The 54,091-nt window shown below is 38.0% G+C and overlaps 3 protein-coding genes and 1 long non-coding RNA gene across 5 annotated transcripts; 1 reads left to right on the top strand and 3 right to left on the bottom strand.

Moving 5' to 3' along the window:
* Positions 1 to 4,525: 4,525 nt before the first annotated feature.
* Positions 4,526 to 9,329, bottom strand: r3hdml (R3H domain containing-like). Its single transcript, XM_059333048.1, has 6 exons — positions 9,324 to 9,329; positions 8,253 to 8,573; positions 7,314 to 7,432; positions 7,072 to 7,174; positions 6,451 to 6,566; positions 4,526 to 5,880 (listed from the first exon to the last, which is right to left on the bottom strand). Exons 1-6 carry the CDS (start codon positions 9,327 to 9,329, stop codon positions 5,751 to 5,753), a joined length of 795 nt encoding a protein of 264 aa, XP_059189031.1. The 3' UTR covers positions 4,526 to 5,750.
* Positions 9,330 to 9,484: 155 nt separating this feature from the next.
* Positions 9,485 to 12,134, bottom strand: LOC131971433 (uncharacterized). The gene is made up of 3 exons (XR_009394381.1): positions 12,088 to 12,134; positions 10,635 to 10,695; positions 9,485 to 9,555 (listed from the first exon to the last, which is right to left on the bottom strand). It is a non-coding gene; the product is annotated as an uncharacterized LOC131971433 (long non-coding RNA).
* Positions 12,135 to 21,988: 9,854 nt separating this feature from the next.
* On the top strand, positions 21,989 to 26,508 carry fitm2 (fat storage inducing transmembrane protein 2). Its single transcript, XM_059332871.1, has 2 exons — positions 21,989 to 22,183; positions 23,388 to 26,508. The coding sequence occupies exons 1-2, from the start codon at positions 22,011 to 22,013 to the stop codon at positions 23,995 to 23,997; spliced, it is 783 nt and encodes a 260-aa protein (XP_059188854.1). The 5' UTR covers positions 21,989 to 22,010; the 3' UTR covers positions 23,998 to 26,508.
* An 868-nt stretch (positions 26,509 to 27,376) lies between these two features.
* On the bottom strand, positions 27,377 to 53,731 carry gdap1l1 (ganglioside induced differentiation associated protein 1-like 1). Of its 2 annotated transcripts, none has more exons than XM_059332863.1 (6): positions 53,175 to 53,731; positions 42,027 to 42,219; positions 35,086 to 35,259; positions 32,309 to 32,403; positions 29,989 to 30,103; positions 27,377 to 29,892 (listed from the first exon to the last, which is right to left on the bottom strand). In XM_059332863.1, exons 2-6 carry the CDS (start codon positions 42,130 to 42,132, stop codon positions 29,549 to 29,551), a joined length of 834 nt encoding a protein of 277 aa, XP_059188846.1. In that variant the 5' UTR covers positions 42,133 to 42,219; positions 53,175 to 53,731; the 3' UTR covers positions 27,377 to 29,548. The 2 variants fall into 2 exon arrangements, with proteins under 2 accessions (XP_059188846.1, XP_059188845.1); XM_059332862.1 differs by lacking the exon at positions 53,175 to 53,731 and adding an exon at positions 51,725 to 51,964.
* Positions 53,732 to 54,091: the final 360 nt, after the last annotated feature.

Raw genomic sequence — 54,091 nt, 5'->3', positions numbered from 1 at the left:
CTTACATTTTTTTAGAGTCATAGTGTCAGCACAGTTTTGAAGTAAACTGTACTGTGATTTGCAGTTTGTTTGGACAAAGAAGCATAGTATAACCCGATTTAGGCCAAAAAGAGGCTTAGTGCTGGCAGCTGCCAAAGAATGCATTTGTAACATAAATGTCCTGGTTTTGGAAGATTTATGAAGCATATACTGGATAAACAAATCCTTTCAGAAAATGTTGCTATTGTACTCAAAAACAGTGCACCTCAGGTGAGGCAATTTTGTGGTCATGGATGAAAAAGGTGGCTTATCAGAGACCAGTGCAATAATCACTGTTTTTTAAATCATGGGCATACAGTTAGAAGGATACATGGATGTAATACTGTCAATTCTCTAGTGAGGACCTTTTTTATCGCATATAGTTATAAGGATAAAGCCGATAAAGACCAAAAATATCAATATTATGTTAATCTATCATTCTGGCATCCCTGTTTTAGTCCCATTTGTTCGTACTGAAACATAGTTGATTATTTACATTAAGACAATATTATTTTGTGTTACAAGTTTACTGAAATGTAGGCTATTGCTTAAACATGCAAATGAGGCATTTTCTAATGCTAACCTTTTGTGAATTAAGGAGAAATCTACAGATGCAAATAGATAAATTGTAATGAAATGGAATAAAAAACACCTAAATGTGTATTCTGGTTATTTCTCACTAGTCTGAACGAAGATTTGTTTGGCCTGTAGTGTTTCGCCTTAAAAACAGACCATAAATATAAACGTAGATGTTCGAAAAAGGCTCTGGCACTTCCTGCACTGCAGTTTAGCAGAAGTAAATAGGGTGTTTGTTAGGAACTATTTTTAGTGGTGGATTAATACACCGTTGCTGCTTTAGTGGATATTTACAGCAGCAGGATAGAATTAAGTCAAAATAACTACAGTGCTCTTATTCATCATATATTGAAAAAAAGTCACCCATGTGCCACAGTTCTCATGTCATGCTCACTATGTGTTTTAACAGTTTTAACACAAAAATGGAGGCCCATAGCTCCCCTAGTATAATAAAAAAAAAATAGGGAGAAATGGAAATCTGGGAATCCATCGGCTACCAGTCTGAAGACAATTTACCCTCTGGGGGCAACAGCCAATATTTTGGGGCCATGACTTCCTCTCCTGTGCATTGTTTACAGTCAGATCTGCAACTTGAAATGTGAAAATGGAGTTGGAGTAAAGAGACAACTTCTATGACTGAATTGTTTCAAAAGTAGTCAGTTTATGATGGAAATATGAATATAGATACAATTTTAAAAAGCTAGTGAAAACGGAAATCGTCAATGACAGCCAGTGGGTTCTTAGATTGGGTTAGGGTTAGTTTGGCCAATGTATTCCATCTCTTTTAGTCTCCACACTAATGGTTTACCTGCAGTCAACCAAAGCCCACCCAAATGAGATTGGTCAATACTACTTAGACTACAAACAGAATACAAATGAAAACCAGAACCAAGAGCGGATCCCATTCCCTACAGATTCTTCATTCACATGCAGATATCTGTCTATAAAGATTAGAGTGATAGCAAGGGGTTGATGCAGTGAAGTGCAGACAAATAGGGAAATCAGGACTAGGATAAACCTATAAGGATGGTTGTATAAACTTAACCAGAGAAAGACTCTCTATTTCAGGGCTTCTGGAGAGGACAGTTACATATCATAAAGCAGCATCTGTTCATGGACACACCAACTCTTTACATGAATAGATTTTTTTCTCAGTTCACTGGAGCATTGTGAAATTTGCATCTTTTAATCCCACTGTCACATGCAAATCACTCAATGAATGACCAAAGGAGTAAAAAACAAAACTCTATCAACTGCTGTTTTAAAAAGCTGAGAGACAGTGTTGTACAGTGAAGCCTTCACTCTTATTGAGATCAAAACAGACATCACACAGGTACTGTATGAAGCCTGTTGCAGCAATGTGAAGAGAGATGTGAGCCATGTGTTTGTCTTGGTACAGCACCATATACTGGAGCGAGGGCTGGGCTATGGCCTACACATCATCGCAATATTTTGTACGCTATATTGTTATTAATATTTTGATATATCAAATCTCCTCTAAAGAACTTCATAAATGCTCAATTTAACCATTTTACACAAACAATCACACCAGTATGATGACAAAGAGTCCCCAAAATATGCCTGCATTAAAACATTCTTGTTTACATTTATTAGTAGTTGCAAGCAAAGAGAGAGAAATCACAAACAAGTTAAAAGTTAAAGCAACAGTATGCTATTTATTCAAACCAGCCGTTAAATACAATAAATAATTACTTGATGTATGCCTACACTGTAGCCTTGTTCTAGTTACAAGTTAAGGACCGCCTATTTAACTGACATCCTGCTTTGATGTCATGTAAAAAAAAAAAAAAAGACAAGACAGGCACTAGGTGAGCACAGGAAGTACATGTCCGCCTTCTGCTGCTGTATTTCTCAAGCCACAGAAACCACTAAGAGTGAATCTTGTGTTTTGGATGTTATTATCACACTTCACAAAATATGGCTCAACAGCGGCTTTCCAGTGCCCTTGAGTTGACAAGACATTACTTCTTTGGAGTGGATAGAACAGCTGATGACTCCAGTAAGACCAGAGGTGAGGGATGGAACATTTAATTAAACAAGGCTTGGTGCAAGGATACAGCTACAATCACTAGTAGCCAGGTAAAAACTCTCTTTAGCAATTCAGTTCTTTCACTTTTTACCTGTTCTGTGCTTCACTACAGAAACAAAAACACACACTGTCTGGGTGGGCGGGGGCGTGTGTAACCTGTGCGTAAACTTTTATGTTAAAGTATGTGCAAAATTATACCCCATGTTGACAATACAGTAATTTTATACATCCCACACAGAATAAGATGCAATACTTAAAGTATATTCAATATAATTGCCCACCACTAACTGGAGCCAAAACAAAATAAAAGCTTTACTAAAGTTTATACTGTAGTTACTAAGACAATGTTTTTAGCACCTCAGGCCCAGAATTAAAATACACCTGACTTCATTCAGCACCGCAGCTTCTCAAAACTCCTTCTTGGATCAGCTGCAACAAAAACATCATCAACCTCAAATCCTTTCAAATCCTCCTGTAAACACCCCTCAGGCTGCTCCGACATCTCAAAAACCTCTGTAGCATCTTCACCATCAGGCCCAGCTCCCATGGCCTTCTTTATAACAACCTCCATATCTCTGACACACCTCCTGGATTATGGCCGTGTGAAAAAGGCAGACACAAATGGCGGTGATATTTCCACCCTGGATCTGTTGTGATCCAGCAGAGCTCTTCAGCCAAATGACCGCTCACTGCACAAACTACCGAAAATGAAAGCAAACAGCTGCCACACTCAACCTCTTTCCACTGAAACCAATTGATAAAAAAGTGTGTACTCACCAAATGGAAGTTCCATACTTGAACTGACTTGTGTGTTTACATTGACCATTTTGTCCGTTGCTTCCTCTCAAACATGTGTTTAAAATCCACTTCTTCCTCCCTCACCATAAGTTGTAAAATGTGAAAATTTGGCGCAGGTTGCGGTAGTGTGAGAAGCCTGTTGTTGGTGCAAGGTAAGGCCGGTGTTGCCGCTGTTATCTTATTGATTTTCCTAATCTGGGCAAATGTGGGTGGGGAGGTTAAACAGTAACCAGGCTCGTATGGACACCAATCTATATAGCAGCTGTAACTAAGGCAACATGATGATAGAAACTCAAATAGACATTAAGTTATTATGTGCTTTCCCCTCTTTCTCATCACCAAACAGACATTTTTGCAAGATTTGGAGTGAGTAAGAGCATTGAATAAGAGTTTAGACAAAAAGGAGAGAGAAAGCTGGAGGGTGGGGAGAGTGACATAAAACACAGAGAGGAGTGGAGAATGTACTGAGGGTGGCAGCCAACAAACTGTGTATGATGAGTGACGTCACCCATTTTGTTTTGACTGAGGGGGAAATATTGCTGTTGGATGAATGAGGCCTGTTATTTCCACATTCTCACAGCTTAAATAAAAATTTCACACCTGTTTAAATTCATAAAGGCAAAGTTTGTACCATGCAGTTTCTTCTGCCAGATATAATTTACCAATATCCCAAGAAAATTCACCTATTTTTTTTTAGGTTTTTCTAAAAAAAAAGAAAAGACTTGTACAAGCCTGTCAATATTAAGACATTATTAGGATTTTTCAACTACTGTAGCATCACCTGTTTTTATGGCTTTAATGTGATTTATGTCTGAATAAATGATTTGCCATTTTGTAAAATACGCCCTTATTGCTTTCTTAGAGTTAGATGAGAAGATTAATACCACTCTTAGACTTCACATTAGTAATGTTTTTCTCTGCCCAAGTACACTTGTGCCACACTTTATGTTGTGGTAGCAGAGCGCCTATCACAAGAACCCAAGCCCATGCAATGGAGACGACAGTTGCATTGTGCCTATTGTTTATATTTTGGAGACCACGTCATGAACAACCCGCTCTCCTGCCTTCCTACTTTATCTCCCACGGCCGTACAGTTTAAAGGATGTTATCCGCACTTGGGGTGTGAATATGCAAGCCTGAATCACCCCAAGGTTTCTTCTAATGGAGAAAATAGACCAGAATGCAGCAGTAGTGGGAGGGGCAGAGGCCAGATTCAGAATTTCTGAGTGAGGGAGGAAGATTAGAGGTGCTTCCTGCCTATTTTCAGTTGCTTTTTTTTACGTTTGAAAATCATGTTAATTCAAAATATTATTCACAATATTCTTACATACTTTAAAATGTGTCAGAAGGAAGGCTTTAAGTGTCTGTGGATACATTAACTGGTGATGACAACCTGAAAACTGATGCAATTTACCTTTGATAACCAGAACTGTAAAAAAGAAAAAGGAAAAAATAATCGTTACAGTGACAGAAGTGCTGAGCTCGGCTGCTCTTACAACTTTCAGTTTGTGAGGAATGTTGTTTGCTGGACAAAAATGGCTTTCATATCAAATAGTTTGCTGTTAGTGGCCACTCTGTGTGTGTGTTCCCCTTATATTTTGGGCCATAAAAGCTGCATTAGTCTCCTGTTTTATGGCACAAAAAGTCTCTGAGGGCTTAATGGAGAGATGTAATGAGGTGAGATGCAGGGCAGGAAATTTCCTGCAGCAGCAGTGAATAAACACAAAGTAGTGAACAGCAGATTATTTATAGGGATATACAGCGTCATCAGTTATTTATAACTTCATTATTGTTCAGCCAGGCAAACAGACAACCGTAAATTAAACGCATTCACTGCAGGAATGACTTGACAATTTTTTCACAAAGAACAACAACAACAACAACAAAAAAATTAAATCAGGTAAGAGGGGGGATCAAAAACACATCTAAGGTTACAGTAAATATAAACTATACAACAAAAGTGCTTCATTTTTGGTCAGAAACCAACAAATTCACCAATAACAGTGCAAAAACTTTAAAGATGTCTTCAAGAAGTATAAAGAATATTTCACTGGATGAAAGAAAATGTCTTTTGTTGTCAATATTATTTTGTTACTGACCAACAGCAATGAAAAAAATAATATTTATACGGACTATATTCTCTCAATTGTGTGTGAAACATTAATTCATTAAGATTCACTGTGAACATAGTTGTAAATGGACAGCTGCATCATTTTTTTATTTTATAATGCAGGCCCTGGTTGATTAAAACTTGTCTATGACTTTTATGTTCAATTAAAATACATTTTAAAAACACTATGTTGTGTTGTTATCTTGTGAGTCTTCTTGTTTTTATGTTTGGTGAACACTGGTTCCTCCAGCAGGATCCACCGTAGCTGGACGGACAGACGGAACAAGGCTTCCCGCTCTTATAGGGCGCTTCGCCCACCCAATTTCCCCTGAAACACAAATGAACATATAAGGCATGGTTGTATTTGGAACAATATAGCTATTAATGGACGACACTGTATATGCGCTACATTTTTGTTAACACATTCCATAAAACCAACAACATGTTTGTCAGTTTCTCAATACTTTTCCTACCCTAAACCAATAAGTGGTTCCTATTGAAGACAAATCTAGTTTTCGTGTTAGTTAGTGTCAGTCAAATTAATTTATGCTTAATGAAATTCACCAACTAGACTCAACTAGCACATATTGGGTATAACTCAAGCATAGGAGTACTGGTTGCACTGGACTTAATGGAAACCTAGAAAAGGCAGTGGGAGGTGGTTCGATGAAGCCCAGTGCAAACTTTTTGGGAACTCAGCAGGTTGATCTGGCGACATCATCATATTGCATCACAGTTTTTGGCCTTTATGAGTGAAGATGATGGGGAGCACTGAGCTAAATGATGAAATAAATCAGCTTTCTTAGATAAGAAGATAGTTACCACTCTCCCCGTTTCCAGTTTTTCCATCTTCTCATTGAACTCTAAGTAAATCAAACTCTTCCTTTGAGCTTCTTACTTTATAGAGTAGTTGCAGACCAGCAGTGTTGCCTCTCTCCATGTGCTCCCAAAAACATTCATGTTAGAACACTTCCTGACAGCACATCCCACTCTGTTGGTGCTTGCCCAAACCATCTGAGAACACAAAGCACATGTTAATGCTTATTTATATTCATTGAAACCATGCATATATATTTTTTTGTAAATATGAAGAATTCATTTCATATATGCATTGATGAAGATTTGATCATCATTTTTCAGAACTGTACAAAAACTTTAGTGGTGGGGTTCAGGGGTCTGAATATTTAATTGTATCTATAAAAAAAAACACAGCCATCTCTTAGCTTGTTAATATCTTCTTTTTTTTTCCTGATATATTATTGGGTAAACAAACACTGATGGTCTTCAATGTACAGTTTAATGATGAATGCATTTATAAATTAAAATGTTGATATCAATATAAATGTAACTGTTAGGGAGAGGGTTGATTTAGTCTTTATTATTCTAATGTGTCACAGTTACAGCATATAGAAGTAAAAAACAAGTTTAAGCATTTTTTGGGAACATGGAGTTTCCCTTTGAATGCACAAAATGAAAAAAACCCATCTCGACCAAACTAGAAAATCTTCCTGTACTGCACCTGAGTGTAGTGAGAGCACACCGATCCACTGCATCTGTTGGGGTAGGAGAAGTGATGCCTCTCCTCATACCAGGACCGGACCAGATCAGTGATGGACTGGTACCTGTCACATCCAACACACATTCAATCATTCGCATATATAAGAATAGTATGGTATGGCTCCATGTGTGTTACTTGTATCATTATACGTTTATTCAGTGTATGTCAAAACCATGGTGCATTGCTGATTATTTGTGCACTACCTTCCTGAAGTGATTGACAGGTTCTGGCCCATGTATCTCATGGCTTGTGTTGGTCCATGATCCCAGACGCATCGTGAAGCCCAAGAGTCAGCTGACTTAGCAAGTCCTTGATCCCAGAGCTGCAGAGCCATGAGAGGGAGAGCAAAAAGAGAGAGACAGGGGTTGATTATTTTATTCTGTTCTGCATAAACAACATAAACCTTTATATAGGATTTAGGAGGCCCATTAGCCGACGCAGAACATCGGTTACTCTTCCTGGGGTCCACACAAAACATAAAAACAACAAATAAGACAATAAGTCAACAACTAAATTATACTAAAACATACACCTACTTGCTCATTTTCATTCATTACTTAAAATGCTGTTGGGTAGAGAAAGAGAACCAGTGTTTAGGATTTAGTGGAGAGACATTTATTGGCAGACATGGAATATAAAATTAATAATATAATTAACATAATTATGTTTTTGATAGTGTATAATACCCTGAAACTAAGAACTGTTGTGTTTTCTTTAACTTAGAATGAACTCTCCAAATCTACATTTGGTCCTCTTCCACAGAGCCTGCCATGTTGCACAGACATGTTTCTGCAGTAGCCCTGAATGGGAAAAACAAACGCAGGCTCTATAGACGGCCTTTTGAGGTTCTGAGTTTACCTAAAGGTTACCATAGGTTCTTTATGATCTTGGGCTCGAACAGATTATATAATAATTGATTAGATAATTTATATTTTGTATTAATATTCTGAATCTGTAAAGTAAGTTAGAATAAATAAAGTGGAGTGAAAAGTGCAATATTTGCCTCCAAAATGTAATGTAGTAGAAGTCTTAAGTAAAATGGAAATACTCAAGTAAAGAACATGTATCTCAAAATTGTACTGAAGTAAATATACTTAAGTTATTTTCATTGGTCCCTGGTTTGATTGACAGTGTTTCCTCACCATGAACTCCATATTAGCTGCAGGGGGGAAGACCTGAGAGCGGACCCGGTTGTGGTAATCCAGCAGAGCGTTGATCTCTCTGGAAGAAACGGCTCGTTTATGTCTGCTGACAGCTCCAGGAAACATCCTGAAGCCTGACTCTGCTCTGGTCATGTTGATCGGCTCGGTGGAGCTCGGCAGCACAACAACAGCCGCAGCAGCAGCTCCAACGTGAGGCATCGTCCACAGGGTGGCAGCCAACAGGAGTTGAACACAAGCAGCACCCATCTCAGGCCTGTGGAGGAGGAGGAGGCTGCAGCTGCACCACCTCCCTGCACGACTCTGAGGAGGAGACAAGTTTACATCATGATCAGACTGACGGTGAAAGAAACGGGTGGAGAGAGTTTGATAATGACAAACAGTCTGCTGATTTCAGCTCATCTCAGATTGAACATATTAAAACAGGTGGATAATTAACTTGTTTCCTTAAAAATAAGAATGAAAAATATTGGAATAAGAATTAATTATATTTCTCCTGCTTACAAATAAGAAATGTCAGTCAATCAGACATAATTAAAGGGATTCATCTTTAAATATCTCTATCTATCTATCTATCTATCTATCTATCTATCTATCTATCTATCTATCTATCTATCTATCTATCTATCTATCTATCTATCTATCTATTGTCTGTCTATCTATCTATTGTCTGTCTATCTATTTTATTACAAACGATGATAACAAATTTTTTCAAACATTAACAACATAAAAATTATTTGAAGTTTTGCTGCAAACCTCTCTAAATAAATCAAAGAGTTTCAGGAATTTGTAAAAACAGATAAATGTAATTTTTTAAGTGAACAAACAAGTTTTATTAACACCAGATTAACTGAGGATTCAAAATGTGAATTACAGTAACTATTTTCGATTCCATTAAACAACATAATGACAAGAACTAAGCATACAGTCAAAAATGACCCAGAAAACAGTAATCAACATGTGGAATCAATCAATCAATCAATCAATCAATCAGTAAAGCTGTCATAAGCGGGAACATTTGTTACATAAAGAGAAAAAAGCAGAGTCTCACACCTTCATCAGTGGATCCTTTCACAGAGCAGAGAGACGAGGAGATCTTTACTTCAGCACGAGTCTTTGCAAACAAACCGGTTTCTCATGTGTGGCAGAGAGTTTAAACTGGGCGACACACAAAACCCTCCTTTTTCTTCTTCTTCTTCTTCTTCTTCTTCTTCTTCTTCTTCTTCTTCCTTCTTAAACTTAGAGTCCGTCTGTTTCTTTCTCTCCACTGGAGAGAAAATCACAACTACAGGAAATTGCCTTTCAGAAGAGAAGTCATGAAATATTTTACTGCTCGTTGTTTTGAGATTGAACAAGTTTGATTTGTTTTATAAAATAAATCTGTAACACTTTATTTTCATGCCCTCCTATTAATCACTTATTAAATACAGTCTGAGTGGGAATACAGGCAATGCAAAAGGTAGAGGTATGAAAATGTGCAAAATTGTCTGTTTATATACCTACATTTATTTAGAGATGCCTCACAGGAGGAGTTAAATTTGATGAAAAATCCATGAAAAAATAAAATTAGGAGGGTTTAAATACAGTGTTACTCAATGTATTTATCACAAATGGAATTTAGGACATGCTAATATTTGAATCCTTCATGCGAGAAGTTGAGGCGACCTAGTAGAGGTTAAAGTTGCCTTACACAAGATTTGGCTTGTCTCCTGACCTTCCTGGTGTTGTTCCAATAAAACGCAATAAAATGTTTAAATAAGCATCGCCTAGGGGAAGCACTGAGCAGAACCCTTTTTAAACAAAAAGGAGAGAAGTGGCTGCAAAGTCAGCGTTCATCTCCAGCTGCTGTTGGTTCCAGGAATGACCCCCAGATCGCCTGCCATGTGTAATATTCTCAAACAAGAGGCCGAGGACACTGCCAAGGTACACTGAACACACCACCAGCACCTGGCTCTGCAGCTACTGGGGTCAGAGCAATCACTGAGACCAGCGCTCAGACACAGGAGAACATCTGGAACATAAAATGAAGGCTTAAATTAAATCTGATGCTATTATGAAATTATTTTGGGGTACCCTTGTGTTATTGGCACCTTTTGGAAACCCACTGCAATCATTTATTCATGTTGTTTCCCTTAAATCATATGTTCCAAATGCCCACCCAAACATCTGCAGTGAGTGAGAGATAATTGGAAATGTCATCTAGTGTGAGAAATCCCAATTTATGAAAATCTCTGTGTGCAATGAGTGAAATAAACTCTTTGACTTTCCCAGTTCACATTTTCTGGACGAGGAACTTGATTCATGTTAGTTTAACACACTTACAAACGCCAAATACAAAACAAGCCAAGTTAAATGCTTACTCACATTGTTCACTGTCATCTTGTCACATTGTTGGTAGCCAGTCAAGATCGTAAAGTTGGTTCAGCTTGAAAGAAAAGTGATAAATAATACATTTAAGGAATAGCAGACATTATACCATGATTATTTAAAGAGCATGTGTAAAATGTATTGACATACTTAGTTTAACATGTGTTTATCCACTACACAAATGCAAATAAAAGTTTGCTCTATGCCAGAAAGATCCAAGTAAAATTGGAAAAAACTGATGTTACAGTTGAATATCTGCAAATTTAGTAACAACTGTTGCCTGTGAATGGCAAAAGTAGTGATGTATTTCATTTATTGTGCTATATCTTTAGCACTATTCACAGCAACACAAAACAGAAAATACAATAACATGCTGATAACTGATTTTCATCCGACATAAAAGGCACATCTGTACTTCGGTTTTGGACGTGTGTCCAACAATGTGTCAGTTTCCTAGTTACATGCAAATTGGCTTTACAAAATAAACATCAAACAGTTAACTTTAGGCAATGAAATCACTTAATTACGATTATGCTAAAACAACAGGGCTAGAAAGCAACTATTTCCCCATTTCATTCATCAAACTACCTCCAATAGGATAACTTTTAGCCACTGATGGGCTAAAAGGCCCCTACTGTAAAAAATCCTTAATGTATAACCAGAAACAGCAGCTATATCACGCAGGGGCGTCTCTAGGATTTTGACACATCCGGGGCTCAGCCCAGAAGAGTTAAGCAGATGCGCGTGCAGATCGTGTGCCGGAATTTTTTAGACATAGAGACATTCTCCACATAGCCTAAGAACACACAATTCACACTACACTTGCATTCAGAGACGAACGCTTGGTTAAGTACAGGGGTGCACTGCAAACCTGTCATATCATCGGTGAAAAAGGTGAAAACGATGCAATCCCATAACCACAGATCATCAAATGAATTACCCATTTTGAATTTAGTTTGCACCCATGTACTGACATAAGCTAGCTAGGTAACAACACATTGTTTTTCCATTTAACACATTAGCAGCCACAGTAAAAGAAGCAGGCTGTGCAGGATCCCTGTCTGCTAGCTAGCTGCTATCATGCATGAAAAAGAAAATAAACAAGATGGTTCGACGTTATAGCCTAACATTAACTTTAGCTACGTTCCCCTCTAGATTCATAGATTGTGTACCGAAAAATAATTAATCTTGGGCTTCTTCTAGAGTCTAGAAAAAGCCCAAGCTTAATTATTTTTAGGTACACAATTCTCACACACTACAATTGCATTTACAGACAGATGCTAATAATAAAAAAAAATTTTCCCCCATGTACTATCAACTAGCTGCTAGCTAACGTTAGCTACTTCCCTCTAGTAGTTCCAGCTGCAACACTTTTTTCGAAATTATACATTTTTACATAATTTCTATTTTTTTATTATTATAGTATTTATTATATTTCTATTCCCATTACCTCTTTGCTGAACACCTTTGGGGGATAAAACTTTTTGTGACATGATATCTTGTTACACTTCAGCTTAACAGCTTGCTGTAGTGGCTTTTTAAAAAATAAAATAATTAATTGTTACTCCAACCTGTCCCAAAACACTGTTTTATCGAAGCATCAACATAAGATAACCGTATTTTGAGGATGTGATTTAAAAAAAATATATATATTTTTTAATTATTTATTTATTTATTTTTTAAAATGAATATTCAGGGCTAATTAAAAACATTCGGGGCTGATATCGCGCTCGCCAGACTCCATTGTCTGTCATTTTTACATTGTTATAGATCGTACTTTTTGAAGTCAACAGACATAAAACAAAACTCACAGACCTGTCTCGGTTAGTCTCTCTACTGCTCAAACAATCATCAACTCTAGTTTGGTCAAAATAAACCCTTAATTCACGCCCTTGTGAGTTTTGTTTTGTTTCTGAGTGAAATGTGTTTTATGACACAGTAAAAATACAATGTTTGTCAGTGGAGTCTGGTGTACTTGATAATGTAACATAGCTGCTGTTTTCAGTTAAACAAAGCGGATTTTACTCTTTAACAATCATCTCTGTATGAGTATGTTATTATATTCCATTTACAGGTGGTTGCACCCATCTAATCAGGAAATAAATGTGTGTCACTATTACACATTACACAACTTTTTAACAATGACAAGCTTGAAATCCAGAAAATCAGCTTGAAAACGAATAAAATCTGATTGCATTTAGAGTCTGTTAGGTAGCCAGATAGCTGTCGGACGTTGGTCAGAACTGGCCGATGATTGGCCGGTCTGCATTCGACGGGCGGGACTTAGAACAGTTGAGCATTTATCAATGAGATGAAGGTGTATAGGCTTACAGGTAGGCAGGCACGGGCTTCAGGGTTCAGGTACAGGTAGATTAACAGTAAGGCACGAAGCAACACTGGCAGTCTGGCAGGAGTGAGTGGAAATGCGGATGATAATAAACTGCAGGGCTGATGGAGGAAGTGGGTGGGGCAGTCAGGTAATGGGACAGGTGGGAAATTCTGAGGGCATCTGGTGGATAGATGGAGAATGGTAATGCAGTAAGAATGTGGCTGGGGGGAGAGACAAAGAGGCAGATTATAGTATTATTTTTTATTTACCATGTTACAATATTACACTTTAATTTAGCACCCACTTATATACAAAGCGAGGAACATATGAGAGTTCATATACAACACGAGACTAGGTGCCACGGGTTAAAGTTTGAGTCCAATACGATGTAGGTACCGTCAGGCAGTGTACAAGGACAGTGTAAATATACAAAGAAGAGTTTTTTTTTTTTTTTAATTCATGAAAGAGCTGGGTCTTTAGTCTGTTCTTAAAGAGGTTGGTCTAACAATAAAGTTGTTTTGTATGCTACAAGTGTTGCTGAAGTTGTACTTCTTAAGACATTTGACCTCCTCCTTGCACCCTGGTTGTGCTGGATATATCCATGTGGCCACTACTAAAATTCAGCTGGTAGAGCAAGAGCTTTACAGTATAAAGGTTGATAGGTCAAATCCCACCTGCAGATGTTGTCTTTCCTTCTTGGCAACAAACCAGGATCTGTCTGTTTCATAAAGACACTCAGAGCTGATCAGAGGCTGAGTTCATGAAATCTTTTCAAACTGGATGAAAGTTCACATGCTTGGTTCTTCTTGTACGATAGAAAGAAAATGCAACTTTCCATTAACATGTGCAATTGATCTTATCCTAGCTAGAATATCTCAAACTTGCAGAGGAGTTTAAACCTGTCAGCTGCTGCTGATGACATTAAACTTATTCAAAGATCTTTGTACAGAAAGCAGAATAATTCTTCAATGAGTAAAAAGGTACCTGGAGGGGAAAAAAGCATTGCTCTGAGGGTTTTTTGTGTGTCACCTGATCACTCAGGTAAGCTCTCTGAAGTCAACCCTTCAAAGGTTTGCAGCAGACTTCCACACAGGCTCAGCGGTCTGTCAGACTTTATGACTCTGTGTCTAAAATGCACAGAGGGCTCCATCAAAGAGGCTGTGAGGGCCTTTGACATACAGAAGGTCAACAGCACTCAAGGATCACTAAAAACTCGGGGTCACATCTTGTTGTTGGTCTTTGAGCTTGACCGGTTTGCTTTTCCACTCGACGAAAGGATTGCCTCACTCTCTGCAACTGACCAGTCACATAAAGTGCTTCTTTATCTTTGTTTATATTTCTTCATCATTTTTATTATTAAGAGAATCAAAAGTATGCATTTTCCCCTTGTATTAAGATGTTTTAACAAGTTTCTTCAGCTTGATTTAGTCAAATAGTTTCCTTTAGAGTCATGCGTGAACCCTTTAACTTGCAGGATCAGAAACTTATATTTAGCAGTGGCCACATGCATGCCAGTTATGTCACATAGTTAATATTTCCATCATCGCACATCGAAGAGGGGAGAAATGTTAAGCTGCAATATACAACTGATTCATCAAAATGTTGAAGCTGTGCACACAGAATGACAGATGGAGGAGTGAGTGCAGTGTGTTTGAGTGAAGAGTAACTGCCCTCGTGGATTAAACATCTCTGCTGAATCATATGAAGATCTAAAGGAGAGGAAAAGGTCAAGTGGTACAGCCAGAAAGTAAATTTACTCAGTGAGTTAGCTATTTCTCACTGACACAGAAACAAAATGTGAAATATTCCATACAGAAATCACCACTCTGACACTTTCAACTATAACCACTAATCTCAGCTGAGAAGGAGAAGGACAGTGGTTTGGGTCAGTTTTGCAGGTATGAATAAAAGTATGGAAGACATAATGGTGCAAAGTTGAGGGATCACTGAATTATCCTGAAGGGGACATGAATATTGAAACCAACTTTCATGGTATTATGATATGGTATAATTTCACCTACTAGTTGCTGTTGTAGTTGGAACTTTTCACCCAAATCTACAACCACAAGCCTTGTGGTGCCATCTCTAGACTGCCAACCAAAGTCAAAGTGCAAAACCTACAAAATCAGTAAAAATATGAGTTATGCACAGTTTTGGGCTTGTTTGAAGATTTTTGAAAGTTTGGTGGTTAGGATTGATTTGGATAAAAAATTATACTATGGCTAAACACCAATTTGTTAGGACAGCAAACACATTTTGGAGCCATTGTCTATTGCTCAAATTATTTTGTAATTACTGCACTTTGCCTTTGTACGGAAGTAGTACAGTCTGTTTGGTTCATGATAGCTAAATACCACTTTTTCATGTCCGATTCCAATACTAGTACTGCAAAGAATATCTGTCAACACTGATACCAATCTAATACTTATTTCATCACTCAAATAACTAAGCTTCGAATAATACATTTGTACTGATGTAGAAATTATTCAATACTGCTGCAAAACTTTTTCACACAGCTGCTAATCTGTGTTACTTGTGACTCGTCTCTGTTTTCGACATGTTGCTTAAAACCCAGTTAAGTATGTACGCGATAGTTTGTACTGATTAGATAGTATTGATTTTGGCCAGTATGGGACTGATACAGTCTATCCTGAGGTTGGACCATGTGTTTCTGGGTAATTATTGTAAGGTGTCGTCACAGTGTTGTAGAAAAGTTTCCATTTATATTGCTGAGTCAAAGCTATAGTGGGTGAAAGAACTAATAATATAATTCACAGCTTTTCTTTTTATTAAACACTATCAAGGGAATTGCAATAATCTTATAGGAACAGTGTGTAAGAGTTAGGTGTATTTTTTGGCAAAAAATAAATATAAGATATAAACTTGTGTTTTCATTAATGTGTAGGGCTCACAGCTACTCCAGAAGATTCATTTGGATTAAAGACTGAATGCAGTGATTATTATTGTCAACAAATTCTCTCCATGCTTCAAGATGGAGGTCGTTCTTTGTCCCCCTCCAAACAAAGACAAACGACCCCACCCCCACAGGTATCTGGAGATACCTAAAGGCGTCTCATTGGCTGATACCAACAGGAAATACAACTTCCAGGTGGAGACACAAAAGTGTCCTGCAGCCACCCCTTCTCTCTCTCTTCTCTTCTCAACTCCCTGAGGAACAGCATCCCTGCTGTCCTGGTCTGATCTTCCAGGAGGAAGATCAGACATCTTCCCTCTGTCTCCAGCTCTAAGAGGCCCCAAACCAAGTGGGCCCACCACGACGCTTCTAAGTTTCCTGCCTGTGATCTATACTGGACATAATCACAGAGACCCTCACCAAGCTTCTGGAGCCAACAGCAACCAACGCTACAACCACCAGAACCCAACCAGGAACCAGATTCTTCCTCAAAAGGAGTGCTGTTTTCCCCTTTCAACTCTGGACACTGTGGTATAGTACTGGGCAGTTAGTAAGCAAGAACAAGTGTGTTAAGCTTTAATCAATGGTGTTGATCTGTTGTGTGTTTAAGTATATTTGTTGGGATATTTTGTGTAGCTAGATCACTTGAAGTTGTATGATTAATGTTGCTCTACATATCTCAAGTTGTACATGTAAATTAACTATAACTCATTTGATTTACTCACACACTAATCCACATGAAATATACTTTAATTTGGCTTCCTACAACACATAGACCTTCAAGACCGCATGGTCTATTGTTCTTCAAGAACAAAAGGGCTTCCGCCATTTTGATTTATTTAAATGACCGCCTTTCGGCAGCCATTTTGTTACACATTCTTTCACCCACATTTCCACTGTAAATAGTCTTTTAGATTAGTTATTGTGTGTTCTGTTTGCTTTGCTTTATTTAGAATAAATATGTTTTTGGATTAATATGCTTCTCCCTTTAATGTTGCACATGAATGAATGATTTGCTAACCTCTGCTATGGAAAAGAACTCAAAATTCCTTCAACCGTTCTAAATATTAATAAGGTAATTCGATTATAATTATATTCATAATTAATAATCAATGTTCCAAATTGATAATTTGTTAACTTCATGAGACTGATTAACTATGATTTGCTATCTTTTCCTATTCCTAAGTGAATAGGTGGTGCCCCTCGAGTAACTTTAATTCATTTAAAGTATTAAATATTAATTTAGTCAATTTCCGATAGCAAAATTGACCTAAATTAGCTTTTTACCTCTAAATATTTTGGTACCCCTGCTGGAGGCAATGTGTATCTGAACCAGTTACCCCTACAAATGTATAATCACCTGAGGCTAATAATTGTTGCAATTTTGTAAGCTTAAAATGGGGGGAACAGGTCCTCTTCCATGAAATCCTCCATTTTTCTACAGTAGCATATGGACAAACCAACCATTTTTAAATTACTTAAAAGCCATTGTAGGTTCTCTGACATGCTTGAAAAGGGAGGGGTATTCAGTTGGTTGAGTAGGTATATTATATCCTACACACTGGTCCTTTTACTTCGTATTCTAACCTATCCAACATGAAGCAGTTTGCAGGTTGTAACAGTGGATATTTGTGCAGGAATGAGTCTGTAAATCTACGCAGAGAAAACCTCTGCAGGACGATCTGAAATGGGTCAGATCTGGAACAGGTTCTCCCAGAGACCCTCCCTCACCCTCTGCAGCATGACATCATCCGTCTGGTTCGAGATGCTGCAGGGTGCTTGCATACAAAAGCTCACTGTGACCTTGTCGTGTCTGAAAGGTGAAGAGGAGAACTCAGTGGCCTCCTGTATTTACCCAAGAGAGGGACCGTAAAACAAATCTTGTACCAAGTGTATTTGAGGTCCTTGAGCCGCAGCTCTTTTAGGTGTCAGTCAGGCCTTTCAGCTGTCTGAGTAACTGCACAGCAGCTGGTGCTTCTCACAGAGAGTCCCACAAAACTCCAGGGCTGTTCCTGAAGTTTCTAGAGGTGCTTTGTGTTAAATAATCTATAAGAATCGCGTCAGCTGTGAGTAAAACTAAATGCTTTTCTGCACAAAAAGACTTGCCCCAGACACATGAAGAAGATTCATGCTTAAATAAATGAAAATATAAAAGGGAATTACCATCCATCTCTGCAGTTCCTCTCAGATTTACAGAGCGTTGTTGTTTTGCTTTTCCAGCAACTCCAGCCACTGTTCTGATTCACTGCCACTGCTCTTCTTGATGCTCTACAGTAGCAACATGCAGCTGTTTTCACTGTAATAAACTGACACTACCTGTACTTGCACGTTATCTGCTCAGCACCACACGGCAGCCAGACAAAGTTAGCAACTAGTTGGAGATGACAGAACTGAGCTAACAGAAGATTGAATATTCATCATGTGGTCAGAAACACAACTTCAAACGAATGTTAATGTAGCTCTGTGTCTTCTAGAGGTGCATGTAGGCAACAAGTTTAGCATAACAACATTCAGTTTATTCTCATAAATGGTTCATATGCAGCATGGTTTGTAGGATATGCTACAAAATATTATTTGTAGGATATTGTATTGTTGTTTGGTTTCAGCACCAAAATACCTTGGTGATTGTAAGGAAAAAATAACAGGGTTTGGGTAAAAACTACTACAGTACTTCTGTATACCTCATGAACATGTTGGTGATGTAAAACATGACAAGTAACGTAACTTATCTATCTAATGAAGTTTCCAACAGGACACAAACACCAGTCTCTTGGATGAAAGTCCTGTATATGTTTGACACAACCACTAAGCCCCCACCCTATAGTGGTTAACTGCATCACCAGATTAAATTTCTTTGGTTTGCCACAAATTCCAGTATTACTATTCATAGGACTATCTGTTCCATGTGTTACTTTTCATTGTAATAAATATGACTGTTGATGAGAACAGTTTGCAATGGTAAATTTGAAGGTTGTTGCACTGCCGTTAATGTAAAAAAAAAATATGAAAAAATGCAGGTTTAGAATATGGTTATGTCAAAATGTATTGATTAAATTATGTTTCCTTATTATTTCCAAGAAGTAATTCTCTGAGACGTTCATATACAGTCATGGAAGACATTATTAGACCACCCTTGTTTTTTCTTGTTCATTTTAATTCCTACAACTAAAGGTTCATTTGTTTGGACAAATATAATGATAACAACAAAAATAGATCATAAGAGTTTAATTGAAGAGATGATATCTAGCCATTTTCCATGGTTTCTTTGATAATGTTTTTGGTTATTATCATGAAAACCATGTAAAATGGCTATCTTGATATATTTTGTAACAGAAATAATCAAATGTTCAAACCACTACTAGACCCTTTCTCTGCAGGTGGACAGTGAAACTAAACACACAGCTTTTCCTCCTGAGTGTTGAGATAATCTCAGAGCTCGGTTGAAGGAGTTTCTTTTAATAATTCACAGCAACATTTTCCACTATGCGCAGCAAAGCCTTGGCCTTTTGATCAGCCAGCCGAGATGTCTGCAGGAGAGTTTCTAACGTTTCATCCCATTTCTCATATTTGCTTGAAATTTTCATCCCCAAAGAGGGTCCCTTCAGTGTTTGCTTTTAGCATGTTCACATCGGGGACATCTGCAGTCTGGCAGCCATGGAGGCAAATTGTGAATTTTCTGTGTTTTAGTATGCATGAAATGTTTCGTCTCATATTCAAACTTTTTTTAATCTAACCACAGAAATCCTTTTAAATCAATTTCTTCAGTGATATGTCTGAAATGTAATATGCAGCCATTTAATTCAGAGGCATTTATTCGTATCCTGCCAGAGTTTGTAGTCTGGCATTGGCGCTCGAAGAACAATCAGCCAAACACCAGGCGTGCCTGGAAAATGTCATTTTGAGGAAAGGCTTGTTTGCCAAGTCAGAGTGCATCAAGGACAAACTTTGTCCTGCATTCAGATGCTATGAAGGAAAACGTTTATTTTTCCTCCAATACAATCGTAATGACTCAGCAAGTTTGCCATCCTCAGCACCAGTCAAGGAATCTGTTTGCATACAGCCAGTCAACATTAATGCATCTTATTTATCTTTAATACTTTATTTAATTCTTTATTAAGAGAGGAACCACACACAAGAGTATTATTTCACAACAACAAAATGTATACAACAGACAAGCGTCATTTAACGGCTTGAGCATAGTAAGAAATTAGAAATTACTGAAATGACAGTTGCTCTCATACCCTGGAATACATAAATACAGCAATTATAATATATAATAACAGGAATATATAGAGACATGGACATATTGTGTCTTAAAAAAATAAAATAAGAAATAGGTATGCAATGTACATTATGTAAAATATATAACAACCAAAACAACAATATATTTAAAAATGGATATAAAAATATTTAAAATATGTAGGCCTATATTACAATATAGAGCAACAGTGTAAACAATAATAATATTAAAGGACACTGATAGTGAGTTAAAGCTTTAACGATGCATCACCCTTCTGTTGGTTAAAGAGGACAATCTCATTTTTTTATTTATGATTGCAATGATGAGTCAAGGAAAAAGCACAGAGCACAAAGGAGTATGCATATATACAATATCACCAAACACATAATTATAGATTGAACAAACATGAACTATTCGGATATGTAAAGATCCTATTTTGACTTTTAGTTTGTCTTCATGGGTCTTAAAGGGGAGTCTGTTGTTCAGACAGATCCTCAAATATTTGCAGCATTGAAACATTTCTATGTGTTTACATTGTGTCTGTGACTGTGGCTTCAGTGCATTTTGGTGGCCTCTTGTATTGAGGTCAGCTTGTGCCATAAAACCCGACCCCCTGTGACCCCCTGACTTACCCACATGCCACACTACAAGGCTCCGTCTGAGCAAACATGACCCAGAGCAAGAAAGGAGACTCTGAGTGTCTCATACTTTAAAATATTTCAAACCAAATATTTTGTACTTTTGAAGCCAAAATGAAGCAGGCAATAAAAAATGAATTAGATGTGATTTCTGTTGGGAGCATGGAAACCTGATGCATAAATCCTTCCACATTTTGTACTAATCCCTTCTAATTAAGGATGATTATTGTATAATGCTGCCTAAAAGTGGCTGTAGAATGAAATAAAATCACTGCCAAGATAATAAAAACATTAAATGTGGCTTTGATATTTAAGTTAAATGACAGTAAAGTAAATATATGACATGTTGCAATGGCAGTATATTTATCATTGACAAGGTGTATTTATTTATTCTATTTTATTTTATTTTATTTTATTTGTAGTGAAATGTCAATGTACAATTTTGATGTACCTGTTCTATACTTGTATACTTGTACTTGTACTGTTCTATTTATGATACTTCATACTTCACAGTGACTACATTTTGGAAGCAAATATTGTAAAAATTAATAGAAAATATCAACTGAAGAACTATGTATGTGTATTATTACAAGGTAAGCTACCCAGTAGAAAATAAAGTAAAAGTAAACATAACACATTAAAGTGACAAACACATGAATGGATCGATAATTATAATCCACAAACATAATACTGTATATTATTTGGAAACGGAAACAACAATAATAATGAAGACATTATTATTATTATTATTATTATTATATATAATTATATATATATATATATATATATAATATATATATAATTATTATTATATAATAATAATAATAATTAATAATAATAATAATTATTATAATAATAATAATAATAAAGAAACATTTTGCATTAAGGATTTTTATTTGTAAAACAGAACTTCAGAAAAATATCTGGGTACCACCATAGTGTACATATATAATTATATATCTATCGAAATATAATGAATGTTTAGCAACAAAACAACTTTTTAATATGTGTTTTGTATATATATATATATATATATGTGTGTATATATATATATGTGTGTGTGTGTGTGTGTGTGTGTGGTTTTGTACACCGTTCTGTATGTACAGTAGGTGGCGGTATGCACCTGAATTTAAGGGCTCGCCGTCTGCCGTTGAAAAATGAGAGAAGAAGAACACCCGGCCAAGAAGCCTCATTGGCTGAGCCGCAGTGACGTCAGAGCGTCTCCTTCACCGGCTCGTTCAGTGGAACCAACATGGCGGCGGTAGATGTCATTGTGGTTAACTTGGTGAATCTCTGGAAGATACCAGCCGTCCGACATAACTTCCACTGGATATTTTTACTAATTTCTCTCGTTGGATCAGTTCTGAAAGAGCTGGAGTTCGTCCCGCAGACTTATTTCAGCAGCAGCAGAAACGCCCTGAATGTGTGAGTAAAGCTGTTGTGTTGTTTTGGTGAGCTGAGGGTTTGGTGAGCTGAGAGTTAACTAGGGTGGGCTAACAAAAATATTAAGCTGACTGTTAGTGACCTGCTGGTGACAGAAAGGTGAAAGTACCCTTAAAGCTTGTTTCGGTTTCTGTATTGTGTCGTAATCAATCATGTTATCAGCGTTGAATGTAGGTCAAATGTAAACTGTGGCTTCGTAGCTGAGTGCTATACTGATGAATGCCTCCTTTATCGGACCAAATTGTCGTTGAAACCGTTGAAAACAAAACAAAGGAGAGTAAATACTTATCTACCTACCTAATCCCAGCGACGAAAGAAATATAAAGGCACTGTTGATCTTTTATACACTGCAGAGTTTAGTTCATTCTCCCTGTTATTATGTGGGGATTCTAAGTGAGATTATTAAACTTTTGACAGTAGAAATGAAACTCTTTTGTAAATCCTTACCATTACTAAAGAAAATAGGCAAATTCATATGCATTAACTTCCCCCTCTCTCTCAATCCAATGCACTGACAGGTTTTGCTGCTACAGCTTTTTTTGACCTGGTATGACCAGTAGTTTCTAGTTGTTGTTGGGGTTTTTTGCCATAGGCAGAACAAAATTACAATAATAAATATACCCAAAATAAAATTGCAGAGAAGCTGTTGCTGGCAATTAAGGTCTAAGATCTCCAAAAATGCTCATTATATATGTATAAAAAGATAACCAGGCAAGTAAAAAAATTTGATTTTAGGACAAACATGGATGTAATGTAGTAAGTGTATGTGCAGAATGAGAGATAATGTATGTATAATATATAGTGCATGTAGATTAGTGATACAAGAACATATTTGTACATTTGTGTTACAATATGCCAATATAATGATACTGATACTGCATTTATTCTCAAAAACACATGCAATGATTTGTGGCACACACAGACATACTTAAAGTCCCCTTTTGCAGATTTTAGGTGTATGGTGGTGTGTTCTTTATACTACCACAGTTTTCCTAAAATTAGAAATGATAAAATCACAGTATTTCATCCTACTTACAGTATCACAATGTACAATTGGTCATAACCCCTGAATCATGACACGTATCGTATTGCCAGATTCTTGCCAATACACAATACATCCCTTTTACGTGCTATTAATGAATGCAATTAGCCAAGTGATCATTTGAATGCTCCATTCCTCTTGCAGGTATTTTGTCAAAGTGTCCTGGGGATGGACGTTGCTGCTGCTGACTCCCTTCGTCCTCCTGTCCAACTCCGCCTTCAGCCGGAGCGTGTCCTTCCTCGGCCAGCGGCTGCTCTCTCTGGCGGTGGCTACGGTTGTCTGGTACGTCTGCACCGAGACCTTCTTCTACATCGAGGATGCGACCGGCTCATGTTTTGAAACTAACACCATGGAAGTCATCAACAAGGAGTTCACATCCAAAGCCAGCTGCAGGCGGGCCGGCTTCCACTGGCACGGCTATGACATCTCGGGACACTCCTTCATCCTGGCCTACTCGGCTCTCTTCATCATGGAGGAAACTGCTCCGATGGCGTCCTTGAAGATAAACAGTCTCTCTGCTCTGCCCAGAATGGTCCTCAACCTGCTGTATGTGGCCTTGAATCTCATTGTGTTCATTTGGGTGTGGATGTTTGCCTGCACCTCTCTTTACTTCCATGACCTGTCCCACAAGTTGTTAGGGACCATATGTGGCCTGTCAGGGTGGTATCTGACATACCGAGTTTGGTATTTAAACCCTTGGTCACCAGGACTCCCCCCTCAGCTCCATCCGAAAGAACAAAAGCAACACGCCTAAGCTGCAGTCAACCTTTCCTGTATAACATTGTCGCTAATGTTGCAGCCATCCTCCAAACAACACTATGATTATCTGTCTCTGGGTCCAAGCTGGCCGTTCTATTTTAAGCTGTTTTAAGTTATTCCCTCCTCTCAGAAAGGTCGATTTGTACAGGATGCTGTTTGGCAGCTGCTGTTCCCAAAATGACTCCTGGTAATCTGAGATAAAAGCAAGACGCTGCTCGGCTTCAGACTCTAAGGCTGGCATGCTACACCGTCATTTGTCCCGCAATTAGTTGCCTTATAATGTTTTACTCTTGGAGGAGTAATCACAGTTTTTAGATGCCTGAGTGGGAACACTTGAGAATGTTTACAGCTCCAGTTGTATAGCACTGATGACATGTGTTTTTGCAGACTAATGTAAAGAAGGTTTACATTGTTTTTATAGGGAACCACCTTCAGAACAAAGTCAGATCAGAAACTACAGTGGGCAGAAATGATTTACTGATTTAACTGTCCATTTTTTTTAATCACATGGTTTTGGGTCAGTGTGACTGTGTTTCTACACTACAGTATCTGTTTGCTCAGAGGATGTAGAGCTTGAAAAGTAGGTAAAGAGATCATTTTAATCTTTCATCAACCTTAGAATGCAGTTGTAAGAATATTAGTTTTATTGATTTAAGGTAATTTAATTATTATTTAATATCTTTATTTTAAGTTGTGAAAAATGTTCATCTTAATTTCCTAATGCCCGATGGTCACAAGTTTCAATGTGCTTTTTGTGCAGGCAATAGTTTGAAACTATGCCTGCACAAAACATCACAGCTTTCAGTGCAGCAAAAATGATTGATTTTAAATTTTAATCAAATTGTGACCCTCTTATTACGATATTTGCAATATCCAAAATCGACCATATGTCATATCACAATATCGATGCATTGCACAGTCCTGTGTTTAAGCTGTAATTATTTTTATTTTCAACAACAACAACAACATGAAAAGACCAAAATAACCTCTAAGTATTCTTATATAAGCCTGATATAGCTTATTCCTTTGTGCCATCAAGCTCTGTTGTTTTCCAAAAACAATTAAAAACACCCTCATGATGAACATCTGCACTGACGTTAATTTTTGCTCCCTCATACGTCATTCTGCTGCCATAAATACTCCAACACCAAATCTTTGTTAATCTACGTCTGAAAATATATAAATAGGCTCCAAATGTTATTCCCATATGAGTACCAGAGATTTATGTTCTCAGTAGGAACCAATAGGCTTTAGGCCAGCTGCCACAGACAGGGAAGGAAAGTTGCTAAGTGTTTAAAATATTTGGTTTTGGTCTTTTAATGAGATTTTTAATGGGACAATAAGGTAATGGGGACTTGATTATAGCAGTATTTTTAACTGAATGTGTGCATTTTATGACGTGTCAAAAAAAACAATCAACGCTAAAATAAAAACCAGGAGTTGTGTATTCCATTTTCATAATTTATTTGTCATTGATGGCAACTGAATAAATTAAGGCTTATGAACAAACATCATAAAAAGCACCATAAATAAATGCATATATAGAAATATAAAAAATAAAAAGTAAAAAATAAAAAAATACTATAGTGAAATATAATGGCCACAAATCACAACGAGGATTTTCTCGACTTGAACTCTTTGCGTGTGTTTCAAAGAAGTACAGATCCAAACCCCTCAGGTAGCATGATTTCAGTCAGAAGAAGCAGAAGTGGAGTCGCAACAGGTGTGTAATCAAAAAGCGTACACAATGATTGGCTGGTTATGAAGTTTCTTGACGTTTTTCTCCCCTTCTGCAGTGGCATGTGCTGTTTGTCAATTAACGAAGTAAGTGAATGTCTGAGGATCAAAAAAGTAAACATAAATAATAATTTTACGATTAAATTGCAACAGGAAATCTACTTTACACTTGTGTCCTCTTGCTTTAAAAATGCTGATACATATTTTTAAATCTTCTCTTCTTGTACCATTTATATCACTGCTGCTCATGCAAGAACAGTTTGAAAACCAAATCCCGTTTCCTTTCTCAAATGTCTTTTTCTTCCCAAACAGTTAAATCTATATGGCTATACTGCACTCTCCATATCAAACATGAACCTGATCAAATGAACTACCGCTTCTACTATCATTAAAATCAGATTTGTTATTATTAGATGTGACACAGCAAGGAGATGCTGCAGTTAAAGGAGCATTGATTGTTTGTCTTTGGTTTTCTGCCACAGCTGCAGCTAATCACCACCTGCAGGGACGGGCTTCTGTAGCAGGAGAAAACGGAGCATCCTAACTAGAAGAAGAAAAAAAAATAGCTTCATTATTAAAGGCCTGGGCTGTACTGTGAGTCCTTACTGCAAGAAATGTCTGTATAACCAGCCATGAAACCAAAAGCAGCTTACAGCCAGAACCTCACGTAATGAGTTAAACCTAAAGAGGCGCACGCTTCAGGAGCAGAATTATAATATGTTAAACCCTGGAGGCCTGACTCAGAAAAAAAAAAAAGCAGAACGGCTTCCATTAAGGGTGAACAGAGTGGAGCGACAAAAGTACACTGCATTAACAAACAAGACAGCTGGCAAGGCTTTTTCTTTTTCCTCGTCATACTCCTTTAAAAAGCTCTCAAATGAGTCAGCTTTTCCTCCCCTGTTCCCCTCATGTAACCTTTGAGCTCTTTAACAATTCAGCAAATAAATGAGACAATGTATTAATTAAAAATATCTATCTGTAAAAACAATCTTGCATCTGTCAGGAGGATTCAGCGACAAACAAACAGCAGTAGTTTATTCTCTTTGCTCAGTATTGCTGAGGGACCGTCTCCAACACACTGTACTGTGCAGGTGCTTCAAAGGTTACAATTAGCAAGAGAGCATTTAGAAATCTCATGGTTTCTATGGTGGTAGTGATTATAAATTCTGCCTCTGGGCAGTGTCCATCCATCACGAAAACGCTTACACAATAAGAAAGAACCCATGCAATGAAATGTACATCCTAAACCTAATGCAACACTAATTAGATGCAGAATTTACAATTTTAACTACCAGTTCAGCCAAAGTGTAACTTTTCAAACACCCAAAGTTTTTGTAACGTCTGAACTCCTGCTCAGCGACAAAGAGAGTGACAGTGGACCAGTGTGTGCAGTGTGATCTGTGGTGCTCTAAATAAACTGACTCTGAGTGTGTCTCTGTGTGTTATTGTGTGTACAGTGTACAGTTAGTTCAAGGAATAGTTTGACATTTTAAGGAATGCATTTATTCATGTTCTCTGCAGAGTTAAGTGAGGAGATTCATACTACTCAGGCCTGTCTGATTGAAATTTGATGCAGCAGCTTTTTAGTTCAGCTTTGCATTAAGACTGGAAACAGGGAAACTGCTGCCCACAATTGGTGCCCGTTATGTTATATCATTTAGTGTGAACAATCAACAGGGGCGAAGGGCAAATATTACTCAAAAAATTGTGATTGAGGGGCAAAAATAGCCCCGAGTATTTTTTTTAAAAACCCCACTTTAGTTCAGTATCCTAATCTTACTTCAAATCATCATTCCTTCAATATTTATTTGTTATTTGTTTTCTACTGTCAAAAGTTTAAACAGCAATGCTGCATATAAATGCAGTGATAATAGTAACAGTGTATAGAGTAGTTAAATTAATAAAATAAATGATTTAACCAATTACTATTTTTACATACTTAAATTAATTTAAAAAAATAATTATTAATTGAATTAAATGCCCCCCTTTTTTTAGACAGCAGTGTAAAAAGTTGCCCTCCAAATATTTGAATTTCTTGCAAGCATCTGCTGTTTCTTAAAACATATACAGTGCATACAGAACCCTTAATTTTCTCACATTTTATGCTACATCAATCTACACTGAATATCCAATGATGACAGGGGAAAAATACCCTATAATGTCACAGAAAACAAGGCTTTTAGATTTATTATAAAGCGAAAAAACTGAAGTATTGTGTCGACATAAGCAGTCAGACTGTTTGAAGTGTAGCTCAGGTGTCCTGGTTGTTCAAAACGTCCTCCATGTAAGAATGATGAAGGTCACCGATCTCTGGGGAACCTTTAAAACTGAAATATTTAGCTAAACTGAGTCTGAGCACTTATGTCAATGTTATGTTTCAGTTTTTTTTTTTTTAATACATTTGCAAAAAAATGTATAAAATCCTGTTTTAACTTAGTCCTTATGGTGCACTGAGTGATTGATTTGATGTGGGAAAAAATGTAATTCCTGATAGCACTGTATATCAAGTAATCTTTAACAACACTTAATGTACCAATACATTGCCTGAAACATCAAAAACTCTTCTAACCGTATGGTTGGAAGAAAGTTTGCTGCACAATAAAAAAATTAACTTGATAAATTGCCAAGTTGCACCTTATTTTGCTAATCCAAACAAAGACAGTAGCCAGTATCTCCCTGTTCAGTATGTACAATATACACACAAAAATATTATCAGTTATAATTCTACATATTTATGTATATTTCTGATATTTATATTTTTCTTTAAAATTCTAATAATAATAATAATGTACATAGTACTGAGTTGATTTTTGTCCAGAAAGCTAGCATTTTCCCTCTGTTTCCACTCTTTATGCTTAGCTAAGTTAATGTCTCCTGGCTGTAGCTTCATATTTAGCATACAGACATGATACTTTGACAAGACCAAATTTTGTTCTGAAACAACTTTCTGGGTTTTTCAAACATTGCTGAGTTGATCTTTTTGCCTCTGTTTCCATGCTATCTTCATGCTAAACTTCATATTAAGCATACAAAGATGATCTGAAACAGACTTCCAGAATAGCAGCAAGTCTTGTTAAACAACCTTTTGGGTTTTCAAACATTGTTGGGTTGATATTTGTCAGAGGGCTCGCTGTTTGCCTTCGTTTCCAGTCTTAATTCTAAGCTAAGCTAAGCTAACCGTCGCCTGGCTGTAGCTTTATATTTAACAGACAGACGTGAGAGTGGTATCGATCTAAATGGTTAAGTCTCTACGAGAAAGTAAAAAAAACGATTTCCGAAAATGTGGAAGCATTCCCTTGAACGTTGCCTCTATCCTTTTCATCATCTTCTGGCAGTTTCTGGCAGCACAGCACTTATCAGAAAATATTTGTAACATTTTCCTGCGGTTTTTACTGATTAAACCTCAGCCTGATGGAGGAGTGAAGAGCAGGTATGAGTAATGAGTATAATAGTGGCATGCGAAGGTCAGTAAACCCCTGTTGGTGTTACTGTGTTTAACATTTTGTCTGGGTTTCTTCTGTTAAGTTTTTCAGTATATGAAGACCTGATGCATGCCTCCAACAAAAGTTAAACAAGGACTTGCCGGCTGCAAGTTGCCAGTAATTAAACTCGATGAAGGCCTTGATCACCAGAAAATGTGCTGTCAAGAATTTCTTATTATGGAATGTTTTAATATTCTTTGTTCACCCAGGTAAGTAATAGTGTTCTCTATATAGATTCATTATGTTTTCCTGCAGTCATAAAACATTACAGAAAAGTTGAAACATCACACAAATACACAGACATTTAACACAACAAGAGGGCATTCACTACATGTATTTCTTTTTTAAATACCAGTAGGCAAAGTAGCCCATCCCTCCCAGCGAGCCCATGAGAAAAGAGGCGCCGAAGAAGGACGGTGGCTTCTTTTTTACCATCCGGAAGGCGTTGGGTAGGACTGCCGACAGGAGGGTCGTGTGGATGTCGCCCAAGACCTTACGGAAAGCGTAGCGTTTTTGCACACGCACAAAAAAGGACTGCAGGTTGGCCCGGCTGCCGTCCTCCCAGTATTTCTTAGAAAGTCCCAAGAACTTGAGCCTGTGCAACAAGGCTCCGAGGCAGACGTCAGCTAGCGTAAATTCAGGTCCACATAGCCACAACTCACATTTTTGACCTGAAGGGAATGAAAAGAAATACATGGTTTGTATAAATATATATGGAATATGTTTTTGTGCCATTATGATGGGAGGCTATAATGATTTGGACATACCTTGATACTCTAGTTTTCTTTTCTCCAGCTCGGCCTCCACCTGATCTAGAACCATGGCTAACTCCCCCAGAATTTTCTTCAGGTAGTTCACATTATCGTGGTCCAAGATTTTTGCCTGACAGTCATTTAAAAAAAGGATTTGAAAATTACTTTAAATCACAAGAGGCAAACCAGACTGCATCACCAGGGATTCCGATCATCATAAACTAAAATCATGGTGATAAAGTGCTTTAAGAAAGGTGGCAGCTGATTTGTACTTCTCTATTAAAATGTTAATAAACACAAAAAAATGGAAAAGACCCCAGTTCTTGCAAGCAAAGTGAAGCAAAGTGTTCCCATGTTGATTACAAAATGTTGAAAATAACGTGTCTGTTACAGGCAAGAAGAAATAAACAAGACTAAGTACAGACCCAAAACCAGCTCTTTGAAGCTATATGTTTGCTCCTTTTTAAAAAGCTGTTGTGTTGGACCAAATCTACATATTAAGAAGACACCATCATGTTATATTAAGACAAATGACCTGAAAGACTCCTTCCATATTTTAGTATTTTTTTTTGTTTGTATTATCACTTGTTTTCCACCACTGCCTGTTATTTTAACTCCACAAAAAGGGAACTCTGGAGACTTTTAGAGAAAGTACAGAAAAAGCCAGAGAGCATTGAAATGGTTGCTTAGGACCTGATCATGAATTCCAGTCCATTTCTAGGCAAGACATGTCCTGTGTAGCAGCCCAAGCCCATTGATCAGGGGATAGAACCCAAACAAATCAGGGGCACGAAACTCGAAATGGTGAGCACTTTAACTACAGCTTTTTGGTTGAAACCAGCTTTCAGGCAAGTTTTCTTTCATTTGGTGGGTGAGTCAGATGTTATTTTGTTATTTATTTTATGTTATGTGTGGTCTTTGATGTATAAATAAGGCAGTGCACTTGTGTAACAAGTTTCCTTTTGAATAAACATTTGGCTACGTTTTGTTGGGACTGAACGCACCCAAGGTGTTGACATCATACAGGCACTAGAGAATAAGTCATTAGGTCACCAGCATGATCATGATTCTTCCTCTGGGACACATATTTGTTCAACATTTTATGTCAATCCATCCTACAGTTGCTGAGATATTTTAGTCTGAACCACAATGACGTCACTACACCACTAGTGTGAATAAAAAAACATAATGCCATGACCCAGACTCATCTCTGTCGCATAAACCTGACATTGTTTCATCATATTTTTCTCTTTATTAGCCAAATCTAAAATGGTAGAATATGCCTTTGTAACAGATGCAAACCAAACCAGCGTGCCTGGAAATCTTCTCCTGGGATTGTGAGCTGTATTTAGGTCAAAGGTACAGTGTTGCAGGATTTTCATGCTGCAGCGAGTCTCTTTCCTTTTTTCCAGCTCTTTAGTTGTGTAATGACAGAAAAACTGCTGAAACCTACTCATGATGAAATTTCTATCAGCTACAGACTTGAACTGCCAGAATATGATCTCTTTAATTATATTTTTGGGTTCCTGCACACAGCTCATGGGTCTGAAATATTTTCAGGTGTAAATGAATAATATTTAAGGGATTTAAACCGGGTTTGGGCAAAATAATGGACTTAAATGTTAGGGGGTTTAATTAAGTCAAGTCAGTTTTTATATTTAAACAGTAATTTCCAGTTGACGGAGGATCTGCCTCAATACAGGTAAACATGATCAAAGAATTAAAAGATGCAAAAAAAGACAATAATACACAATGTGCACCAAAAATAGTGACTAAAAGTTTAAACTTAAAATAACGAAAAGATAAAAAATAAATAAAACCAAAGTTAAAAAACAAAACCAAAAAAACAAGTTAAATATATATATTTTTAAATTATATTACAGGTACTCCTTAACTGAAACACGACTACTTAAAATTAGCTATATTTTTTAAAGTAAGATGCTATTTTCTCATGGGTTAGTCCCAAATGTAGAATGAATGAATGAATGAATGAATGAATGAATAAATGAATGAATGAATGAATGAATGAATGAATGAATGAATGAATGAATGGACTTTAATTTATTAAGAAGCAAGAATTTTAACCCGATTTCAAATATGAGCACCCTTAAAGTATAGGCCAAGAGAGGATTTCATATTATATTTTTTATATAACTTATAGTAATATTTTTTATATAATATGATTATTACATGTCAATATTAATCCATTACTTTTACCCTTAAATCCCATTAAACTGACTTAATTATTTACTTTAAATTAATGGAAATGTCTCCCTCATACACACCAAATATGACAAATAATAAATGAATGCATTTTTTATCACATAAAGCTCACCATGAGCTTCTTCTGCTTGGACAGGTACGGTTCTGTCAGCTGAGGCTCCTCGTGGTCCAACTTCATCAGCTCCGTCGCAGCATTCGCCAGGTGTCCTACACACACACACACACACACACACACACAGGACACACACACAGTATTCCTGTCACACTTTTGGTATGAGTGTGTTTAATCCTTGCAGGGAGTTATCCGATTGTCCAGAGAGCTTATTCTTATCTGTGCTCCCTTCATGGTTCCTTTAGGGCGGAGACACTCATGTGGTTCAAGTACAAACTGCATAATTACTAGAAAAAGCCCAAAATGTTGGAGGATGGTGGATATGTCCATGTGACATTCTGTGTTCTTCTCTTCTTACATTACATTACATGATGTCAATATTATACCTTCATTCTGCAACATAATAATACAACACAGCGTTTATTTAATTTAACTCTGACTCAACTTTTTACACTAGAGTGAAAAATGATTTAATGTGACTCAAACTTAAGTGGATAATCACACATGAACATCACTGATGCTGCTTTCCATTAAATACTCCATCAGGATGATTTTAACGCAGATCGACCAGAGTTTTGCTGGATAATTAATTCTGCTACAGAGTTTTTCGTCTAGTTCAGCTCATTTGATTTGATTTGCATGCCGAGGCCAATTACCTGATGCAAAGATCACTGCAGAGGCAGTTAGCTTGTGTCAACCTGGTATCACTGCAATGTGCTGCATTCAGGGTTTTGACACAGTTTGCTAATCGCGCTGTGTACATAAATGCTCTAAAGGAAGACAAATAGTTTTTCATTCATAATGTTTTTCTTTTGGGAGATCAGCTGGTCCCAAAGTTGGAGTTCATTCATCTCCAGAGCTTGTAAATGTTCAGAAAAATTAGCTCAAAACACTGAAAGCTATTGATATTAATTTACATTTGCATGTTAATTTGAGAAAATATATTTAGTTACATTCCATCACTGGTTATCACGGTCTGTCTTTGTCAATAAACAGTTACTTTAAGTGATAAGAATAAAATCTATTAATAACACACCACACACACCTGTAGACACACACTGGGAATATTAAACGTGTGTGAACATGTGTTGTGAAATGCAGCAGAACACACTGTCACATTAAATCAAGATGCATCGCTGCACAATACGAGGTGAATGTGGGAACACTGCGTGCCTTTATTGTGTGATACACTTGAAGGGATTCAGTTGCTAGAATTTGTAGTCAAGTCTGTCTCTGGCTGTTTTTCACACTGAGAGGTCAGAGTCAAACAATCATTCGTCTTTATACTGTGGGGCTTTTTAGGAACAATGGTTTGGGCAGGATGGACTCTGTATTGTCTAAGAGATTTTATTTTATATACATATATATATATATATATATATATATATATATTTAAATTGAAAGCTGATCAAGCTTTGAGGCTCTTTGTGGCTCTTTGTGGCCTTGCTGTACAAATTTTGAGACTATCAATCAGAGACCTTTTATCTGTTACCAGTTACCAGTTTTATCACTTGTCCACACTTTTAGACCTGTTTTTTGTATGCCGACAGTTCTGGAGCTCCGCGACAAAAACACAGATCAAAATTAAATTAATGCTGGCTCGGCACTCGTTCCTGTGTAAAAACTGCTCAAAGATGTGAGACAAGTTGCTCACCGATGCATCACATGCTCAACGACACATCCAACATATCCAACAGGCTAAATATCTGGATCTGTCACACCTTTCCAGACATAATACCAATTAATTCCTTAGATCGTCTAGTTTCATATGATATCAATATGTTCTCTGTAGCCTTAAAATTAGGTCTACTACAGCCTCTGCAAGGGAAAAATGCCCAAAAAGTCCAACTGCCCGCCAGTAGGTCTTTTCATGCATTAAAAGTAATGTCAGGTCCTGACCAAGCATCCATGTGATGAGTGTTTAAAACAGGCTCTTATCTAATCAGCCAGTTTACTCTGATTTTACTCTCCCTCTTTAGTCTTTTTATTTATTTTATGTCATATCATTAGCTTAGCTTGTTTAGCTTGTTCCCCGGCCACTTTATTATGTACACCTGTTCACAAGGCAGCAACTCAATGCATAAAGGCATGTAAGACATGGTGAAGACGACCTGCTGAAGCAAATCGAGCATCAAAATGGGTAAAAAAAAAAGGGGGATTTAGGTGACTTTGAACGTGACATGGTTGTTGGTGCTAGACTGGCTGAATATTCCAGAAACTGCTGATCTACTGGGATTTTCACACACAATCATCTCTAGGGTTTACAGAGAATGGGCAGACTGGTTCAACAGTAACTCAAATAACTTGTTACAACCAAGGCATGCAGTAGACCATCTCTGAACGCACAACACGGCCAACCTTGAATAGGGCTGGGCGATATATCGATATGAAAGATATATTGTTATATTTTTAAATGTGATATAGAATTAGACCATATCGCATATATCGATATAGTTCAAATTTGCACTGTGATCCTTGCTCGAGGCAAGCTGCGGCTTTTATTTAAGATATTTTTTTATTTAAATGTGCACTTTATGGAGCTTTGATTTTTTTTAAAAAGGTACTCCTGTTGTTATACAGTATTTATGTTGCTTATGCAAACTCACTTTGCGATAAAACCGCCACTTTATTAGGTATACCTTGCTAGCTAATCAAGTGTATGGTGAGTGCACTTTGTAACATATATTTATACAGTAAATATACAAAACTTCTGCCCTGTTCTTCTTGTAAGTAATGCAGATTTATAAACAATCATGCCGTGAGCTGGCTTCACTTACTACGTATTTCTGCGGTGGCGTACTTTGGGATCATAGAGTCGGTGGTGAGCTCTGGATGGAGGATGCAGCCGTGTGTGTAAGCGTCCATGGGCAGCCCGTCCAGTAGCTGACGGTACTGCTGAACACGGTCGTGGAGAGGCGAATCTGCATCAGGAACCAGCTGAGCTACCGTGTCTGCGGGCGAGACACCGACGTGACAATAGCAACACAGAGAAAATATTTTAATGTAGCTCTGGTCAAACACAGACAGAAAAAAACATGTAAACAATGTAAACAAACCATCGTGAGCAATGTTGCACTCTTGTATTATTCCTGGTATATTTTCATGAACTTACCAGAACACCTGAGGTTTCTAAGCAACTGTTATTAAGCTTGTTCTTACATCCCCCTAATGCAACACATTTCTTCCCGCTTCAGCTGTCAGATAAACACACAGTGTGGTAGCCTGGTAACAGATGACACCCCTCGCTCTCTGCAACACACCAGCGGGCTCGTTTCACAAAGCCTGGCATTTAAACAATAATGAAGCAATCTGAAGAGAAGAAAAAACATCTGCTGGAGACTAACAAGCATCTGAGAATTTATGTTAAGTATAAAAGAAAAAAGGTTCAAGTTAAAAAATATTGTTTAACCCAATCAAGCACAATCCAGGTGATCAAAAACAATATGTTCATTGCTTGAAGTCACATAAGACACACGTGTTAATTAGGCCAAACAATCCCCCACTGACCTGCTGTTCTATTTTCTAATACCTCGCTTATTTAGTATCTCTCTGTTAAAGTATTGCACCTCTGTCAAGTTGTGAGACTCATAAGAGACAGATCCAAAAATTGCCCAGAGATATAGATACAGATTAAGTCTTTGTGGTTCAAGCTCCAAAATCCCTGAATTTTACACTTCACATAATGCAACTTTGTCAGACCACCCCTGCCTGGTAAAGTCAATGTAAAAATGTGTAGTCCTTGACATTCAGCTTGGATAACACTGACCACATCACTAGGGATTATTTTGTCGGACTCCAGAACCAGAGAAGAAATGACACAACTGTTTTCACAGGCTAAGTAGAAATCCTCATCACTAATAATCTTTATTAGTAGAATTGATTCTTTAAGTATAAGGCTACAGCCAGCAGCCAGTTCAAATGTTATCACATGATTGAATGGGTGTTATCAGCCTGCTGCACCTTCTAGTAGGTCCAGAAGGCTGTTATCAGCCTATTTAATAACATGCTATAAGGAGCAACAGAGTCCACTCATGGAGGAAGGTTGGTGTGTTGGACAGGTCTGGACTTCAACCAGGGAGACCAGGGTTCACATCCTGCATCAAACTTAAAGTGTGAAATGCTTCATAACTTTGTAAACTGTCCTGACTTGTGTACCTTCAGCAAGGTGTTTAATCTAAACAATAATCTATTTTTACTTAACCATGTAATGTTTTATCTCCTAAACATAACCACCTAGTTTCTTAACCAGCCACATAGTTTTGCACCTATACCTCACAAATCTGTGACCTTCTGCACACACAGTAGGTGGAGCAGCCCCCCTCTAATAATAAGGCTAATAATAACTGATTAGAGCCATCAAATCCAAAACAGGTGGTTAGTTTAGCATACCATAATGACTTGACAGAGTAGGGAACACTTAGCCTGGCTCTGTGAAAATAGAACAAAATTCCCTCAAAGCTATCCAATGAACACATATATTATTTGTAGAATCCATAGAGAAAAGTAGCGAAACTTTATAATTTCACAGGGGGCTTGTGCAAGACTATGTCTTGATTAGGCATGTTAACTCCATGCAGCCTCGACTGGTTGCTCCTGCTCAGAACCAATAAATAATGCTGTAAACTGTGAATTGGCATATTTACACTTTGGTTTTTGTTTGGATTAAACAACCAACAAATCTTTAATTTGGACGACCACATAGGTTGTTTGTTTCTCCCCTCTAATATGACCCAGAGGAACATTGCCCAAATTAGTGCTCCTAAGCAAAAATGACATAATGGTCACTGTTTTAAACATTAGATTATTTTTAATAAGGAGTACTACTGAGCCTGTGAAATAGCTGAATAGTGTTGTTAATGGTCCTGTTGAACTGCTCCTTTAAAAAGTGTTTTATAATTTGCTGTCCTAGTTCCTGTGCTGGCTACAGACTGCATGGCTGGGAGGGATGCTGTTCAACTTAATGACCTGCTGCTGAGACTCAGTATAAAGGATGAAACAGGTTAGCAGAGCAGAGTGAGCTTTTATCTCTGTGCAGGGTCACAGCCAGCCAAACTCAGGGACGGCATAGCTGACAGCAGATAGATACCCTGTCGGCTGTTTGAGCATGTTCAGGCCAACAGAGACGCTTGCGGAGGGGTGGAGCTGCACCTGGCAGAGCTCCAGAAAGCTGACTAATCAGTCCCAGGACCTGCATGCTGACCTGGGCACACCATGCAGTGGTCCTCTAGGTGGTCTGCTGCAGCATGTGGTGGAAATATTACATCAGCAACTTTGAGCCATTTGAAGAGCAAGCCGGTGACAGTGAGGCACATTACAGAATATAGTAGCTTCTGATTGTTTGATTGCGAGTCGACAAACAGTTTTCACACAGCGAGAGCCCTCTGCTGCATCTCAACAACACTGTAAAGTAGTCGGAGTTGGCACAACGCAGCTCTGTGCGGCTAAAAGAGTCTCTTTTCTGAGACATCTGCACTTTCCAGCTGCAGCCCACGTTGCCAGCATTCATTAGGGATTTACACGCAGAGAAAAAGCATGTCTTTAAGTCTTATCCAGCAGATCATCGACTTCCGGCTAAAAGCATGTCCGGCTTAAGGTCTGGTATTAAAACATGTGGTGCATTCAACAAACAAACAAAACAAATACACCTTAACTGAAGAGTTACCTTACATCTGATTGTTGCAGATTCTAGTACGACTTCAAACTAACTTGAATGTAATTACTATTACAATCACTATTAAAACAGCTAGAATGAGTCTGAATGAGAACAAGACATCAAACACCAGGGTCAGTCTCTGCCTCCCAGCCTTTTATTACTGAGCGAGCACTGAACCACATCTTCTGCAAAGCTCTCAAGCATCGCTGCTCCCAACGACTGACCACAAACTAAACTAAGACAAGGGAGTTCTCCCATTACTGGCCGGCATCCCTCAGGCCTTTACTGGTTTGAGGCTCCCAGAACATTACATAACAGCATTAGGTCTCAGCTGATGAATCTATAGGACACACCACCCACAGAGATAGCAGGATTCAATGTATGCATCTTAACGTTTGCTTACTCTTGGAGCTGCATAGACAGTGCGTGACATTTATGGCTGCTGAGCCTAAATCTGAGTCACTGCTTCAGAACGCACATTTCACATATGGACGCATCTTTACATATTCATATGTTGGACGCAGTGTTTTAGTAATAATTGCTTGTTAAGTCATTACATTTTCTCCTTCACTGAACAAAATCCCATGAGCATCACAGAGTCTCAGCTACTGAGAGTTTGGCTAGCTAGCTAAGGTTTCTAGGCAATGTTAGGTTGTGAAAGTTGGAAACCTGCATGTAAATACAAGTAATCTCAGACTCGGATCTCAGCTGTTTCTGACAGTGAGTTCATATTTTAACCAACAGCTCTCATTATATCTGTGTTTCTAACCAAGCTGCCCTACTGTGGCTGTAGTTTAAAAACATCTTAAAAATATATTTTTTTAAATCCCTGATGCTTAGTCCCAGTGGGCCTAGGGGCTTGCAGAGGGAAACCCTGACAATAAAGACATATTTATCTCAAGTTTTGTGCATACATTTGTTAAAGATGATACATCTACCTGACAGGTGTAGTATATAAAGGACGCTACCTGGGCAGAGCTGCAGCCATCATCAGAGACTGTAGCCACCCGGGCCACCACCTGTTTGCCCCTCAGCCTTAAGGAAAACGCTACAGGTCACACAAATCATGGACAAACAGACTAAAGAACAGTTTCTTTTCCATAGCAATATGCATCCTAAATGGACAATAACAAATTATTTACATCCATTGCCACTTTATCTTTTACCTTTAAACTATTTATTATCTTTTAGACTGTTTATTACATGTGCGTGAGTCTGAATGTATTTTTTAAGCACCTTATATATGAGAAGCACGTGTAAATTTCTTTGTATATTTTTAATACAATGACAATAAAGGCAATCTTGAATCTTGAGTCTTAAAGATGCTGATTTAACATGATTATTTCACACTTGGGGTGGTGGCAATGAAAGGCCATTGTAAAATGTGAAATGTTTTAATTTGAAAACAAATTCATTAAGCATGCAGACTAATAGATTTCCAATGACTAGGGTTACAGACATGCATTTTTTTTGTCAGGATTCATCAGTGACCTCATCGGAGGGGAGCATTTTAAGAAACAAGCCAAGGACCCGCTTTTGGTGGTTGTCTTCACCAAAAGTCAATGGGAGCAAGCGGGATGGGAGTCATAATAACAATAAGTACGTTTTTACATCAGAGACATTTTTAGGTCAGAGACTCCAACCCTCCAAAAGAATGAGAGTTATTTATTTATTGTCATTAATGTTTTTGTGATCTTTAATGAAGCCCTTTTAGGTCTTAACACAGGAACAAGACAGATGTTATTCTTCCAGGATTGGGACAGGACAGGAATTTCTTTGTTATACTGTCACTGGATTGGGACGGGAAGGTGTTTTTCTTTTGGAGTGTGAAGTCTGCAGTTAAATGTCGAATGGAAACCGCTTACGGTCATGAAATGAACATTCATTTTACAGGCAACAGCTCTGGTGGACATTCCTGCAGTCAGCATGCCAACAACACACTCCCTCAAAACTTGTGACATCTGTGGTATTTTGTGATAAAACAATTTAGAGTAGCCTTTAATTGTGACAAGCCCTGTATAATAATCAGCCTGTTTATCAGCATCTTGATATGCTACACCTATCTGGTGGGTGGATTCAAATTCAGAGAAATAAGCCTTTTGTGTACATTAAAAGTCTTAGATCTTTTATTTCAAGTCATTACAAATGGGAGAAAAACAAAAGTGTTGCATTTATATTTTGTGTGTATCCGTCTCTCATTTAGCACACATTTCCCCCCAGAGATCGCTCCAATTTCATCTAATCTAATCATATGAGTTCATCTCGGTGACATTGCTGCAAAGACATTGTTGCGACGACTTTCACAGCACAGCACACACTGACACACACTGTCACACAAAGACGACAGATGGCCTCGAAGTGACGGCTTCAAATTGTCTTTGCTACTCCAGCTTCACAAACTGGGAGGATGCAGCCTGATATTCACTGTTAGCAACAGGGCAGAGCAGGCGACTGCCCCAAAAACACAGAGAAAATGTGTGTCAACTGGTTTGTAGTAAATTAATGAATGTTTATTTCACAAATGCATCAGTAAAACATGACCTGTTAGGACAAACTGGGGCAAAAAAAATGCTTTGCTGTCTTCAGTGTTTTCTCACAGTGAAGCAGTTTCTCATTCTCAGCCAGAAACCATTGATTTTGCCACCTGGCATGATGTTGCTGGCTGATTTTATCAGCAGTAGCTTTATCTAATTAAGCTCATGTTAGATGGGTTGGTTGAAAATGCTGTCTCCATCTGAGTTTTATAATGTTTACAGCTGGCTTGTTTTAAAAACGGGTATTAAATATGCAATTGACGGCTATATACATGATATCGTACTCAAAGACTGAAGCTAAAGCTGCATGTCTCAAGCAAAAACACAGCTGCATTCACACCAGCTAATGCTCCATGTACAGGGACATGAAATAAAGAAACAGCATCGCTTTTGTATTGCAGCGTAAAGTTTGTATTATAAATTTAAAATGGGTAAATGTAAGATCAGAGTCTTATTAAGATTAAGATTAAGATTCTCTTATTAGTTCGACAATGGGGAAATTCAACCTCTGCATTTAACTCATCGTTTTTACAACCCTCTTTACAAGCCCAAATTCTAACCTCTAGGCCACAAACTGACCTGAAAAATTTCTAATTTAACCCTGTTTGGTCACTTGGCTCACATACTTTTAAACAGCATGTGTCACTTTTAATATAACAAAATCAAAGGCTCTTAAGATAAGGGTCAGAATCACTCCTTTCTTCAGTCATTTACATCACTTTAAATAATAGACACTAAATAACAATCAGCAATAAATTTAGAGTTCAGACACTGACTTATCATCATTATTTTGCATCAACCAACATGCGCAGAACAGATTGAGAGCCGCAATGAGGCTAGTTAGGACAATCATTATTCAAAATGCACAGCTGACTCCTTAGAGTGTCTTTTCATCCAAGCAAACACTGACAAAGACATTTGATAAACTGAAGACACATAGTGAAAGGGTCATGCTGTGATAGCGACCTGTCAATCATATGGTAGCCCCATCCTAAATCATACCCTGCTTTATCATATTTTACTCTAAATTGGACCATAATTTACAAAATGAAAATCACGCTGTCTTGAAGAAAACTTTAAACTAACGATTGAGATCTTATACTCATTATGAGATTGTTTACTGATGTAATAAATCAAGTGAGAAGTAGGGTCATTTTCCTATTGACTGGCATACAAACAGACTTCTTTTTGCAACCAGTGGAGTCGCCCCCTGCTGGCCAGTAAAAAGAATGCAGCTTTAAGGCACTTCTCACTTCACTTTTCAGGCCCTGAGGTTGCTGCTTGATTAATACTGAAGGTTGGGTTGGTTTTGAAAAGACAAAAAAAAAAAAAAGCTTTAAATGCTGAGTATTACTCTTACTAGCAGGCACACAGCTTCAGCATGTAGACAAATCCAAAGCTTGACAGACCTGCCTTCACTCGTTGTCCCAGAAACCCAGAGCAGGTTAATCCATCTTAACTCATTCTGTTAAAATCAAAGCTTGGAGAACAAAGAGAAGCAGCAACGTTTGATGAATGAACTGCATCATACCTCCCACAAAGCTTTTCTCCAGGTAATCTATAATCTGGTTGTAGTCACTGATGATGGTGTCGCCGTGGAGGAAGACGGGCACCTCCTCACCCAGGTTCAGCCTCATGAACCAGGGCTCCTTGTGCTCCTGCAGCGGCAAGCTCACATCCCTCTCCTCGCAGACCAGACCTTTCTCATTAATCACTAGACGTACCTGCAATCACAAGAATGCACAGTTAATGAGCAGGAAAGATGAAAAGCATTAAGTTAGTGTGGGTGGCACTGCCTGCCTTTTTATTCCGGGGTGTCAAAGCGAATAATATAACTGAGGAGAGGAAAGAAACACTTAAAAGACATCATATTATGTAATGAATTAATAACTGTACTACATAATATGCACAAGGGGGCATTTTGATGCTTTAAAGATGTGGTGAAACACAAAAATAAGGAGATTGATGATCCATTTTATCGCAAGTAAAACAAAAAAACAAAAAACAAAAAATGTTTTTGTTTTTCTGTTGCTGAAAAGAGTTACTGCAGTAATAACAAAGCTAAGCAGAGTAGCTATTAGCTTTAGCTGTAGACATAAAAAGTTATTATGTTTGTGTTGTATAGAATAAATACGCTTATCTGAACTGTTTGTGTGCTCTGAATATAATAATGAGCTTCCTCACAGCCTGTACATTTGAGCAAAAAACCTTCAGGATCCATTACTAGTGGGATGAAGGATAAGCCAAGGTCCTCTGAGAGCTATTAGTGAGAATAAGATTAATGAAAGTAGATGACACTTGGGCTATAAAGTGCTACATTTGGCCGCTTCGGAGGAACGACCAAATGGGAGTTTTGCCGGACAAGGCCAGACATGGTGTAATGAAATAACAGTGAATGATTTAGTAACACAAGCACAGTAATTACAGCTGAACCGCTGGTTTGGACAGCAGGAACAAATCTATGAATGCAGCTGTAAAGTCAAACAAGCAAAAATATAGCTTTACATCTCCATCAGCTTTGTTGCACACTAAATCTCTATAAAACTGCCAAGTGTTTCAGGTCTCGGTCTTACACTGCTGAGGTGTCCCTGTGTGAAGCCCTCAATAACACAAGTGACTGTTGCTTCAGGAGTTTGTTATATAACAATAATGTTAGTCACATCTTAGTAATGATGCTGACTAGTTCAGCCGCTCGGGGGGGCACAAAATAAACTCCTCTCAAAGGACAATACACAGTAACTTAATCTGCATGTTACCACTATGTTTAAGTAATTAGACGTACTGTACTTCAGTAGAATTTTGATTAGGGTTGGGCCGATAAACAATGCAATGGCTGACAGTAAAGGTGGTAATCAGCAGAGGCCCTATGACACGATTTTATCCCGATACTTGAGTCAAGATATGATGATATGATGATATGATTATTGCGATTTTAAGCATTTTGTGATATGGTGAGTATTGAGATACAATATATTGCGATTTAACTGTTTAACTGCATTTTGTGTCCATGACATAAAATCCAAACAAGAATTGTTTTGTCAAATAAGAGAAAATTCTCAGTCTAATCATCTCACTTCAGTCTTCTTATTTCTCCACAATGAGAGTCAAACCCACAGACTGACCAACAAAGTATTCAGTCAAACTGAACTTAACTAATATCAAACATGTATGGACGACAACAACTGCAGCATTTTCTCGAACTTTCCTCAACTTTAAGCTTCACTGTTTTGAATTTTTTTGAATGAAATACAAAAAATCCCTAACATCGTTATTTCGACAACTTCCCGACACGATATCCTGACACACATGGACCCAAAATATCGATACTTGGCAGCCATGAATTGATAAAATATTGCCACAGTAACAGTAACAATTCTGATTTATTTAATGCACAGACTGATTTTGGAAGTACAAATGGAGGTACGAACAACAAAAGTCGAAGAGAACTCATTTAAACTAATTCAAACTTTTAAGAAAGCCCTTTTTTCTACAGTCAATGTAGTGGACTCATTATAGGCAAAATCATTAATATGTCAGACCAATCCTTTTATTCTTAATGGTGGATTTTATAGCCCCTTAGGGGATTCTGTGCTCATATGATTTGAGTAGTTTGGATTACTTTTGCTGATGATATCATCGTCCATCGAGATGTTCCACTGACTTTGTCATATTCTAATTTGGTCGACATCACCCAACCCTAATGTTGAGGTGCTTGTACTTTGCTTGGGCATTTCTATTTTTATTTTTGCGTCATACTTCTACTCCACTACATTCCGGAGGGAAATAATGTAGATTACACTCTCTGTACAGCAGAGGAAATGGACCCAAAAACAAGGCTGAAAACACAAATAAAAAGGCAAAGTGTTTACTTGCCACAGTCAGTAAGTCAGTCAAGTTCAGGCTTGAACACATCTACCAGCTGATACTATGAGGGCCCACAGCTGCTGCTACACAAACGTCTCTGCAGATATATCTGTAGGACTTATTTTCATTTCGTTAAAGAACTGCAAAGGTGTCGCACTATGAGTTTAATTGAAACAATCACTGAGTTTCCCTTATCAACAGGAAACAGACAGTTATGCGACATGAGGACACAGAGAACAAATGTATTTTTAATTTCTCACAAGCAGACATTAAGTCATTTTGCTACGACTTATGCTATTACATTACATAATTTTGGCAACCACTGAAGGTGGCTGGTGGTACAAGTACAAACGTCTCCCACACTACCAACTACCAACTCAACAGCAAAATGCTGCTTACACATTACTGCTTTGGGATTAACAAAGATGAAATAAAATTGTCTTCATTTTAAATAATTACAGCTAGTTGCGTCTCTGTTATGTTATTAATCATTTAAGAAAATTTGGCAGCGCTCCATAATACACAACATGTTCTGTTCAGCAGGGGTTTTTTTGTTTTTGTTCTTTTATAATTAGCCTTCTGTGTCACTGAGTCAGGTCTCCTCAGTCCAGTCTCACAGCACACTAATGTTAATTTTAGCTTGTTCATATTATCTTTTGTATAAAGTCATATTGTTGATTTTCTAAACAAACAGGGCAGGATTTGGTATTACAGGATTAATTCAAATTGTTTCAAATTTCTGGTCACCTTACTACCATTTGTACTCTTCTTGTATTTCTAACATAGAGAGAACTAGAAGTTTTTTCACTAATAGAGTAAGGACATTCAGGTAAGGGCTTAGGGAATGCATTGTGTCAATAATGGTCCCCACAAAGCTAGAAGTACAAGGTTGTGTATGTTTATGGGGTTATTTATTATATTTTAATTAAAAAGGATGACTGCAGGGCCTTGATCAACACTGCCCTCTTTTCTCTCATTCGTAACACAAAAATGCAAGGCTTTCTCTCGAGCCAGTGTTTGGTTTGTCCCATCTGGGATACTGTAGAAACTTGGCATTGCAACATGGCAGACTCCGTGGAAGAGGAACCACATACGTAGATATGAAGGGCTCATTTCCTAGCCAACAAAAACACGATACTTAGTTTCAGGTGATTAAACACTGATGAAAATACAGTTGTGAATATTATATTCCACGTCTGTCAATAGATCCCCCTAAATCCTATCCACTGCTCTTTTAAGTAAAAGATCTAAAAAACTCTGATTGTTAATGCATTAGTGTATTCAAACTAAGATACGTCCCTCTCTACAGTGCCCTCGACACAGACAGAAGTGTTACAGAAGGTGTATTGAAGCTGTAAATCTCTAACCTTCAGGCTTTGAGGTTCCCATTTCTGTATTGATCTGTAATCTGTGCTGTTCCCCCCTAGGTATCGAGTTCCATCCGTCTCTATCTTTATCATGTCTGTCGTGCTCACGATACATCACTCATGAGAGGAGGATAATTATGCTGTATGGCCCACTTCAGGCCATGGGAGCACGGTCACAGAGGCAGTTAGTCGCGAAGCATTTTAAACACAGAGCAGGATAGAGACAGAGTCGTGCAGGAGATATTCCGTGGCTCTGCTTCCCTCTTTGCTCAGGAACTTGCTGAGGCATACAAAGACTTGTAAATAATCCGCCTGAAAGTCTGATGACGATATTGTCTTCACAGGTTTGTCATTCTGTGTGACTCCTTTGTTATCATCACTTGCTGAGTGTCTCATTGCCAAAGTGTTAACTATAGGTTGTCTTTTTACAGAAATGTTGTCAAGCCACACAAGATTGACTAAATATAACCCTATCTTTCAGTGTGCTGCAGAGATACTTCGACCAATCACGTAGCAGACATTTGTGTTACATGAAAGGGGAATTCAGATTTTTTAAGCAGGGTTGTATAAGGTACTTATCCATAGTATTGCCTACAGTCAGTGGGGTTGGGGTAGGTTTATAATGGAATATGAAGCAGTGAGGCTCTAGGGCATTCTGCATTTCTTTTGAATATGTATTCTCCTGTATTTACGATTTATGAGATGCACCTGAATGCACCAATAGCCCCTTCAGCACCCATCATGTCATCATCACTGTGACCACAGTTATAAAAGGTTGACAGAAATACAACTCCGCAAACAAACTTAAAGGCGGTTTTCATTCGCCAACTCTGCTGTACTTGCGCTGTTGTTTTTAAAATTTTAGCTGCTCATCCTCCATTGAGTTATGTAACTGTGGAATCATGATATTAATAAATTATAATTATTTAAGGCCATTATACCCTTAGAGAGTCTGATGTAGAGAGGGCAGAAAAGAGTACCGGCAGCTTGTAAGAATTGCAGGAACACAAGAGAAATTCCCAGTACGCCAATGAGTAAAATGCAGAAGTGATGGAATTTCGCACCAGTACCAACCCACCTGAGCACTGCCTACAGTATATGGCATTCAGCACAATCCCAGTATGGAGAAGCAGACAGGAGTACCTGCACAGAAGCTAAGTAAATAGCTTAGCTTCTGTGCCAGTACTCCGGCCTGCTTTTCCAAACCAGGTGCATGCCGACCACCATCAACTCCAGGTAAAACACATTTGTACCTTTAGGGGTTCAACTGCTTGTCACTGGGGCAAAACCCTTTAAGATACAGCTGCCCTTGAAATTGGCTTAGGAACATATACTTTATGTACCTTTTTGGCCCTCAAAAAAGTACACAAAATTAGTTTGTCCAATGATTAGCATTTTTTCACACATAGTATATTCCCGCACCAATGTCGAGGGGACAAGATGTACCTCTTAAAAGGTACAAATTCAGCACATTATTTCTGAGAGTGTAAGGGTAAGTATCTCATACAACTCTGCTTCAATAGATTCAAACCAAGGAGACTAAAAGAGGAGATGTCACAGGTTCAAATGGCATCATATCGTTCGGGTAGAGTGCATGTGCAGCGTTACTGGAGCTGAGATGTAGGTCTACATTTTTTTTGGGTTGAAGGACATGTTTCCTCTCAACGGTAGAAAACAGTGGAACAGTTTGCAATGGTCCTCAAAGTACGTTTTCTCTCATTTCGTGGATGTGTCAGATGTGTTACCCAGTCAGCACCAATGTCTATATAAACCTTAATACTTTAAAATGTATACTTTGTTGTAGTTGTTTTGATAAAAGTTTTGATGAAACCTATTAAAAAAGCAATTATGTAACGCACTGTTTACGTTTAAATAACCATTTTGCTACGTTTTGTCTGGGCTGACAGTGTGTGCCACCTAGTGACCTTATTGGTAAGTGCAGACCAGATTTTACTCCACATTTGTTAAACCCCACTGATACGATCTCCTCTTTTTTAACCTACTTAATCCAAACTATCCCTTTAAGGCCCACTCACTTCAGTTCCGGTGGAGTAGGCAACCTAGCTTGGCCTCCTAATCTCATAAAAGACATCCACAAAATACCATGTAAAACATGCATCAGCTTGCATAACAACAAATATCACACACATTGTGATAATTATAATCAAGAATTCAGTGCAGCATAAATGCATGCCCAATACTCTGCTCATTGACAGCACAGTCACACATGATGGTGAAGTCACTTCAGCTACTCCGGCTCAAGGATTGAAGCGATAATAATGACAGTGAGCCTGGTGTTTACCCTCTGCTGAGTAACAAACCGCCACAATCAGAAGCTCAGACTTCAGTGGCTGTGAGCCAACATTGGAGCCTTAAAAGTGACGTACCAACATGAGACTAAGCATCGACTCAAGGTTGTTGGAGAGGAATACACAGCAGCACCATCCTTCAGTTCATAGACACTGAGGGAGACATAGAGAGAGAGAGCGCTGTGGCTGTTTTAGAGCAATATGCAGTGATGATGGTGCATGCACTGAACCATTTCTCATGACAAGAATATATATAACAAATCCTATAGTGTGGTATGTAACAAAAGATAAAAAGCAGATTAAAACTCATAAGGGCTAAGGATTATTTTTTCATTATTTAAAAGTATAACAGTAAGCATTTCTACATTAAAATATAATAAACTCATTAGATATATATTTTTATATTTATTGAGTTGTGTACTTACGTTATCCCAAATGGCTTTTTAAAATTGTATTCAAGGACACGTTCCGTGTCTGTCGTCTGTCAGTGGCGTCTTATCCCTTTTGTATATGCGTCAGTGTCCTGGTTGTCTGCCAGTAGCTGTCATAAATTGCCTTTTTATTCAGTTTGAAGCCAAGTTTTAGATTTTGGACGTTTTTAAGAAGAAGTCTGAATCTTAAATTATCAAAGGAACAAGCTGAGTAAAGGTTAGCAGCAACTCAGTTAGCAGCCCCTCTTCTGATGTGCTGAACAGCTCCAGAGAAACTTTAAGGATTTTTAAGGTGAAACTGTTTTACTCCGTTTTTATTTGACAACTTTTAATCACTGGGTCTGTTTATTTGAGCTCTACAGCTAACTTGGCTCCCAGTAAAAAAAACCTGAACCTGAACAATAAACACTGAAGGAATTCCACAACAGCATTGCTCTGTCTTTTACTATGTTTTGATTCATCGAATCATCTTTTTGTCAGTAAAATGTAAAAAATGCCAATACCACTTTTCAAAAACCCAAGGGGGTTTCATCAAAGTGCTTCACACCAGAAGATATTCTGTTTTTTCTCATGTGAATTCAATCAAGCAAAGACTTTCTTTTGAAATGATGGAACAAGAGAAAGTTTGGTATTTTTGCTTAAAAAATACTCAAAAATGAATCAGTTATTTAAAAGAATAGTCAACTAACTAAGCAATTAATCAACTAATTGTTTCAGCTCTAAAGCTCACATATTAAATCACATACAGTATATAAATTATGAGAGTATAATCTGTACACTAAAGGCACAGATGAAGGTGAAGCACCGGCTTTCATTTCATTACAGTGAATGTCCACTTTTTTATAAAAGGGGTACTCCAGCAATTGAGGACAGCGTGAAACAAATGCTGTAGATGAAATTACAGATAAAAATTTGGGGAAATTTTAATGGGCATGGACGAAACAAATAAACTGTGATGGAAATAAACATGCTTGTAGTGGCTCACGACGTAAAATCACAACAGTTTCTGGTTCTATTTGCGTCTGCTGTAGTGGATGCTAGTTAGTCTCGGGAAATGGACAGTAACTGCTGAAAGCGGGCCGGTACTCATCAATACGCAGTCCCAGCACTTCTGCATTTTACTCTGCACTTTGGTGCACTGTGACTTTTCTTTGTACACCGGCAATTCACACAAGCTGCCCTTTCTTTTTCCTGACCTTTTTGGGATACTTATAATGGCCCTAAATAAACTGCTGTGTTGCGTCACACAGTATATGAAGTGTCATGATGTCACAGTTACACGACGCCGATCCACTGAACTTAAAAAAGAATGGTTGCCCCGTTCTCTTGCTCCACTTTGAGGATGAGCAGCTGGAACAATGACAGGACGGCAATCACTCCCAAAGTCGTGAAAACCAAATAAGCAGACATCTTTGCTCTGGAGGCGTGATTTCAAAGAGCCGTCAATCAAATGTTACATGTGACTCAGCTGCATCATCTGTCTATTATCACACCTCTTTTACATCTCAGGTGTCTCTGTTTGCAATTATATTTAATTAATTACTTGCTAGATTGATAATAACTTATTATTTTGTCTAAATTTTAGATTAAAAAATCCAAATTCCAAACACTTCCACACAGGTGTATCCTCCCTTATATTCTCCGGCAATCCTCCTTGTTCCTCGAGATAAATCTTAGGAATTGGGATGTTCAGACAATCAAGAAGAGGAAGCCCAAAATCGAGTGGGGTGGAGTAATGGTATACAAGTAACGGAATTACATATTCACAATATAAAATATAAGTAACTGCATTCTGTTGAACTTTAAAGTGGTGATATCCTGAATAAGAGCAGATTACTTGAAGGGATTACTTTCCACTGCGAAGGACCTTATGACTTTGGTCCGGTTGGTATGTCTATGTGTCAGCAAGATTACGGAAAAAACTAAAGGCCGAAGGTTGAAGGCTAAAGTATAGGCAAGGCTAACCCGTTACATTTTGGAGCAGAAAAAAATCGCAGGACAGATACCGATTTATTTTTCACCTTCATCAGCATTGTGAGATAGTGCGTGGTCTTCGCGGTGCGCTCTCTGAGTGCTCTTCTAGTTTATTTTGTTTTATTTGCTCTAAATTGCAACAATTTGTGCAGTGTAGCTGTCACAAGACAACTGCAGAGGAGACGCTGAGCCAGGACCCTGTAAGGAATGTGTTTTTGGAAATATAAAGACTGCAAATACAAAGTACTGCAAAAGTAATTAGAAGTATTTAGAATATGTTACTTAATTTGAGTAATCTCAAGGAATATGTTACAGATTACATGTTAGAGCAATAATCTGCAGTGGGATACATTTTAAAAGTAACCCTCACAACACAGTATTCACCCCATGTCTTCAGGCACTGCATCGCCAGTTTGAAACTTCAGTTTTGAATATTTTAAGTCTCAAACCCTGCGTGGAGGTAACCCTTGTGACATCACTGTGACATCACAGTGGTTATTCTCTCAGACCTGTCAAAGCTCCTCTAGGGACACAGAGGATGTGAAACATGATATGTTTACACAGGCAGAGTGGCACTCCATCTAGTCTAGTAAAGTGAACTTTATGTGTAAAATTGGTGGAGTGCCCCTTTAATATACATGCTGTGTTTGAAGTATCATACATAAGTGTAAAACGCCTTCTTGTAGCTTCATACTGGTTATTACTGTGAATAAATCGTGTCTGCTTTCAGAGTTTTAAATTATTTTATCTCTCATTTAAAAGGAAAGGTAGTGTTTGCTAACCAATGCTAGGCTTAAAGAGGGCATTAAAATAACAACATATGGTATGATTCAGCTGCAGAAGGGGGGAAGATGGCCTTTGGTTTGTTTTGCACATCATTTTAATCAATTATTTAGGATGTCATGTGTCAGAGCACATAGATTGTAGCCACATTTACCAGCTAAAATAGATTCAATATGGCGTTAAACAGCTGGAAGCTGGTGAGATATGAGGGGGGTTTATGCAGTGGTAAATAAACAGAATATTGACCACCAATCCAGCTATATGTCGAGGAAATGAGCCCCATGCTGCAGCGCCTTTCTAAACGTCTCAAACGGGAGATCTGCCCAGCTGCAGGATAATATTCATATTCCGGACGCATGTGCAGCGATAAACATGCACAGAAAAACATGTTTCGATCATAACAAACAAACAAGCAGAGGGAGCTGCACGCTGGAGCATCATGCAAAGAGATGTGGAGCCACCTCCATTTTCAAGCTCTGCTCCTTTTTTTTTTTTTTTTACCTTTTGGGAGGTGAAAGACTGCGTCCAGTGGTACAAAACGAGCCTGTCTTTATTGAAGGGTTTGAGCTCTGCCGTCGGTTCCTCGCACTCCTCCCCGTCTGTGATTTTGCCGTCTTCGTCCATGGCTGAGATGGGCCACCAGCTACAGTTGGTGGGGGTAACATGGTTGGAAGACGCCATGACAGAGCGTTTTGTGCGTGTGGAGGAGAGGAGCGAGGAGGGAGAGAAAAAGGGAGAGAGAGAGAAGAGAGAGAGAGAGAGAGAGAGAGAGAGAGAGAGAGAGAGAGAGAATTTCAGCAGCTCGAGCTCAGCATCATCGCTTCACGCGGCAGCATCCGTCAGTTTCGGACAGCTCCGGTGCTGAAATCGGATAAACCTCCGAATGGAAACAGATGTATTTTGTTCTCCCTTCTTTTATAATCATAAAAAAATCCATATGCAAACCGCCACTTACTCGAGCATGCTGCTGCCCTTACAATTAAATCGATGTGTAACCGTATTACATCACATGATGAGCCACGCACAAACATGCGCGGTGGAAACCCGCGGAGGGAGCGACTCAGTGGAAGGTCACCCGGCTCTCTGTAAGGACATGCAGGCTGAACACTGCACAGGGCTGGGGTCGGGGTTCATTTATGTAAAATGCATACGCCTATTGGCAACTGAACAAAAGAACAAGTAAACAATAAAGTAAAAGGAAATGTCAACAGATGTGTGCAGGACTAGAATTACAATGATTGCACTTGATTGCCTGCTTGGGATACTTCCACCGTTTGTTGCCTTATACTTCCACCAGCCTCGGTGTTGTGGAAGCTACTACTACTACTACTAATTACTTCACATTGGAAGAAGTTGAACTACAGCAAAGCTACACGTAAATTAGGGCTATTAAGAAGCTGCAGCGAAAACTGTTTTAAAACTTCATATTGATAATGAACAAGTAATTCTAAAGTATAGCAGGATATAAAACATAAAAAGTCAAATGCCAGCAAAACAATCCCACTCAATTTATTGCAAAACGTATCGGCCCAATTAAATTGAATTACTTGGAAATTAATTCATTATTTTTTTAAAGTATTAATTGGTAACATAACACGATCATTTATATTGGTAGCCTAGTTAATGTGAGCTTTGATAGTATGACTCGGGATTCCGTGACGTTAACTTGTATGTAGCATTATCTAGCCTGTATCTTCGACAAAGTCATCATTATTATTCTGATAAACCTCGAAAGGCACCACCATAAACATAAACAAAAACAAAAACATAAACATATAACTTAATGATAAACAGTGAAAGTTTAATAACATGTGAATCACTCCCAAAAGATTGAACGCCTAGTTGAAGCTATGTATGAAGTGATCAGGAATGACGCTAGGTCCAAAATAAAAGTATACTAGCCTACATGAATAAATAAGATATTAATGTTAGAAAGAGTTGTGTTATGTACCTAATATGAAGTGGCACAATCCAAATCCGTTGCTTGTGAGGTCCCATCGCTCAGTTTCCTTGTTTGTTTTCCTGCAGTAATCCATTTTTCCGTCTTTAGGGGACTTTTTTAAGAATCCATGTTCACTCTACTGTATAAATCCTACAGCAGGTGTTGGTTGATAGTAATTTGCGCTACATTTCAGCCCCGCCCCCACCGGACAGGAAACAATCCATCGCTCTCCATTGACTTTGTACTGAATGAAGAAGCCTCCTTGCTAATTCCGTCTGCTAGCAACAACAACAAAAAACAGGGTAAATTACTCATGACTATGTTTTTACAAGCTGACAACCAAAAAAACTGTTTTTTCAGAGGATAAAAGTGGATACAGACATAGCCTATAAGCTATGAGCAGCGCGTTTTGTCACTAAGTCATAACAAGTCAAACCAAATTTCTCTAAATCAAGCTAAATCAATTTGACTGTATTTAACTTGTGTTGTGGTGAAATATGGATAATTCTGAAAGTTATGCAGCTACCTTTTCCTCTAATCGTTTGACATGCTTTAATCTAAAGTTTTTAGCTAGCTACCAGTATTTTTGTTGGCTTTTCAGCTCTGAGTTGCATTTGTGGAACGCAGTTTTCTCTTCCGGTGGGCGTGGTCTTCAAACTATGACGCGTTGCGTCTTTATTGTTGTTTTTAAATATAATTTTATTAGGGTTACAATAGTTTATAGCCACACAACATAGCACCAAGAAAGATTCACATGACAGACTAAAAATGAAGAAGCACAGACGGACAAGAGAAAACAAATGTGGACAGCAAATTGGCCTTATATGCGGGACTGATCACCACATTAATGTTTATAATAATGTATGTTAGATAAGCTTTTCTTATTGTTTAAATGTTCCATAAACTGCATTAGTGTTAAATAATAA

This window comes from Centropristis striata, chromosome 5 (assembly GCF_030273125.1).
Source record: "Centropristis striata isolate RG_2023a ecotype Rhode Island chromosome 5, C.striata_1.0, whole genome shotgun sequence".
In the NCBI taxonomy this organism is placed as follows: Eukaryota; Metazoa; Chordata; class Actinopteri; order Perciformes; family Serranidae; genus Centropristis; species Centropristis striata.
Note: the sequence above shows the minus strand (reverse complement) of the source record. Positions and strands in the feature narration are given on the sequence as shown.

Excerpts from the sequence above, each read along its gene's own strand:
- r3hdml (XM_059333048.1), bottom strand. Across the intron at positions 7,433-8,252 it reads CAGCTAATATGGAGTTCATG|CTCTGGGATCAAGGACTTGC; the intron begins GTGAGGAAACAC and ends ATGGCTCTGCAG. Across the intron at positions 7,175-7,313 it reads CTGTCAATCACTTCAGGAAG|GTACCAGTCCATCACTGATC; the intron begins GTAGTGCACAAA and ends TGGATGTGACAG.
- fitm2 (XM_059332871.1), top strand. The coding sequence starts at position 22,011 with ATGGCGGCGGTAGATGTCATTGTGGTTAACTTGGTGAATCTCTGGAAG. Across the intron at positions 22,184-23,387 it reads AGCAGAAACGCCCTGAATGT|GTATTTTGTCAAAGTGTCCT; the intron begins GTGAGTAAAGCT and ends TTCCTCTTGCAG.
- gdap1l1 (XM_059332862.1), bottom strand. The coding sequence starts at position 51,904 with ATGGCGTCTTCCAACCATGTTACCCCCACCAACTGTAGCTGGTGGCCC. Across the intron at positions 35,260-42,026 it reads GGAGAAAAGCTTTGTGGGAG|ACACGGTAGCTCAGCTGGTT; the intron begins GTATGATGCAGT and ends TCTCGCCCGCAG. Across the intron at positions 29,893-29,988 it reads AAGAAAACTAGAGTATCAAG|GTCAAAAATGTGAGTTGTGG; the intron begins GTATGTCCAAAT and ends CATTCCCTTCAG.